The sequence below is a fragment of the Puccinia triticina genome, chromosome 9A, assembly GCF_026914185.1.
Source record: "Puccinia triticina chromosome 9A, complete sequence".
NCBI classification, from domain to species: domain Eukaryota; kingdom Fungi; phylum Basidiomycota; class Pucciniomycetes; order Pucciniales; family Pucciniaceae; genus Puccinia; species Puccinia triticina.
Window position 1 is genome coordinate 4,358,482 of NC_070566.1, and position 65,216 is coordinate 4,423,697.

Sequence of the window (65,216 nt, forward strand, 5' to 3'; positions counted from 1 at the left end):
CATAGAGGATGCTAGACTGATGAAATGTAAACCTGATAGAGGAAAAGCTCATCTTACTGGAAAAGCAAATCTTCCTACTGTCCTCATTGAATCCAGAGAACAATCATGTCTTCTTGATAGTGGAGCTTCTTGCTCAATCATCAGCAACAAATTGCTGGATTCTATAATACCAGAATGGGAAAACAAGCTCATGCCAATCAATCATGCTAAATTTCACAGCTGTAGTGACCAATTACAGCCAATGGGCATAATAGAAATGGCTTTGATTTTTCCTCACACTAAAGGTTCCATTAGAATTCTAGCAGAATTTGTAGTTATGAAAAATGTAAGTTTTAACTACCTTATCCTTGGAAATGATTACATGTCTCTTTATGGCTTTGACATCACAAACAGCAAAGAGAGATTCTTTACCATTGGAAATGAGAACAAAAGGAAGAAATTCAGCTTTAAGTCTCATCATCTGGAGAAAATGAGCCCTTCCAATGAAATTTCTGCTGTAAAGAAGTCCCATCCTCAACTGCAGAAATTTATTACAGAAGAACTCTGTGAAGCCAAGTTCAGTGATAAGTTGACTATTGAGCAAAAGGAGAAGCTGTTTGAAGTCCTCTACAATAACAACCTTGCCTTCTCCAACACCAACCAGCCCCTTGGTGCCATTAAGGGTCATGAAGTTCATATCAAGTTGACAACTGAGAGACCCTATCCTCCTCTCCTCAGAAGACCTCCTTATCCTGCCAGCCCCAAAAGCAGAGAAGCTCTTGAGCAACACATTGAAGAGCTAGTAAACCTGAATGTTCTAAGGAAAGTTGGTCATAATGAAGTAGTTGAGATCACTACTCCTGTAATCATTGCCTGGCACAATGGAAAGTCCAGAATGGTAGGAGACTTCAGGGCTTTGAATTCCTACACTGCTTCAGACAGGTATCCCATTCCCAAGATCAGTGAGACTCTGAACAACCTGGCCAAAGCTAAGTATCTGACTAGTATGGATGTACTCAAAGGTTTTCACCAGAATGTCATTGCAGAAGATTCTAGACATCTACTCAGGATTATTATGCACAAAGGAATCTATGAATACCTGAGAATGCCCTTTGGGATCAAGAATGCCCCCTCTCATTTCCAGAGAATGATGGACATTGAGTTCAGGAAGGAAATTGATGAGAAGTGGGTCATTATCTACATTGATGATATCATCATTATGTCCAACACTTGGGAGGAACACATCAATAGGATAGACAGGATCCTGAAAGTTGTCATTAACATGAACATGAAAATATCCTTGAAGAAGTGTAGCTTTGGATTTGATCAGATCAAAGCTCTGGGCCATCTTGTCTCTGGCATTGCCATAGGGATAGATCAGAATAAAGTAGCTGCTGTCCTCCAAAAGCCTGTGCCTAGTAGTAGGAAAGAAATGCAATCATTTCTTGGTTTTGCTGGTTACTACAGACAACACATTGAGAAGTTTGCAGAGATAGCAAAACCTCTAACTGAACTGACAAGGATTGATGTCATATACACGGCGGGGGTACTTCCTGCCCCGCCCGTTTGTGGAACCGACGCGAGGAGGGTAATCCGTGGAGCCGACAAGGATCGGCTCGGTAACCCCTTGGTAAGCTCGTCGGTTCCACGAAACAGGATTTTTCCACGTGGAACCGATGGGCTTCACACTTTTCCCCGTCGGTTCCACGATGTGCCTTCCTGGCACGCGTGGAGACCACATCAGCTGGTTGCTCACGTTGGTTCCACAGCATTTTTTTTTTTTTATACTTCCAGCCAAGACCACCCCAGGCTGGTCCTGAGGTTTTGAAAGTCCGACAAAACTCGATTTTGAAGAGAGGAAAAAAAAAATCAAAAACAAAACTTAAGAAAAAAACTTATTGCAAACCCAATCGCAAACCATCGTTTGGGGGGTTCATATTGTGTAAAGAAGCGTGATGCAGGAGTGTGAAATGGCTGTGCTGTGTAGCACTCCCCCTCACTCAGGCTCCCTGCGCTTGGTGTGGGTTTGAGTCCCACTGGCGACAATTTTTAACGGGCTCCTCCTGCTAAATTTTTCAGCCCCGCCTATGTGGCCACGTGGATTCCACGGGTACACATCTGTAAGTATCCGTGGAATCCTCGGGGCCATCACAAGGTGCCCTTGTGATGTGCTTGGTGATGCCCACAAGGGCGTGTGGACCAGATGCCGCTGGTCCAACCTCGCGCACCCCTTCACCGTGGGATCCACGTGGATTCGCGGTGGACCCCATGTGGAGGGACTCCCCGGGTGTATGAAATGACTCATCATAGAATAGTAGCCTACAACTTGTTAAAAGAGAAACTGACCACAGCCCCATTGCTACTGTTTCCTGACTGGGCCCATCCTTTCACACTATATGTAGATGCTAGCATGACTGGTCTAGGTGCTGCTTTACATCAAGTCCAAGTCATTGATGGAGTGAGAAAAGAAGGACCCATTGTTTTCATATCCAGACAATTAAAGGACAGTGAAACAAGATATGGTGCTAGTCAACTTGAATGCTTATGTCTGGTTCGGGCCCTGGAAAAACTCCATTACTACTTAGATGGCAGTGTCTTTCATGTTATAACAGATTGCACAGCTTTGAGATCACTGCTTAACATGAAGACTCCCAACAGACATATGCTCAGGTGGCAGATTGCTATTCAGGAATACAGAGGCAATATGACCATAATCCACAGAGATGGGAATATTCACAAGAATGCTGATGGACTGAGCAGATGGGCTTTGCCAAATGATCCTAATAACCCTGCTTATGACCCAGAAGACAAAGATGATGACAGATTCCCCATCATGGGTATGCATGTCTCTACTTTCAAGAATGAGTTCTTTGACTCAGTGAGAGAAGGCTACAAGAAAGACAAGAACACTACCATATTGTCTGAACTTTTGTTGAAAGATGCTAAAGATGCCCAGCTGAAATATTCTTTACAAGATCCTTGGAGAAAGCTATATGATGAAGGAAGATTCTCTATATTTGATGGCCTCATCTACTTCAGAGAGAAACACAACTCTGTCCTAGTCCTAGCTGACAAAGAAAGTATCAACACTATCTTGCATGAATGCCATGACAGTGTCTATTCTGGTCATCTTTCTAAAGATAGGACTTTAGAGAAAGTAGCTGATACTGCTTGGTGGGCTGACTGGAGACAAGACACTGGTGAATACTGTTTTTCCTGTGATAGATGCCAGAAAGCAAATAAAGCTACAGGCAAGAGATTTGGACTGCTCATGAAAATTGAAGAACCCTCAAAGCCATGGGATGTTATTAAAATGGATTGGGTAACTTCCTTGTCCCCTGGAGGAGCTGCTAGTTTCAATGCTTGTCTAGTAATAGTGGACAGATACTCTAAGACCCCAATATTTGTACCTTGCTTCAAGGATGACTCTGCCATGGACACTGCCATACTGTTTTGGAACAGAGTAATGCCTAGAACTGGCATCCCCAGAATCATCATCTCTGATAGAGACCCTAAGTTCACATCTGAATTCTGGACTGAATTACACAGTATGCTAGGAACAAAACTCTCCTTCTCCACTGCTTACCACCCTCAGACTGATGGATTAGCTGAAAGAATGATTCAAACACTTGAAGATATGATCAGGAGGTTTTGTGCATATGGTCTAGAATTCAAAGACAATGATGGTTACACTCATGACTGGGTTTCACTTCTACCAATCCTTGAGCTAGCTTATTGCACCAGCATACATTCAACCACTGGAAAACCTCCTGCCATCCTGGAAAAAGGCTGGATCCCAAACCTTCCCAGAAATTTCTTGAAGCAAGACTCTGTAGACATTCATCCTACTGCTCTTGCCTATGGAAAAATCTTCGAGAAAGCCAGAAAACATGCTGAGCAATGCATAACAGAAGCTACATCTTATAACAAAGAGAGATGGGACAAGAGTCACAAAAAACCATCTTTTAAAGTTGGTGATAAAGTCCTAATATCCACAGCAAACTTCAACAACCTGTCTGGCCCTAAGAAGATGAGAGACTCCTTCACTGGACCATTCCTTGTGAAAGCTTTACATGGGAAGAATGCTGTAGAAGTGATTCTGACTGAAGAGTTTAGCAGGAAACATCCCACATTTCCTGTCAGCTTGGTGAAACCATACAAAGACCCCAATCCAGACAAGTTCCCCTTGAGACAGAAAGTCAAAGTTGACATTCCCCCCATGGATAAAACCCCTCAGGGAAAAGTCATACAAAAGATTCTCAGAGACAAGAGATTGAGAGTGGAGAACAGAGATGTTATGATGTACTTAGCTAGATACAAAGGTATGAGTGCTGATCATGATGAATGGCTCCTTGAGAAAGACATTCCAGACTCTGCTATCCTTCTCAGGAAATTCAAAAGTGAGAAGAGGTCTAACCCTGTGGTTTGATTTCTTACAGAAATCCAACCCTCTTGGTGGTAGGGAATGTCAGCCTTAGAGTCATCACATCTGACCTAAAAGCTGCCTGTTCTACCTTTGTTACATATAAATTACTTGATATCTTTTTCATCTTAAAGGATAACCTTGTTTTGACTTCATATTCTGTTTCCTCACGTAATTTTAACCCTAGTTACAACTTACCAACTCTTTGTAACTACACTCCTTCCCTGAGGTATTGAGTTGTGGCGCGCATGCGCAGTTGTGACGTGTCAGCGCTACCAGGCGCGCCAAACCACGAGTACATATGGTGTTGCAAGCGCGTCTGGGCACTTACCCAACTCCCGCTTGGCCGAGTGCCTCCGGGGGTTGGGTATGTGCCCAGCGGGCTTGATCGGATAGGTTGCGCGGGGGGCAGAGCTTGGCACACAGCCAAGTCCCACTTGGCCGAGATCAAGCTCTGGGCACATATGATCACCGACCAGCAGACTACTCAACTATGTAGCACCCACCACCTCTTGATCGACTCAACGCCCAGGTTCATTTAAACAGGATATTGGTTCAATGTGAGGTTTCTGTTTTATTTTTCTTTGTTAAATTCTTTTCCATTTTTCTATCTTCTGTTGACCATTTCTCTTTCTTCTTTTTAGATGTCTCAGCCGGCTGTGATGGACTCAGCGGAACTGGAACTCCAGGCGAATCAAGAGAGAGCCCGCGCCCTCGCCGGGGAGCTTCGAGAGCTACAACGGAAGAACTTTGAAGCCGAAACAATCAAAAACTCAAAAGAAAAGTTAAATCAAAAGCGTACTTATAAGAACGATTGACTTACACACAAGGATCGCAAACCCAATTCGATGATCAAGCCCGAGGTTCGAGATTTAATCCGCCAAAATGTCATTGGAAAAGGTATGAAGACAGTCGATGCCATCAAGACATTCAATGTTTCTCGACGCCAGGTCCAGCGGATCAAGGCCGAAGATCCAAATCATGTCAAGACTCAGAAGAAGCGTCCCAGCAAATTCACCAAAGACATGAAGACTGATCTCCTTCTTCAGCTTGAGCAGAGGTCGTCAACTACTCTGAAGGAAATGGCTTGATTCATCCAGGATAAATTCGATGTCAAGGTTTCAACACAGGCAATTAGTAACCTGATCCATGATATGGATATCAACCAGCGGGCAAATTTTGTGAATAGGCGTGGTTTGGACCTCGGAAGGACGGTCGTTTTTGTTGACGAATCCGGATTCGATCTTCATTCTGGTCGGGCCTTTGGCTACTCTCCTTCTGGTATGTTTCTTTTCTGCTCTTCGCTTGTGTCTGTTGTTATTCTGATTGTTTTGTTGCTTGATTCAAGGCCAGCCCTCTGTCTTGAGCCTCATGCCCAAGGCCAAGCAGTTGACCTTGATAGGGGCCCTGTCCGAGGAGGGCTTTGTTTATCACGAGCTGCGCAACGCCAATAACACCAAGGCCAAGGGGGTAGGAGCAGATGACTTCTGCCTTTTCCTCGGTAGTCTTGGTGATAGGTTGCCAAATGAATCGATCATCATCATGGACAACGCTCCGATTCACCAAGGCAATCGTTTCAAGGAAATCAAACGGTCGCTTGACAGCTCAAAATCAATCAAACTCGAGTTCCTGCCGCCGTACTTGCCATTCCTCAACCCAATCGAATACAGCTTCCATTCAATCAAGTCGTACGTTCAATCCAAGGAGCCACCCAACCGGGAAGCGCTTGTTTCCAAGATCAAACTAGGGATTGCTGAAGCAATCACCCCCCAAAAATCAAAAAACTTCTTTTCTCATTGCCGTCGTCTCTACCTTCCCTGCATTGAAATGCAGGAAATCACGGGGCCAGTATTGGCAGCCCCACCCGAATAGTTACTCAGAACATCAACTTCCTTCCTCTTCTCATGTCGATTTTTTAACACTCAAAAAAAGTAAAAGAATTAAAAAAACTGTAGTGCAATTACCCTAAAAATGTATGTAGAAGAGACTGTAGATAGTACACGAAATAAATCAACAGCAAGTGTTAGCCTTAACTCGTAGATTTGTGAAGAAGTACGAGCTAGTCCGAGTGCGATACATCCCATGCCTCAAGGGGTGCATTGGTTTTTGGGTGGCGTGGCACCCTCGCTTGATCTCGGCCCAGCTGGGCTTTGTCCCGAACCCGGCCAACTTTGCAATGTGCCAAGCCGGGGTTGGGAGTGTTCCAGGCGGGCTTGACGATTGGCCAAGCAGGCTTTAGGGTTGGCCACGCGCGCTTGGCCTTTTTTCGGCCTAACTTTGGTGAGTGCCCAGACGCACTTGCAACACCATATGTAAATTACATAAGCAAACTGTGAAAATTTTTGTAGTCAGGATCCCCCTTGCCTGAGGCGGATCTACAGACTCCAGCACACCAGAACCACCACCCAGATAACCCCAGGATCACCACCAAAGAGCCTACTATACTCCCAGTATACCTACCGTCACAGGCGCCTAGGATATTGACAGTAAGTAACCTCTTTCACTGAACCTTGTTTATCTCAGAGGTAAAACTCTGGGTCTTGCTTGATCTGCTCTTTCTTCTGGTTTTGCCTCCTTCTTGATCACAGGGCTGTCCCTCCAATTCTACAGGCATTTGCCTCTATCTTGATCACAGGGCTGTCCCTTATTATCACTTGGCCTTTGCCTCAAATCTAGGTTTCAGGGCTGTCCCTCAGGTTTCCCTTTAAGAACCTTGACTATTCAGAAGGAAGCTAAAAAATTGTGGCTGGATTAAACTTATCTAATCCAGATACCCTCCTGAGAGGAAGCTGTAGCTCTTTCTAGCATAGATTAGCAGCACTCTTCTGAAGAGTAGCATTGCCAGTGGACGTGCATTCCCACTAGAATAACCTAGTACTTCTCTTCATCTTGATCCTGCTCAGTTTCTCTCTCTCTTTCTCTCTTTCTCTCATAGTTGTATTTTCTTTATCCCAAGAAATCCAACTATTGCCCTCCCATTTCTTGTGTCCTGCTGTCACTATAGAGACTCAGGCTCACATGTACCAGCTACAGTCTGATCAGTTTCCAAATATATGGTTACCAAAATGTTTACAAACGTCCAAAATTTCATTACATACCTTTTTTCACCACAAAACCCCTAAATGTAGCAGCTACAGTCTGATCGGTTTCCAAATATCACTACTTTGGTAATTTCTGGGTGTTTCTGCCACTATATCTCATCCCACCGTGGGTATTCTTCTGCCATATGGTTACGAAAATGTTTACAAGCCGCCAAAAGTTCATTATGTACCTTTCCTGACCACAAAACCCCCAAATGTAGCAGCTACAGTCTGATCAGTTTCCAAATATCACTTCTTTGGCAGTTTCTGGGTGTTTCTGCCACTATATCTCATCCCAGCGTGAGAATTATTCTGCCATATGGTTACCAAAATGTTTACAAGCCCTCAAAGATTCATTAAGTACCTTTACTAACACTCTGGCAGAACAATTCCCACGCTGGGATGAGATATAGTGGCTGAAACACCCAGAAACTACCAAAGAAGTGATATTTGGAAACTGATCAGACTGTAGCTGCTACATTTGGGGGTTTTGTGGTGATCAAAGGTACAAAAAGTAACTTTGGGGGCTTGTCAACATTTTGGTAACCATATGGCAGAAGAACACCCACAGTGGGATGAGATATAGTGGCAGAAACACCCAGAAACTGCCAAAGTAGTGATATTTGGAAACTGATCAGACTGTAGCTGCTACATTTGGGGGTTTTGTGGTCAGCAAAGGTACATAATGAAACTTTGGGGGCTTTTAAACATTTTGGTAACCATATGGCAGAGGAATACCCACACTGGGATGAGATATAGTGGCAGAAACACCCAGAAACTGCCAAAGTAGTCATATTTGGAAACTGATCAGACTGTAGCTGCTACATTTGGGGGTTTTGTGGTGAACAAAGGAACATGATGAAATTTTGGCCGCTTGTAAACATTTTGGTAACCATATGGCAGCAAAATTCCCATGCTGTGATGAGATATAGTGGCAGAAACACCCAGAAACTACCAAAGTAGTGATATTTGGAAACTGATCAGACTGTAGCTGCTGCATTTGGGGGTTTTGTGGTCAGCAAAGGTATATAAAGATACTTGGGGGCTTTTCAACATTTTGGTGACCATATGGCAGAAGAATACCCACGCTGGGATGAGATATAGTGGCAGAAACACCCAGAAACTGCCAGAGTAGTGATATTTGGAAACTGATCAGACTGTAGCTGCTACATTTGGGGGTTTTGTGGTGGACAAAGGTACGTAATGAAATTTTGGAACCTTTTAAACATTTTGGTAACCATATGGCAGAAGAATACCAACACTGGGATGAGATATAGTGGCAGAAATACCCAGAAACTGCCAAAGTAGTGACAGTTGGAAACTGATCAAACTGTAGCTGCTACATTTGGGGGTTTTGTGGTGAAAAAAGGTACGTAATGAAATTTGGACCCTTGTCAACATTTTGGTAACCATATGGCAGAAGAATACCCACACTGGGATGAGATATAGTGGCAGAAACATCCAAAAACTGCCAAAGTAGTCATATTTGGAAACTGATCAGACTGTAGTTGCTACATTTGGGGGTTTTGTGGTGAACGAAGGTACGTAATGGAATTTTGGACGCTTGTAAACATTTTGGTAACCATATGGCAGAAGGATACCCACGCTGGGATGAGATACAGTGGCATCAACACCCAGAAACTACCAAAGTTGTGATTAGAGATCGCCCGTGGGTACCCGTGGGGGGTACCCGGTATCCGTGGGCGGGTACCCGCCAGACCTCGGCGGGTACCCGCCCGCGGGTGCCGTGTGCGGGTCCGGGTATGTAAATTTTGGATGGCGGGTACCCGTCCAGGTACCTGTTGCAAAAGGTCTGGAGACGAGCAGTCGCGGACGACCTTTTGCAGCGCAATCATGGCCCACGCTAGCCTAACCCTCTCTGTGTCCAGCACATGCTGGACGCCGAGAGGGCATACACTCTCAATGTCCGGCACAGAGCGGACAGCGGGATATGCCCTCTTGATGTCCGGTATGTGCTGGACACCGAGGGGGCATACACTCTCAATGTCCGGCACACCGCGGACATCGGGAGGGTGTATGTATGCCCTCTCGATGTCCGGTATGTGCTGGACACCGAGAGGGCATCCACTCTTGATGTCCGGCCCAGACCGGAAATCAAGAATTCACACGCAGTCATACCCTCTCGATATCCGGCCCAGACCGGGCACCGAGAGGGTATATGTATACACCCTCGATGACGGTCTATGCCGGCTTCGAGGGTGGTGTAAGCTCTCGATGACCGGCTAAAGACCAGACATTGGGAGGGTATGCACACACCCTCTCGATGTCCGGTCTGTGCTGGTCATCGAGACTGTATGCCCTCTCGGTGTCCAGCACAGACCGGACATCGAGAGGGTATATAAATCCTTGATGACCGGTCTGTGTTGGTCATCAAGAGGTTACACCACCCTTGAAGCCGGCATAGACTGGCTAGAGGGTTGAATCGTAGGCAGTATCCGTGATACCCGCCACGGGTACCGCCGGTACCCGCCCTACGGGTGCCGGGTCCGAGTCCGGGTATCTAAATATGCCCAAAATGACCGCAGGTACCCGCACCCGCCACGGGTACCCGGGTCCACTCGGCGATCTCTAGTAGAGATATTTGGAAACTGATCAGACTGTAGCTGCTACATTTGGGGGTTTTGTGGTCAGAAAAGGTACATAATGAAACTTTGGGGGCTTCACAACATTTTGGTAACCATATGGCAGAAGAATTCCCACACTGGGATGAGATACAGTGGCAGAAACACCCAGCAACTACCAAAGTAGGGATATTTGGAAACTGATCAGACTGCAGCGGGTACATTTGGGGGTTTTGTGGTGAACAAAGGAACGTAATGAAATTTTGGCCGCTTGTAAACATTTTGGTAACCATATGGCAGCAAAATTCCCACTCTGTGATGAGATATAGTGGCAGAAACACCCAGAAACTACCAAAGTATTGATATTTGGAAACTGATCAGACCGTAGCTGCTACATTTAGGGGTATTGTGGTGAAAAAAGGTACGTAATGAAATTTTGGACGCTTTTTAACATTTTGGTAACCACTAGAGGCCAAGGCGGCTTCGCCGCTGCAAATGAGTTCCCCATTTCCCCTATCCCCTGAGTAAAATGATTGATCTTTTTGTTCCATCATATAGCTGGCTTTAGAAGATTATAAAGCAATTAATTCATCTATGGATGTCTCCTCTCAGTTCTACACTCTCTTTGTGATACTCTTGATATCCATCTGTGCAAACAATTTCAATCATATTGGTTCAAACAGCCATGCCACACTGGAAAGACAAAATCAAAGGATCTTTCACAAGCTCAGCATGTCAATTGTATTGCACCATGCAACCTGAGGGCATCCTATTGGTGTTGTTGGATATTCTGTGTAGGATTCTCAGGCACAGAGCCTAAAAGTCAAGTGTTACTCTTGACCCTAAAAATCAAGTGTTGGCAGCTCATGTGCAACAGACATGCATGAGGAAAGTTACATCATTAATATACCAAACAGGTTATGAAGCTCCTTTTACTTGCATCAGACCAATACAAGGAATTGGTTATCCCAAAAAATTAACCACCAACCTGCTTTTTTGGTTATATATTTTGGAATGGGAGGCTTGAAGGTTGCACCAGAACGCCCATTCAGATTGTTGGGAAGCAGAACAGATTGAGGCGCTGGTGGATGTGATGTGTTGGTTTTGCTCATTTGAAAGGAAGCAAAAGCGGAGATGATGAGTGTTTGTTGAATGAGAGGTATATGATTAGAGGGAAGTACAATTAAAGGTTGGAAAGCCTGAAAAGAAGAGATGGCCATAGAGTGGGGCGGAGTCTGGATGGTGCTCTAGGGTAATGGCATGCCATTCCGAACAGGGCATTCTATAGCACCGTCCTGTTGATGTCCCACACTACCCAATCTATAATCCCCCATTCTTCTTGTCAGGGAGGCCAAAAGAAAAACACAATAGAAACCTTAGTGGTTACCGAGCAGAAAACCTCCCTGGTAAGTTGGTACATCCGGTGTACGACCGACGTGCCGGGGAGCCTACCACAGCCCGTCGGCCCTGCTCAGCGAGCAAAATCCATGCCTGCGAGTCATCGGCCGTGATGATGCCCGAACTCAGCAGCTTTAATCTCACCGGCTGCCGGCCAATAGACCTCCCATGTGCAATGTACATTTAAAAGCCTCCGGGGATTAATCGTCCATGAGGCTCTTGGCGAGAGGCTTTGATCAATGACTATGAGGAGCTACCGCTCTTGACAAGCAGCCGGCCGGGGCACCACATTCTCCTATTAGAGGTCAACATTCAAGGAGTCTCGACCAAGGACACCATCAAACCATCCACGGCCACCTGATTGCAGTCGGTACCAAGCAGCTGCATAAAACATCTTTCCACATCATGCACCCGGGATGTACTAATTGAATAGCCTTGTGGGTCAAGAAACCCAACAACCAGCTCCCAGGAGTTCTGCATCCCCTCGTGACCGGACTAATACCGGCGTGCCGCACTTGATCAAACTCATTTGTCTCCCTAGTCCAGGGCTCAGTGTTGACACAAGCCAATACAATCTTGCCATTATTTTGTTAAGGTAAACCAACTCCTTTGGGCCCAAAGAAGAATTCCAGTGCCAGTGCACATCATTTTTCTGTATCCAGTAGCTCAACTTTATTACTACATTTTTTTCTTCTGCACCTCCTTCTAGGAAAGCTGCGGAAGTAATCATTTATTGGGCAGACAACAGATATCTGTTTTTGTTGTTGGCAAGAGATAAATCAAATCAGGGGAACGAATCACATAAATCATATAGAGAAGGGGCGAGAGATGATTGTTATGAGCGGGACACAGACTCTCTCAAAGCACACAAAGAAGAGGGATCCGCACTGCCATAGAATATTGGCTAGGCTACCTCTTTGTGGAAGATGTAGTCCACGCATGTGATCCCCACATTTTGGTGTAGAATCTGCCAGATAACTTTGAGCAGATCATCTTTACAGCAAAAGAAATCTCTAGCAAAAGACAAAGAGCATCAGTAAGAAAAAAAACGACTGGGAAGATCAGGAGGGGCACTTCATGAAGATGAAGGGTACAAAGAGGTTGCCCTTGGAGTCACAGAGCTCTTGAAAGGGCGACGAGATGGTGTCCCTAAATTCAGGGTAATACTTGACACGATGGCGCAAGGTGCCGCAGGTACGGAGGGGCCTGGATCATTGCCGTCAAAACAACATGCACCTTGAGCTGCTTCTTTCTCTTGGTAACTGCCGTCCGACTCAACCAATCGGCCACAGCCCAGTTTAAACCAGCTTTTTTGGATAGATGGTACAATTCGGCCGCAACAAAGCAGTTGTTTTAGTCTAGCCATCCGAACATTGTGATATTGAATGGGCCTCGGATCAGATCAAAGACAAATGCTGTCCCAGGAACTCGCTTGCCGTTCGGTACCAGCGTGCCCTTAACTACGGGCCAAGAAGTTTTGGGAATGTTGGTAAGCGGAGAGCCTCGAGCCCACACCCGGCGTATTGATCAATCATAGGCTCGCAGTATCGTAGGACAGAGCTGGATCACGTGGTAATTAGCAATGTTGATCAAGATTTGATCTGGTTGTGCCCTGGTATTATCTTCTGCACCGTGTGAAGCTCCATTCATGCTGACGGCAGCACTAGAAAAAGAGCAAGATCAACGAGCAAGCCCCGAGTGGTTTTCAAGCTGGAGAGTGACAGCATGGGCCGGTCAGAGACGGCTGGTGAGGGAGGGTTTGAGTAAGTGTTGTCAGGCATGGCTAGGGATTCTCGACAGTAGGTCGTGCGCTGTCCCAAGGGTAAAAGTAAAAAATTGCCAGGGGATAACCTTGTGGGGGGACTGAAGGCGGGGGTGTCCGTCATTGTGGGTCCAGACAAATCCCAAGCTAGGCAAAGGTTGTGGGCGGGACTGGGCGGTAACGTGCATACGGAGGGTTGTGGTGCTTCCAATATTGGTAACCTTGTCAGTGGTGTTGGATGAGAAGGGCCAGGGATTGTCTTGTGCAATCACCAGTTTCAGCAAGGCGTACTGTTTTGTGGATGGTATGTAGAGTGGCAGAAGTCGGATAGATTCAGTGTCAGTTTGAGGCGCAAGTGATTAGGGCCTTGGTTGTCAGGTTTACAACGGCTGGAACTGGAAACTTACTTGGAGGTGTCATCGCGATTGGTGGCTTGGCTACGGTGGAGAGGGGATGGTGAAAACATACATAGGGTGATTATAGCGGAGTTGGAAGATGTTGGTTCGATGGTGGCAAGAATTCGAACATAAAATGAGGACTCTTCTCGAAGATATGTATGTTCCTCAGCCGAACCTCTGAGCTGCACTTCCAGCTACAAGTTTGGCTCACACCCCTCCGCTGTTGCAGTTGCGCAGTTTGGGGGGTTTATTCGGTGCCCCCCCCCCCTTTGCATAATGCCCTTGCGGCGCGCTGGGGGTCATCTGCCCACTACTTTTTAAACCCGCTAGACAAGGATGGGTAGTGGGGCGTCTCTGTTGGGGCTGTTTTTTTTTTGGTTGGATAGGCCCATATATTTCTTGTTTGTGACAGGATAGGGGGAACCCTTGACTTTTTTTTAAAAAAATTGTGTTATACGGGAAACCCTTGATCTTTGGTTTTGTGTTTCCCTGTCTTGAATAAAATTGGATATGGCAGAAGATTTCTCACGCTGGGATGAGATACAGTGGCAGAGACACCCAGAAACTGCCAAAGTAGTGATATTTGGAAACTGATCAGACTGTAGCTGCTACATTTGGGGGTTTTGTGGTGAACAAAGGAACATAATGAAATTTTGGCCGCTGGTAAACATTTTGGTAACCATATGGCAGCAAAATTCCCATGCTGTGATGAGATATAGTGGCAGAAAAACCCAGAAACTACCAAAGTAATGATATTTGGAAACTGATCAGACTGTAGCTGCTACATTTGGGGGTTTTGTGGTCAGCAAAGGTATATAATGATACTTGGGGGCTTTTCAACATTTTGGTGACCATATGGCAGAAGAATACCCACGCTGGGATGAGATATAGTGGCAGAAACACCCAGAAACTGCCAAAGTAGTGATATTTGGAAACTGATCAGACTGTAGCTGCTTCATTTGGGGGTTTTGTGGTCAGCAAAGGTACATAATGAAACTTTGGGGGCTTGTTAACATTTTGGTAACCATATGGCAGAAGAATTCCCAAGCTGGGATGAGATATAGTGGCAGAAACACCCAGAAACTGCCAAAGTAGTGACAGTTGGAAACTGATCAAACTGTAGCTGCTACATTTGGGGGTTTTGTGGTGAACAAAGGTACGTAATGAAATTTGGACCCTTGTCAACATTTTGGTAACCATATGGCAGAAGAATACCCACACTGGGATGAGATATAGTGGCAGAAACACCCAGAAACTGCCAAAGTAGTCATATTTGGAAACTGATCAGACTGTAGTTGCTACATTTTGGGGTTTTGTGGTGAAAAAAGGTACATAATGAAATTTTGGCCGCTTGTAAACATTTTGGTAACCATTTGGCAGAAGAATTCCCACGCTGGGATGAGATATAGTGGCAGAAACACCCAGAAACTACCAAAGTAGTGATATTTGGAAACTGATCAGACTGTAGCTGCTACATTTGGGTGTTTTATGGTGAACAGAGGAACATAATGAAATTTTGGACGCTTGTCAACATTTTGGTAACCATATGGCAGAAGAATACCCACGCTGGGATGAGATATAGTGGAAAAAACAACGGTGGGCCAGCTACGCTAACCGTAGCGTTAGCGTGGCGTAGCGTAGCTGAATTCCGCTAAATTTTAGCGTAGCGTTAGCGGAATTGCACCTTCTCTGCGCTAACGCTACGCGCAAAGGGTGCGCAGCTAATTTAGCTGTTAGCGTAGCGTTAGCGCAGATGCGCGCAATTGCGCTAACGCTACACACGCACGGCGCAAAAGAGCGCGCGCTACGGTGCGCCACAGTGCTTTTAGCTGAAAAAAAGGCCTTTTTTCCGCTAAAAGCGCTGTAGCGCAGCGTAGCGTAGTGACTGTAGCGGCGCGCTAACACCAACAAACAATTGGTGCACTGTTAGCGCCGCTGAAACGTAGCGCAGCGTAGCGGCGCTAACAGCGCGCTAACGCTACTCAAAATGGGTGGGCGCTTTTTGCTGCTACGCTAACGCTAAGTGGCCCTGTAGCGTAGTGTAGCGTAGTGTAGCGTAGCGGCCCACCGTTGGAAGAAACACCCAGAAACTGCCAAAGTAGTGATATTTGGAAACTGATCAGACTGTAGCTGCTACATTTGGGGGTTTTGTGGTCAGCAAAGGTACATAATGAAACTTTGGGGGCTTTTCAACATTTTGGTAACCATATGGCAGAAGAATAACCAGGCTGAGGAACTCTGGCCGGTGCTAAGCCGGCAGCAGTTTGGGGAGGGGAGAAAGGAAAAAGAAAAGAAACTTGTTGTATGCCCTCCGGGGTGATTGGCCGTGTGTGAGCGCAGAGAGGAACTTGAAGCGTTGGGGGGGATTGATTTTACGACGGCTGGAATTGCGCGTCGGTGGTGTTTGAGTTAGAGATGGAGCCGGGAATACTGCTGGCGGGGTTGTGATCAAAACCAGAAGTTGGGAGAGATCGGCGTTGCGGAGTAAACAAACTGAGAAGACGTGAGATTCTGGGAAGTACGGGCGGAAGGCGCCAAGACAATAAACTTTTCAACTTTGATGGATGACTGAAAATTACGGTTCAGAGTAGGTCCATGCCGCTCCAAAGCCGGAGTTCGAACTGAACTCAAACTCTGGAGCTTGTGACATCTAACAGACAGCTCATCACAACCTAGCGCGCACGCGCGCGCTACAACAAGACAAGAAAAGACAGAAACAAAACAAAACAAACAAAAGACCAACCCTCCTTATCCAAAACCTATCCAACGCGCGCAGACTGAAAGAATAAAATAACCAAACATGATGAAAAAGAGAAGAAAAGAAAACAGGAACACAAAACCTTCAACAAACAAGAGAAAAGAAGAGAAAAGGAAACCTGAAACGCCTTGGGGATGCGCGCCACGCCGCGCCGTTGAATCTTGAGGAAGCCTTGATTTCTTGACTCCTGACGTCCTCCGGCGCGCGCCATGCGCGGAAAAAAAAACTTGATCCTACGCGTGTACCAGATTATCCACCACATCCACCCACGACTTGCAGTCTGTCCCTAGACTGCTCGTCCCGTACCGTGCCTAAAGGAAATCCAAGCCCTAAGAGAGAAAGAGAAACAAACCAGGCGCTCCCGCGGTGCTCACGAACGTGGCAAGAAGTAGAGTTTTCGAAAATCGCGGTAGTAACTACCCGGGAGGTGCACACTTGGAGAGGAACTTACTTGTAGTCAGAAATGTCCTCCCGGGAAAAGAACCTCTTCACTTGATCCGCGGCGAAGCGGCGCTTGAGCTCCGTGCCGACCAGTTCCGCCAGGACATAAGAGCCCCCTTGAACCTGCTCAACGACGCGATACGGGCCGTTCCATCGATGCGCAAACAACTGGCCCCACTGCACTTCCAGTGACCGGTTGTAGGCGAGGACCAGATCACCGGGCTTGAGCGGTTCGCAAATCTTCGAGCCTTGCTTCTCCTCCCAGTACCGGACCGAATCACCCCTAGCATCCATCATTTTCCTATAGGCAGCGCCGCGGGTCTCTTCGCTTCGCTCCAATTGCAGGGAGCGCGCGGCCAACAGATCCGCGGTAGTCTTGACCGAGTCCCAGTCCACGCCCAAATAAGATTTGATCTCCAGGTCCAAAGGGAGCACGGCCCGCTGGCCGAAAACAAGTTCATAGGGCGAATAGCCCGTGGTCCGTTTTTTTGAAATGCGGTCGGAAAACAAAACCAAAGGCAAGAACTTGCAGCAATTTTTGCCACTTTTGCCCGCCAACTTCACTAGCGCTGCCTTGAGGGGTCCATGGCCACGTTCCACCATTCCTTGTCCTTCAGGGTAGTAGGGGGTGGACACACGATGCTGGCCGGGTAGAGCCCGCAACATAGCCGCCAGTGCCCCGCCAAACTTGGAGCCTCCATCCGTTGAATACGCTTGAGCTAGCCCGTACCGCATTGTCCAATGCTCTTGCAAGAATGCCGCAACCGCCTCCGACGTCAAGTTATTGAGTATCTTTGCTTCAACCCAACCTGAGAAGTCGTTCCGCGCGACTATTAAATACTTGGCGCCGCCGGCCTTCAGATGCACGGCGTCCATGGAAACCCAACCGAAAATTGTTGACTCGCCCGTGGGATAGCGCAATTCTTGCGGGCGTCGAAGATCTTTCTTTTGACATGCTTCACAACTTTGGCACCACTTAGCCACTGCATCCTTCAACGACGGCCACCAAAATCGCTCAGAAACCCGGCGATATGTCTCAGATGAGCCTCGATGGCCCAAATTTTTGTGAAGCTTAGTGAGAATCTCCTGCTGCTTTGCCGTGATTGCGACAACTATTCGGGGTAGGGGACTCCCCCTCTTCATGAGTCAACCGGCTTGTAGGAAAAATTCTAACGATCGGCGCTTCATTGCGCGGAACTCCTTTGCGTCCATCTTGTCAGGCTTGCGAAGCGTAGCTAAGAACCGCTCCATTTTCCGCCAATAACCTTCTTGATAGCCCGAGTAGATGCCATCCGCACTAGCGGCGTAAGAGTGCCACGCCTTGACGTGCGGAGCTTCTTCATCAAAATCCAAGGATGGATCCGAGTCGCCGTCATTACAAGGTCGCCGAGAAAGCCCGTCCGGCATGGTGAAAGATTTTCCGGGCCGGTGGACGATGTCGAATGAAAAAAGCTGTATGAAGGAAACCCATCGCGTCATGGGCGGGTTAGGTAGGCTCGGGGCGTTGATCATCTCTATTAAAGAGTGCGCGTCGACCTGAAGCTCAAAATGTTGTCCCCACAGGACTGTTTGCAGTTTCTTCAAAACACGTGCAACGCCGCAAAGCTCCAGCTTGGGCTGGGAGTATCTTGATTCTACGTCCGAAAAAAGCAAAGACTCGTACAGAGCGGGCCAATCTAAGCCATTTGAATCCGTCTGCGTAAGGACCGCCCCTGCCGCATGAAAGCTAGAATCCACAGCTAGTTTGAGTTGACCCGCCTCTGGACCGTAAGTGATCTTAGCCAGCACAATATCTTGCCCAACAAGTGTCTTCAAACGCTGAAACACTGCTTCGCAATCATCCGTCCAGTCCCATTCCGAATCCTTACGAGTGAGTCGCCGCAACGGCAGGCAGATCTCCAAGAGCTGATGAATAAAGATCCGCACGTACACCACTACGCTTAGGAATCCGCGGACCTTAGATGGGTTCGACGGGGTCGGCCAGGTCATGATCTTGTTAACCTTAGTCCTTGCCATCCTACGACCTTCTTTACACACGACATGCCCTACAATCTCAAGCGCAGGGACACACGCCGCTAGCTTTGATGCGGAGACGGTTAAGCCCGATTCCTCAATGCAAAAAAGGACCCGCTTGAGAGTCGTCGCATACTCCCAGATGAAACGTCGAATTCCGGGATGCCAAGTCAGCCGCTCATTATTGTAATCAAAAACGGGGCCCTTGATGCCACCGTCATCAATTAAAATTCCCGCGTGATCCGGAATCTCATCTTGCAGTATCCAAACCATCTGTGCCTGATACACAGCCACAGAGTTCGTCGCTCCCTGTGGCAGGCGAGTGAGCTGGAACCGTCCAAGGGGTGTATCGAACGTCGTCAGTGGCCAAGAGATAGGGTCAAGGGCCCGCTCGTTGTAGCCGCCCATAATATCGCCCAACCCGTAGCAAGCTCGACCCGCGAATGACTCAACAAATTCTTCCGTAGCCGGCGGAATCCCGGCGTCTTTAATGGTCACTTTGTTGAGGGGTTGCAGATCGTGTACTACCCTCAACTTCCCGTTGCCCTTCAGCACACAGAAGACGGGGCTGGTGTAGCTCGAGGTGGACTGCTCGTAAAGTCCATTCTTGACGCGCTCCCGGATAATCTGGATGTACTCGTCGATTTTCGCAGCCGGTATAGGGATGCGCTTCTTTTGCCAGGGCTCATGGTCGACCACCGGAATAATGTACGGCATGCCGTACGAATCCTTGAGCAAGCCGCGCTCCTCTGGGGTGAAAGCAATTGACCGATTCCTCTCCGATAGCACGTTCTTGACCAAATTAAGCTCATCTGGTTTCAACCAGCCATCAGGGCCGAAATTAACAACTCGCAGACGCTCCTCCGTCACTCGACCACGCGGAATGAAGGGGCCGGCCAGTGATTTAGAAAGACCTCGGTAGGGATCACGAGAGAGCGGCGGCCTTCGAAGTGGGGGGTTCAACTGCTGAGGCATCGGCAAGTTGACTGGCTTCACCTTGCGCGCCACCGGCTTATACTTTGCTGCAAAGGTTAAGAAACCTTCCTCCTTCCATGCTTTGACCAAAGCCAACTGCCCGCCGAGCGTCAAACCCTTTTCCATCAATAGCCAAGTCCGATGCTCCTGTTGGTCCTCGAAGGCAGCCTTGTCTGAATAGGAGAAACCAAAAAAGCGTCCATTGCTCACGTATGTGGCACGAGGTAGGGCTTCGACTAGGTTGGGAGCATCACGCCTCGGAGGTGCACATTGGGAGGAACTTACTTTCCACTCCAAATGGCCTCCACGGTGGTGCAAAACTAACCTCGCCTCCTTCAATCGCCAAAGTCCAACGAAATAGTTTAACCTCATTACGGAGGGTCATTAGTTTTCCCTTGTTGCGGAGGCTCGGGAGTTTAGGCTCATCGCAGAGCTGAACTAGATTAATCTTGTTGCGGAGAACGCCATAGGACGTATCTAGTTTATCCTCGTTCCAGAGACTAGATTGGTGACTTAGTTTATTCTCTTTGCGGAGACGAGTAGGAGTCGAAACCGGTGCTAGTTTTTCCTCATTGCGGAGGCGTGCTTGATAGGGCGCAAGGCCAACTGGAATAGGGGAGCAAAACGGTTCGGTAGAAGGGCTCACATGTGTGGCATGTAATGTTTTCGACGACTTAAAAGCATCTTTCCCGGAGGTGCACAATTGGGAGGAACTTACTTTTGTTTCTCCCAACCTCCGCAGACCAACACCCTTTCCTCCTGAACCTCCCGCAAAACCATCGCCGCCCTCGGGCCTGCCTGGAGCCTGAACTGCATCTGAATTTTGAGAGGAGTCGGAAGAAACTTGAGAAGCCCTTAAAGAGCTGAAGGAAGAGACTGAGTTAACCAAAGGAAACGTTTTTTCTGAGTTTTTTGAGTTTTCTAATTGTTTTTTGGGTTTCTTGAGTTGATTTTCTTGATGCACATGTGAAGAGAGAGAGCAATAGCGCCCATGAGTCCCTAGAAGCACAGTTGATCCAGCGGCAAGATGTTGGGACTCTAGATTAGATCTGCCGCCTCCCAAATCAACCGGATCTACAAAAAATGTCGACCCTCCAAAGGGTCCTTGCGAGCCTTTCCTTTATGAGAAAGGACCGCCCTACGTCCATGCCCCGGAAACTCGCGCTCCCAGCGCCCGGAATCCACTGAACATAACAAGACCTCGATTTTGCGCCCAGTCGAATCAGGTAAAAGGATCCTCTCACCGACTTGATTGTCAAAGTTGAGAGTTGCGTTAAAATCCATCAGAAAGGGCCGGCCAAAGATGAGAGGCCCATCCATGCGCGTAATCCAAAAATGGCAGGAGCCTACGATGGTCTTGCCCACGCGAATAGGAACATCCTCGGCGACTCCTACTAGCTCGCACGCCTGGTTACCGATTCCGTAAACAGCCGAGCTAAAGTTCACGCGCGGGCTAATATTGAACTTATCAGCCATTGAATCTGAGATAAGATTCAACTGCAAGCCGGAATCTATCAGAGGAAGTGCGTTACTCTCCTTGTCGCCCACCAAACAGGGCATGTGACCCAGAGGACAAGAATAGAGCCTCATTCCGTCGATTTGTCCCTCCCCTTCTGAGTCTTCGGCCAGTGTCCCAGAAGCCACCTTCAGCTCCTCCGGCCCGACCTCCACGCGTCTTCGCGACACCCATTTCTTCATTCCTTCGGCCACCGACAGGGCCACCGCTAGCAACTCGGCCACAGTGACGTTAGGCACCGGAAGGTCAAACATCTTCCTGAGCATGCCATCCACCGCGTTAGGATGATCCTTTGAAACACCGTGTTCGAATCGCACCTTAGGGGACGTCCTAGGCGTAGCTGGCGCAGCTGGGTCGTCCTTCGATGTATCCTCAGTCAGAGGAGCCGAGGGAATCCGCTCGAATAACTCCGGTTCGGCGTCCATCTCTTCCGTCTCCGATCCAACTCTTGGAGCCGAAGCCTTACGCAACGGCCGCCGCGCCGTAGAGGGAGGAACTACAGGGGCCTTGAAAGGCTTAGGGACCTCGTGCTTCTTCCACCAAGGGGGAAAGTGTGGCACTCCCTGGAGAGTGCCAGACCGTATGTTCCTTTGGGAAGACTGTCTGATGTCAAATGTGTGAGCATGTGGGATTTAGGCTTCAAATATGTTGACCTTATGTTCAACTCAGGCTGATCTTTGATCCACTCCATGGTGAACATGTTGGTAATTGAGTTGAGGGTACCCCCACTTGATGCCTGGTACACCCTGGTATTCTACACTTAGTGGCGTGTTTCAGGAATCAATTTGAGACCACCTCCACTCAATGAATGGGTTGTAAAGTCATTGAGTGGAGATTCCCTCCACTTGATGACTGTTGGACAACCATTGATTGGAGGTTGTGTCCACTCAATGACCATATCTAAATTACCAGCCACCAAGTGGAGACATCCTCCACTTGATGACTGGTTTTTAATGTCATTGAGTGGAGGGATTCTCCACTCAAGGACTGGTGTGTATACTGGCTGTTGAGTGGGGGGGTTCCTTACTCGGTGACTGGTTCTACTGGCCATTGAGTGGAGACACCCTCCACTTGATCACAGTTCACTAGGCTGGGAAAATCCCAGAGCAGTGACCAGTACTGCATGTTGGTCATTGAGCCGGGCCTCTCCCAGCTTTAAGGACTGTATGTACTGTACTCAGCGCGGGGAAAGTCCCGGCTTGATGGAAAGTATGTGCTGTCCATCCTGCTGCAATTTTCCAAGCTGAGTGGCCAGTGTAGGCTGCCTACCGCGCTCGGAAAGGCTGACTAGATGACCCACATTTGCTGTTCATTGGGCCAGGGCTTCTCGCTGGATGACCAGTATCTACTGGTCATCGGATTTGAGCTTGGAGAGGCTGCAGATCAATGACCAGGGCATGATGCCTGTCAAGCGCGGCCTCTCTGAACTCGATGACCAGTGTGTGTTGGCCATCCAGTCGGAGAAGCCCTGGTCCGATGACCAGCACCTATTGGTCATTGTTCTGGGCTTGTCTGAGCTTGGTGAGCAGTCTGTACTGTCCACCAACCTCGGAAAAGCCAAGCTGAATGAACAGTATTTAGTGTACTGTTCATTGAGTTGGGGCTTTCCCAGCTCAATGACCAGCAAACAAAGGTCATCGAGCCCGTGTAAACAAGCAACTCGCCAATGTCCACCCTGATGTTCGGCCAAACATGACGGTGGACATAGCGACAAAAAAAAACACGCTCCCCGGGGACACCCGGGGATACAGAGCTGATCCCTGTTGCCCCGCTGCCACCGTAGTTCACTTGTGCCCAGATTGAAACTCCTGGAACACAAGCTTTTTTGGTGATTTGCAACACATATGAACACCATTTTTGCCACTACAAAATGATGATGATTTTGATTGTTCTGGATACAGCAGGTCAAAAGAGCATCATTCTTATCTTACACCTGGTGCTAATAATTACCATGTGATAAGAGCAATCAACCCCATTTTGTTGCACAATGGCCACGGACATAATGGTAGGTGTGATGAAGGTATGCTACCTGGAGGAAAAAATTGCCCAAAACAGTCAGGCAAAAGGTGCAAAGATGATCAATCTACAAGAAAAACAGTATGACCCTGCATGCTGAGATGTATTTCAGAGTTGACTTTTAACCTCAGATTTCAGACCAGCTATTGAAATCTTTCTCCTGCTGGTTCCAGGATCATCAAAATATTGATGCATCTATTGATATCCACCAATCTGCCCCCTACCCTCTGTGAAGCTTAATAATTTTAACCTCTAGCTGCTGCATTTTATCAGGCAGATGGAGGTCAAGTGAAGGAAAATTGTGCAATGTGTATTCACATACAAAAGGTGCATGGACCCAAATGAACAGCTGACCGCATGGCAAACTTTAGCCTGCATAAGTGGACCATCACTTGGTAAACATGGTTGGTGAAAAGGCCTCTTTGATTGTTCACATTTCATATTACAGGGAGGGAAGACAGGTTACAGAGGTTTTCCCAGCTTTGACACTGTGTGATACTCAAAAAAGAGAAATTTAATTTTACATAACTTTCCTCCCAATTGATGAAGGGAACAGGCATGGCAGAAATATCCCACAAGGATTAATCTACCAGTTAGCTGAGTCTTTGCGGTTGCTATAATTTACAGCTATCTTTCATTATGTGATTTTATGTGGGTTTTGATTGAAAAAAATCAGCCCTGAAAAATCTTCCTTCTCACTTGGTCAAGGACATCTTTGAGCATCAGGATAGTTACATTCTTGGCAAAACATGTTGTGAATTGAAGCTCACATCCTGGATTTTGTTTGATATGAACCAAACAGAAAATTTCAACTAAGATATTTCCATGTGTTGGAATTAGTTACAGATCATCCCGCAACCACTTCACCTACAGTTACACATCTGTTGGGAAGAAAATTGAACAAAGAGTTGCGACTCACATCTAACTCACATCAGACCATCTGACTGACAGAATTACGGCCTGGCACTCTCCAGAGAGTGCCACACTTTCCCCCCTGGTGTTCTTTGCTGGGTCTGACTGATACACTCCTTAGAATGATTGTGATGAAATAGCCGGAGGCTGCCATGGATCCAGAGATCCGCACGTTCTCCTGAATTCCGCCTCTGAAGCACTAGCAGTCGCGGCCTTCGGACTGTAGGATGCTACCACGTGTTGAATAGGACGAGAGTTGTCCACTGGGATAAGCGCTTTGTTCGGAAGAAAGAAACTGCCGCCGCGCTGTTCCACCAACTTAGCCTCCTTGTCTTTTTGCAGCTCGGCGCATCGACCAAGTCCGTGACCCTCACGATGGCAATAGTAGCAAACCATGGGTCCTCGCGGCGTTGACGGCCTCGCCTGAGCCGTAAACTTCTGCTCTAGTCGCTGTTTGAACAACTGCAGCATGCGTTCGATCTCATCCACGGTTGCGGGAGCCCTAGCTTGACTAGGGGTTTCCTTGGGGCAACGTTCAGTCTCCATTTTGAGCATTACATTGTTAGATTGCTTGAACGCATCGACGGGAACCAGAACCTTGGCGCGTGAGCTTTCAAAGGTAAGCGCCGTCTGACTTTTCATCACCTCTTCAACGGCTTTCTTCAAGATTTCAAAAGTTGGTAGCTTAAACCTGTTGTCCTGAGTAGTGATCATAGTCTTGTCCTTAATTAGTTGGTCACAAATGCGCTCTTGTAGGCTGAGCAAGAAAGACTGATAATACAACCGCTTGATTTCTTTGACGGAATCAATATGATCCTTGCGCAAAAGATAAGACTGAATCAGCTGCCAGGATTTCCGGAAGTCCTGGAAGTCCACCACCGATTTGACGCCTCCCCGGTCCTTCCACCCTTGAACCAAATCTTCCAAGTCCCGAGTTGTAAAGCAAGCAATATCTATCTTTCCCCAATGAGAAAGCATCGCCTCTCTGAGGAGCATCCAGTTGGGGGGGTCGGATCCATCTAGGGTCTCGACTACGTCCTTTACCTCCACGGTGCGAATGAAGAACTGCACCTGCTGAGCCATGTCCATCTCCGACGCGCCATCAAGTCGTGCTGCCAACTGATAGTCCGCCAAAAAACGCTCCACATTCGAGCCGTCAAAACCTAAGGACTTGTCCTGCGGTTTAATCTTCACCATCCGTCTGTCAGATGATTTTGACGCTGTTTTGGCCATTCCGAGAGAACCGCTAGTTGTCCTGAGAGATAGAAAGAAAAACGGACGATGTTCGAGGGCTCACATGTGTGGCGACGTAATGTTGCAAAAAAAAACTTTGCAGTAGAGAACCCGCGGAGGTGCACAATTGGGAGGACTTACTTCTATCTCCCAGTGCCTCCGCCGCTGAACCCTAAAAAAAAACTGAAACTAAAAAGAAAAGCAAAGACCGCCAAGCGTCTCTGACTGTCCAAATTGGCGAGACTGTAAATCTTGAGGTCGCTGGTTTGATCCCGGCTCGGGAGACCAAATGAGGAACTCTGGCCGGTGCTAAGCCGGCAGCAGTTTGGGGAGGGGAGAAAGGGAAAAGAAAAGAAACTTGTTGTATGCCCTCCGGGGTGATTGGCCGTGTGTGAGCGCAGAGAGAAACTTGAAGCGTTGGGGGGGATTGATTTTACGACGGCTGGAATTGCGCGTCGGTGGTGTTTGAGTTAGAGATGGAGCCGGGAATACTGCCGGCGGGGTTGTGATCAAAACCAGAAGTTGGGAGAGATCGGCGTTGCGGAGTAAACAAACTTAGAAGACGTGAGATTCTGGGAAGTACGGGCGGAAGGCGCCAAGACAATAAACTTTTTAACTTTGATGGATGACTGAAAATTACGGTTCAGACTAGGTCCATGCCGCTCCAAAGCCGGAGTTCGAACTGAACTCAAACTCTGGAGCTTGTGACATCTAACAGACAGCTCATCACAACCTAGCGCGCACGCGCGCGCTACAACAAGACAAGAAAAGACAGAAACAAAACAAACTAAAGACCAACCCTCCTTATCCAAAACCTATCCAACGCGCGCAGACTGAAATAAGAAAATAACCAAACATGATGAAAAAGAGAAGAAGAGAAAACAGGAACACAAAACCTTCAACAAACAAGAGAAAAGAAGAGAAAAGTAAACCTGAAACGCCTTGGGGATGCGCGCCACGCCGCGCCGTTGAATCTTGAGGAAGCCTTGATGTCTTGACTCCTGACGTCCTCCGGCGCGCACCATGCGCGGAAAAAAAAACTTGATCCTACGCGTGTACCAGATTATCCACCACAACACTGGGATGAGATATAGTGGCAGAAACACCCAGAAACTGCCGAAGTAGTGATATTTGGAAACTGATCAGACTGTAGCTGCTACATTTGGGGGTTTTGTGGTCAGCAAAGGTACATAATGAAACTTTGGGGGCTTTTCAACATTTTGGTAACCATATGGCAGAAGAATACCCACGCTGGGATGAGATATAGTGGCAGAAACACCCAGAAACTGCCAAAGTAGTGATATTTGGAAACTGATCAGACTGTAGCTGCTACATTTGGGGGTTTTGTGGTGAACGGAGGAACATAATGAAATTTTGGACGCTTGTCAACATTTTGGTAACCATATGGCAGAAGGATACCCACGCTGGGATGAGATATCGTGGAAGAAACACCCATAAACTGCCATGCAAAGTAGTGATATTTGGAAACTTATCAGACTGTAGCTGCTACATTTGGGGGTTTTGTGGTCAGCAAAGGTACGTAATGAAACTTTGGGGGCTTTTCAACATTTTGGTAACCACATGGCAGAAGAATACCCACGCTGGGATGAGATATAGTGGCAGAAACACCCAGAAACTGCCAAAGTAGTGATATTTGGAAACTGATCAGAGTGTATTTGCTACATTTGGGGGTTTTGTGGTGAGCAAAGGTACATAATGAAACCTTGGGGGCTTGTAAACATTTTGGTAACCATATGGCAGAAGAATACCCGCGCTGGGATGAGATATAGTGGCAGAAACACCCAGAAACTACCAAAGTAGTGATATTTCAAAACTGATCAGACTGTAGCTGCTACATTTGGGGGTTTTGTGGTCAGCAAAGGTACATAATGAAACCTTGGGGGCTTGTCAACATTTTGGTAACCATATGGCAGAAGAATACCCACGGTTGGATGAGATATAGTGGCAGAAACACCCAGAAACTGCCAAAGTAGTGATATTTGGAAACTGATCAGACTGTAGGTGCTACATTTGGGGGTTTTGTTGTCAGCAAAGGTACATTATGAACCTTTTTGTGCTTGTAAACATTTTGGTACCAATATTTTGGAAGAATTACCAGGCTGGGATGAGATATAGTTGCAGAAACACCAAGAAAGACCAAAGTAGTGCTATTTGGCAATTGATCAGATTATAGCTGCTGCATGAGGGATGTGACCCCAAATATAATATTTCTGGGTTTCATATGCAGAAACATTTCCCAGTGAAATTTTCTGAGGAAATATTCCTCATCAATCTGTGGTTGATAACAAAAGTAGATAAAAAAAGAACCTGACAAAAACATGCTAAACCATGGTAAACTAAATTCAAAAAGGCCTTCTATGCATGTAGCACTCCCAGTATCATATGCAATATCTTCAGGAAGTTCAACCAACCAAGTTTAGAATGAATGCAGGATGGTATCATGAGAGAGGTCAGGGGTCAATGTTTTTCCTTTTTTGAAAAAAAGTAGACTTGGAGACTTCTGATAACATCAATTGTGGATGTAAAAAAAATAAAAAAAAATTGGAGACCCCTCAGCTACCCTGGATTAATCCTAAAACTTGCATTTTCAGGAAGAATTGAATGGTGTATATAGAAATTCATGAATTTTATCAGGCAAAAACAAAAAAAGATTCCTGTGGCTTGAAGCTAACACAGGGGGAAGGAGAGAGATTATAGAAGAGTATTAAGGAGACATGGAACACAGACAAAGGTATCAACAGGAATAAAAATAAAAAAATGATCAATATAAATTGATCAATATACGCTATATTGATCAATATACGCTATATTGATCAATATACAACATCGCAAATTCATCCATCTTGGTAGTGACTGCCATCAACATTCCATCACCGAACGCCTCAACCGAACACCGTTTGTTCCACAACCACAACACCACCTCGATGAACCAATTCAATCAACAAGGCTCCTCCGGCAACCCTCCGGCGCTGGAGGAGATGTCCCACAACAACCTGATCCAAGTGATCCTCATCCTACAGCAAAACACTGCGAAACAACTCCTCGCGGCGCAGGAAGCGGCACAAGCCGCACAGGCGCAAGCTCGAGCCAAATTGAAGGCGGTTCAGAGCAAGCCCAAGCGGATGTGAAGGCCGCGCTGGACACCTGGAGCAAGAGTGTTATCCCAAAAACTGAGTCTACTCCGGCCCCACAACTTGCTCTGGGCCGCATCGATCTCCAACAATTCAAGATTTTGGACGGGCCGTGCTTCAAAGGTCCGTTTCAGGAGGTTGAAGCTTTCCTTCGCTGGATCCAAGCCCTACAGATTTTCTTTGCGACAAAATTGGTCATGCACGCGGAAGATAAACGTCTCATTGTGGGCGGACTCATCTCAGAAACGAACCTGCTCTTGTTCTACTCGAACAAATTCTCCAAATACAAAGGGAAGTCTTGTGAAGACTTCAAGGAACAAATGTTCCAATTCGCCCTCCCCTTCAAATGGAAGACGGCCCTCAAGCGCAACATTGCCCAACTGAAGATGGCTGAAACCGAAACCTTCCTGGAGTTCAGCACCCGCGCTCGGACACTGCAGAGCTTAGTCAATTTTGATAAACACTCGCTCGATGACTACGAACTAGCCGAGGCCGTGACCTTTGGCCTCCCAGAGGTCCTTCAAGCGAAAATCGACGACCATCAAACCCTACGATTGGCGAACTTCAAATATGGCGAGTTCAAAAACCGCACGAGTGGGTTCTACGCCAACCTGCTTAAGTCATCTGCCTTACAACTACGATGCAATGCATCCACCACCGCTGCCTCTGGCAGGATGGCGGACACGGTTTGGCGACTCCACACTTACTTGGACAGCGTGGGGCTGTGCCACTTCTGCAAGAAACACTGCGGGAGAGCCCATAGAGCTTGCCCCAACCCCATGGACAAGAGCCGAGTGGAGATACCGGCCTTGTTTGTCCCGCCCCCACCGGCCGCCCAATTGGCCGTCCCGCAGGCGTTGCAGGACTCAAAAACGAAGCGCCCGATTTGGACAAACTGTCCGCTTCTTGTCTGGCGCAAGTTGAAGGACACTTAGATGACTTGGCTCATGGATTTGCGAACTGGCACTTGACTGCCGTTGAAGACGACATTCAAGCAGCAGCTGTAGCGGGTGACCCGGATGCAATCAAAACGCTTGGTGTCTTGGAGGCCACACGAGACAACAAATTCATTCCTGAAGTCCCTCAATTCAACGAGGCCTGCGGTGCCATTGCCGAGGGCGGGAGCGCCAATTTGGAGAATACAATCCCTTCCACTGACTCAAAGGATACGGTCGCCTCCACCAATTCTGGACTGGCGGATTCCCCGGCCGACCTTGAAGCGGCCATCATTGATGCCGTCAATAAGCACACCTCAGACACATCTGCCCGCAAAAGGCCCTAATGGCGTGAGGCCGCCACCCTGCCGCCTTTATCCATCATTCCCCAAAACCTTTCCCACCGCCCTCGCCATACAAGACCATCAGCATTGTCAGCCCACCAGACCTCCACGCCTCAAACGCCCTGCGACTAAGAAGAACCGACCGCCCACGCAATCTGCTGCCCCCCCTTCCTCCCGATTGCCATCTTCAAGCTGGAGGGACCCTCCCCCCCATTTTTTTATAGGGGGGGAGACTGTGAAGCCCCCGCGTCCCGCGAGGTTTCACAAGGACAATCACAGGCACATTCCCCGCTCGACTATATCCTCCAGTCCTTGCACTTCTCCTAGCTGGCAGAGATCCCTGACTCATATCTCTCCCGGCTAGGTAAGCCGTTCCCCAGTTCCTTTTCTCCTTCCCTTGTCTCCTTCCCTTTCTCTATCCCTGGTTGTATGTACTCATGAGAGATCCCTGACTCATATCTCTCCCGGCTAGTGTTTTCCCCTTCTCCCTGAGCAATACATAGCCCCGTGAACCAGACTTCCCTCAAGGTTCACCCTCTGCGCCCCTACTCGGACAGACAGTGAAGGACCCCAAATTGGAGTCCTTACACGTGGCCTCTTACACTTTTTTTTTCTTGAACCTACTCCGCTCCGTTTTGTTTTGCCTGGACGACACGAACATCCCACGCCTGCGCTATGCCCGGAATGCCTACCTCAGACGATGGGAAAGCAACCCCTTCGCCATCGAACCCAAGAGGACCTCCCCCACGGGTTATCCTCATGTTAAAACTCGCAAACACCCCCTTACACGTCCTGATCGACTCCAGATCTGATATCAACCTCATCTCACCCAAAGCAGCGACGGCGACCAGCCTCCCCATCCGACCTCTACCCACCCCAACCCAAGTGAACCTGGCCTTGAAAACGAGCTCAGGATCCCCCTTCCTCCTACACACCTACACCATTGGCACTCTCACGGCCGATAACTCTCCCCTGGAGTTTGAAGCAGTCTTGCTACTGGTTGGACCGGTTGCAGGGAATTATGATGTCATACTCGGCACCCCTTTCCTGTACCGGTTTGACATTCTAATCTCAATCCGAGGACGCACGATCATACACGAACCGTCCGGGTTGCGGATTCTAGCCAAGCCTGTTCCCGATCTAGACGTCGCAGTGATTACGATGGACCCCCCAAAGTACGATTGTAAGGCGGCGGAGGAAGCCATTCTGCGAGAATTCCAAGACCTATTTCCAGCGGACATACCAGCGGTCTCCAACAAAGCCGAGGAAGCGGGCAGATTCACAGATGGCTCTTTCCCAAAGACAATGCAATTGGCCAGCTCAAAAGTCAGACATAGGATTATCCTGACCGATCCCAATGCCATCATCAACAAGAAGCAATACGCTTACCCCCGCAAACACCTCGCCGCCTGGCGAACTCTACTTTATCAACACCTTGACGCCGGCCGCATCCGCAGATCAACTAGCCAATACGCATCCCCCAGCCTGATCATACCAAAAAAAGACCCCACCGCCCTACCTCGTTGGGTCTGCGACTACCGCAAACTGAACAGCATTACCGTCCGCGACCGGTCCCCATTACCCAATGTCAACGAACTGGTCCGGATGGTAGCCACAGGACGAGTTTTTTCAATCCTCGACCAAACCAATGCTTTTTTTCAAACACAGATGCGGGAGGAAGATATCCCCCTAACAGCCGTGAAGACGCCCTGGGGTCTCATGGAATGGGTTTTAATGCCCATGGGCTTGACCAACGCTCCAGCCACACACCAAGCGAGGCTCGAAGAAGCGCTAGGCGATCTACTCAATGTTATTTGTGTCGTTTACTTAGACGAAATCGTGGTGTTCTCAGACTCGCCCAACAAACACAAAAAACATCTACGACTGGTTCTCAACCGCCTCCGCCAAGCACATCTGTACTGCAGTCCCAAGAAGACTCAACTGTTCAGGCAAGAAATCAAATTCCTTGGTCACTGGGTCTTGGCCGACGGGATCAAACCGGACAACAGCAAGGTGCAAGCAGTGCAAAACTGGCCCTCCTCTAAGTCGGCAAAGGGAGTGAAACAATTCTTGGGTACTGTCCAGTGGATGAAGAAATTCATTTGGGGCCTCCAGAAGTATGTTGGAACCTTAACGCCGCTCGCCAGCTCTAAAACTGACCAGAAAAATTTCAAGTGGGGCAAAAAAGAGGAAACAGCTTTCAATAACATTAAATGAATCATGACCAGTCTCCCGGCTCTACAAAACGTGGACTTCAACTCCGACGACCCCCTCTGGGTTTTCACCGACGCAAGCGGCGCTGGCCTGGGCGCTGCTCTTTTTCAGGGGGTTGAATGGAAAAGCGCATCCCCCATAGTGTACAAATCTCGCCAAATGTCACCCGCAGAGCAAAACTACCCAGTTCACAAACAAGAACTACTTGCTGTAGTACACGCACTACAGAAATGGAAAATGCTGCTTCTGGGCATGAAAGTGAATGTAATGACGGACCACCACTCCCTCACCCATCTCTTACGGCAGCAAAACCTTAGCCGACGACAAGCGCGCTGGACCAAACTCTTAGCCGACTTTGATCTTCATTTTGAGTATATCCGCGGCAAAGACAACACGGTAGCCGATGCACTTTCCCGGAAAGACTCCAACGGTGAAGCCCAGCCAGTCAATGCCAAAGATGTTGCCTGTGTAGCCGTGTTAACCAAAATGAAATCAACTCTGTCCAAAGAGCTGCGTCACCAAATTTTAACGGACTACGCACTGGACCAGTTCTGCCTCTTGGTACGACAAATCATGCCTCTACGAGACAACTGCGTCGAAGTGGACGGACTCCTCTTTATTGACGGACGCCTGCTTATCCCGTCAATTGGCAGCACCCGCAAAGAATTAATCACTGAAGCACATGCACAGCTCGGACACCTGGGATATCAGAAGACACTAGACGAACTACGTCTAGACTTCTTCTGGCCCCGGATGCCCGCAGACGTGGCAGAATTCACCGCATCCTGCTTGACTTGCCAGAAAACGAAGGCCCTGACCGCCGCTCCAACTGGAAAGATGCTAATACCCCCTGTTCCCCGTGTTCCCCTCTCCGACATCGCCATTGATTTTATAGGCCCCCTCAAACAATCCGGCCACTATGACATGATTCTGACGTGCACATGCAGGCTCTCCGGATTCACCCGCGTCATTCCCGTCCTCCAATCCGACTCCACCAAAAAAACCGCCACCCGGTTCTTAACTGGCTGGATCGCAACATTTGGCGCTCCCCAATCAATCCTCAGCGACCGGGACAAAACCTGGACATCAAAATTTTGGAAAACTCTCATGGAGAAACTTTGCATAAAGTTTCACATGACGTCAGCTTTCCACCCTCAAGCCGACGGCCGCAGCGAAAGAACCAACAAGACGGTCGGCCAAATACTCCGGACTACAACCTCAAAACGCCAGGGTAAGTGGCTGGAAGCCATACCTGCGGTGGAATTTGCCATCAACTCGGCAGTCAACGTGTCCACCGGGAAAAGCCCTTTTGAACTCGTGTTCGGACGACTGGCTCGCCTGTTCCCCTCCCCTGACTCGACGCCAAGCTCACTGCCTTCGCTAAACTCGTGGATCCGGTTGAGAGAAGGTAGTTGGGCGGACGCGCGGGACACCTTATGGGTAAGCCGCATTAAACAGGCAATCCACCACAACCGGAAACAAAAGAATCGCCAGGCACCATGGCACTTCTGGATTTGGCTGACTGGTGTGGACGTCACCAAACCGGCACTGACAAACTGAAGGAACAATACAAGGGCCCGTACCAAATCATCAACGTCTCCAATCACGGTCAGAATGTCAAACTTGAACTACCAACCAATGATAGGTGCCACCCGGTTTTTCACGTCTCAAAAGTCAAACCACTCATTCCGTCTTGACCTTCTTCCCCGGACTCCACTTCAAGACCGCCCACCGATCCCATCCCCAATCCTCCAACTACTCTTGGTGATCCCCCTGAAGCCAGTTTTATAGGGGGGGAGAATGTGAGCCCGCCTCCCGTGAGCTCACAAGGACAATCACAGGAATTTCACAGACCCAGTTCCGGCAGGACTCTTAGACCTTGACCGCCCGCACCCTCCTAGCTCAGCAGGGAAGGACTAACCACTTCCCCTGAGCTAGGTAAGCCTCGACCATTTCCTTCCATACCATCCTTGTTTCCTCATTTTTCCCTCTTCAGTTGTACATAGGAGGGAAGGACTAACCACTTCCCCTGAGCTGTCTCCCCTTTGCAATTCAGAGATACAGTGGTTCTAGAATCCCTCCAAGGCATAGCTGCCTTGTCCCTGCCCTGCACCAAACCAGCCCCGTGCCCCAGACCCAGAAAGATCAGCCCCAGACCCAGACCAGTGAAGAGGACCAACGTGGCCTCTTACATTGCTGTATCTAGATTAGCTTCTGTTGTATTTCCGCTTCTCTTCTTTTTCCCTCACTCATCTTGTCAATCATCTCCTTGCACCTCAATAGGTGCTTAGTCGTTTCTCTCCTCTTCCTTTGTGTCCCGTCGGCCTCCTTAGCTCACAGCTGTCATCTGGTGTTTCTCAGGTGCTTAGTTGTTTCTCTCCTCTTCCTTTGTGTCCTGTCAGCCTCCCATTAAGGCCTCCTTAGGGTCCAGATGGCCTGGCAGTAACCATCACCCACAGAAGCTCGGTGTCTCCCCTGCGACGACATAGTATAATCACTTCGAAGAGAGTGACAAGTCCGGTGTTCAAATCCCGGTGGACCCAACCCCTGGCCGCTACCACTTCCGCGCTTGGACAACTACACACCACCCATTCAACCTTCAACCCACTTATTAGTTGTCTTCTTTACATGTATAAAAACTTTTCAATTTCAACACCTGTTACCCAATTTAATCAGCCTGAAAAATGGTTGCACCCCATCCACCCCACAAACCCACATCACAACTCATTGTCCCTAGTTGTTAAGATTACCACATCCTCTACAGAACTTGGCCCCATAGAAACAAGTACTGAAAAAACAAACTACAAACATAAATAAAAAAAAAATGCTTGTAGGTAGATAACATCATATTCATAGTGTGCAATGCCAAAGGCAAAATTACACTTAAAAAAGGCCTCCTTAGCTCACAGCTGTCATCTGGTGTTTCTCAGGTGCTTAGTTGTTTCTCTCCTCTTCCTTTTTGTCCCGTCAGCTTCCCATTAAGGCCTCCTTAGCTCACTGCACAGCTGTCATCTGGTGTTTCTCACACACCTCCTAACTTAACTAATTAACAGTTTAACATTAAGCGGACCGCCGCGCCCACCAACAAAAAAAATGGCAGCATTTCTCCCTTCCCCCACCCCAAAAAAAAATACAGGTCCCAATGCACCTGGATCGCTTGGCTCTTTAAGCAATTGGCGCCGAGCAAGAGCCAAGCAATGACCAGCAATCATCGACTTGCTGCCTCCTTTTATACTTTTCCCCTATACTTCAATTCAAGCCGGACTCTGTTATTTAATTTCCTTTTCCCCTCCCACCTTGGCCCACATCCCCCTCCCCTTTTTCTTCCATTTTCATCTTTCCACATGCAATCAATCACTTGAAAACAGTTACCTAAGGTTCTTTTCAGAACTCTTAAAATCACCCCGAGTCATTTCCCTAGCCCTTCTCCAGGCTGACACCTTTTCCGGCGTGCCTCCGAGTCTTCCCGGACGCAATTGATCCCACAAAAATGGGAAATTGAGTTTCTTTTCAGAAGTTTCATCAACGCCCTCCGCGCACCTATCCAACCCGCTCTATAAAATCCAACTCCGGCGATCCGCGTATTCTGATTGGAGGAGGATGCCACCTTGGCATACCATAAAGGCAGCGTTTTAGGAAGTGTCTTAAATTAATGGTGAATGAATTTACACCAGCGATCACAGGGCGGCGCAGCCGCCCTTAAACGCTAGTCCCTCTAGTGGAGGGCGGGACGCCGTCCCGCAGGAACCCTCCGAAAGAGGAACTTGCAATACAGGCTGTGTCAACCCCCCGCGGGAGCACAATCCTATTGAGGCTCTGGTCTGACATCGCAGACAATATTTTTGTCTTACCCTGTCTGTTTTTTGTTTTTGTTTTTTTTGTGCCATCCTTTTCCCCAGGTTTCTGCATCTTCAAGGCTGAGTTCACATCTCAACTCGACCAGATAGAATCGAAAAGCTCCGTTTTCGTCATTGGGAGGGCAAAGCTCTGACTCTGCTGAACAAGATATACAATCGGCCATTTATAATTCCGCGACACAGAGAAAGACAAGTCGTTAAACTCAATAAAATGTTTTGGCTGCGAGCAGGAGAGATTTAATGTTACAACTTGATGCCAGACATCATAGAAAAGTGAGTATAAGCTGCGCAAGAGGTACATCAAAATCTAGTACATTTCAGAGAGGCATAGGATTAGCACCTATGCTCTCCAATGTTGAATAGCCTATCGGAAGTAAAGACGTGGCAGGACACAGATCCTCTCTAGAAATTGGATTTCAAAATCGGAGGGCTGTGAAGATAAGAAGAAGCCCGAGGTTAGAACACTTTTCACTAGTAAACCATGGCGAGAGCTAAGCGGCAATGCAAACCATCGTGGATTCCGGCTTCGTATGCCTCCTCTTGCCTTTCTTCTTCGTGTCGCTCATGTTGGTGCCATTCGTGGTTCGCGAAAGCTCCCAATGCTATTTTGCCGTACAAATTAACACCACATCAGTTGAATTCTTATCACATACCGCTGTTATGACGCACCTAAGCCACCTAACACCCCAAGACCAGCTCCGAGCATGCCTTTCTTTTTCGCATCAGGTGCTGGTGGTGCATTGGCCATAGGATTCGCCGAAGGCCCTCGTTGAGGCGCAGGGGCGTATCCACCAGCAGGGGCATTCACATCTCCTGGGTGACCATAGCTTCCGGGAGGTGGAGCATTAGCCGGTGGTGGGGCGCCATAACCATTTTGCGGAGGATAGTTATTGGGGGGAGGGCCATAGTTGTTAGCTGGAGGCGCCCCGTAGTTGTTCTGAGGAGGGCCATAGTTATTTGCTTGAGCGGGGCCCGATGGCGGCCCGTAGTTGTTGGGAGGAGGTCCCCAATTAGATAAAGGGGCTGGCTGGCCGGTTGGCGCGGAATAGACATTCTGGCCTACCAAGAAGCAAAACTTTGAGCTTCAATGATTTGGAGGATTTCACGGTAGCCAGTAACTTACCGTTCTTCTCTGCGGGATTCTGCCCACCAAACGGAACACTGCCACCCGGTTGAGGGGTTCCTTGAGGTTGACCATAATTGTTCGGGGGGGCACCCCAGTTTCCATTCGAAGTAGGGACTGGAGCTGCCCCGTAGCTCCCCATTGGGGGTCCAGGTGGGCCATTCGGGCCTAAGGACGCAACAGAGCTTTTAGATTCAGTGGTATGCAACAGCAACTGAACGCAACCGTACCATCTTTGTCTGCGACTTTCTGATCAGTGGGAGGAAGGGCTGCCGCAGAAGGAGGTGGGCCAGCAGGGGGAGCGTATTGAGAACCTGGTGGGGGTGGGACCGGGTTCGGAGGGGTCCATTGGGACTGGGGTGGTTGGACTAATGTGTTGACATAATACCAGGCATTGTACTGGGCATTCCATTCTTTTCTCCTATAAGTTCCAAAAGCCAAAATTCATGTGATTTAGTTGCTTGCTCGTCAGTCTCGAGTAGTCACAAGTGAGTTGACTAGTCATCATAGCGGAACTCACCAGCCATTAGGGAGTGGTGGTTCACCATTTGGAGGTGGCGGTGCGCTCCAACCACCCCCTCCGTTCGGAGGTCCGCTTTGGTAGTTTGGTTGGCCTGCAGGTCCAGATTGATTATTTTGGGATCCTTGAGTCGGAGGCGCCCCACCAGGATTTCCAAGTGATGGTCCGTAATTGTGCTGATAGCCTGGAGGAGGTGCGGATTGATAGTTTTGATTGTAAGCCATGTCTATTGCTAAATTTTAAAGGGAAATGATTTTATAGTTGCTCCAATCAAGATGACCAATTCGTAAGCTTGGGAGAGAAGGGGGTGGAACAAAACCGCAAAAGATGGAAAGCAGCCCCGGGTTCATAAGGAATAAGGCACCACCGACTCCCGTAGTGCAGCTTCATTGCTACACATTTACATAAATATGTAGTCCACGCCAGTAGATCTGATCACCGCATCCCCAGCAGATCCCATAAGTAGAAAGAAACCTATGGGAAATGTGGCCTGGGAAGTTCGACCTAACGACCAACAATTGATACCAGCAGTCGCAGCGATTCCCATTCAGCACTGTAGGAAACAAATGAGTCCCGAGATAGGCAGCAGCTCATAGCCAACGCTAAAGTAGTAAAGCCTACGAAGCTTTGATACGTTGATCAATTGCTTCCTTGAGCCCTATCCCCAGGACGTAAAGAGCAAATATGTACATACATATAACAATCAATGGTCTGAAGGCATTTGTTGGAATAAGGCAGCTCCTTTGAAATGTTATGTAACCTGGAAAACCACTACACAGCCTTACACAGCTGAACAAAGCCCCCCCAGGCCTTCCCGTGGGTGCTCGCCGGCAGGCGACGTTTCGCTTGCACGGGATTGACCTTGGGCCACTTTCACCGGTTGCCAAAACAACATGAAATTTTAACGCAAGTTTTCTTGGTCTTTTTCGTTGGTAGAAATTAGGCACATGTTTGAATACAAATTTATAAAACAATCAAAAACATGAAATCAAATGGAAATCTTGCAAAAGAAATTGAGAGATTTACGGCCAAGACTGTGAAATGTCTCAGAGTGAGATACAAAAATTATTATCAGAGGTATTAACACCATGGTCCAGTCCATATTCAAGATGGACGGTCTGCAAGTTCGCAATGTCCACCGTTGACTGGGTGAATGTTGGTTCAAGTCGCTGGTGTTTGCGGGAGCGTGGACGCTCTGGGCCTTGACTGTTCTTGGGGGAGCCTGTGAGGAATCAGTGGTGGGCTATGTAGCAGTGTATCGGAGCTGTTTTTGGCGGTAGAGCTTCAGGCTTTTTTTCGCAACAGCAATTTGCGCATGTCTGAAGTGAATGACTGCGGCCGACGGGGAGGTCCAGCCCACAGTTTAATCATTAATGCCTTTGGCAAGCCGGTGTCGGCGGTCAAGCCAACAAAACACACGCGGCGGGCCCACACGGCGGTCAAGCCGACTCGCGACCGGCCGCATCACAGGCGAAGCTAACCGCGGCACCCGAGCCTTCCCGCAACAACGCGGGCCTTTTTCTTAGGTATATCATGTGGGCCCGGGAACCTACACCTCGACGGCCACGAGTCGAGGGTCGTATGGTGTGCACTCTCACGGAAAAGCAGCAGAGGATGTGCCGGTCACTAAAATGTTTACAATCCAATAAGTACAACCGGTGAATCCAACTCAAGCTCATACACGCGAGCCGGGAGCTAGGGACATCATAGCCGATGCCAGAGGATGCCAGCCGCCTGCCGCTGCACCTCGGCACGATTTATGAACTGCCTTTGTGCATAAATATCTAGATGGGGCTAGATGGTTACTTTTAACTTTATTATGTATTGAGGTATGTAGCAATTTGTTCTGGTAAATACACCGCCGTATACACCGCTGTTGTACAACAGCTAAGGGAAACCATGAATTGTTCACTTGGCATCACCTTCAGTTGTACATATTGCGCCAGTCTCTGAACTGATCAGCGGAGGACAGGATGCCGAATGTCGAATCAGGTGGTATCCGGTGATAATGCGACTGGTTCAATTGAAACCAGGTCTTGTGATGTCGACTACTAGTCCAACAGTGGTTCATCACGCGTCCTTCAGCCTTTCTATAAGCACAACGCGCCTGCTTGGTTGATAAAGCCGCCGCCAGAAGCACTTCGGCGCTGCCCGCACGTCCTTTACCTGCCCACCGAGCTGCTAGCCTTCTGCCAGACCATCTCATCCTGATACAAATTTCCATCGCGTCTCGTCCGGCCACACCCTCCAGAAGGCTGGGATTTCAATCCACAACCCCAGCCCACTCCGCATCACTTCACATCTACCTCTTCTCATAGGGATTGACTGAGTTGCTGTGAGTCACGCATTTCTCTTTATAGCCCTGCTTTGACCCCAACTGATCCTGCCTTCAACTATTTCCTAATTCTGTGACCGGACAAGCCTAGTTCTTTCGTCCAAAAACCAACCACCCCTCGAACATTTCCATAACTTGTCACATTACCTCATCCCGAAGCCGGCTATCGGCTCACTTTCCACGCAATCTTTCTAATCCAATTTTTCAAAACTGCCGATGGCCTACAACAATCACAAACCAAGGCTTTCATATTCTGTATCCAAGCTATCAAGCTCGGTGACCCATCAGTCGGCAAATCAGGAATCCAGCCATAAAACCCACATCCCCCGAGCTGAGGGTAGCTGGGTTGCCCTCCCCCCATTACCAGAAGGCGCATTCCACCCGTTTTCTTCGGCTGTCCAATTTGTCTCCACGACCTTGAAGCCTCTCACTGAGCCCTCGATTGCTTATCCAGCTGGCCCGTTACCCAACCATCTTTCAAGAGCAAACAGTCTTCTGTCCTCATCAACATCCCGGCTCAATGGTCTTTCAGCTTCTAATGCCCGTGCATCATCAGCCAACTCAAATGGAGGACTAAAACGTAGCCGCACCACAACATCGTCCACCCATCCGACATCCATGAGCCGGAAAAGAAGTAAATCTGACTTTGGTTCTTCGAGCCACCGGCCAGGATCAAGCGATCAGCCGTCGCACGAAAAATTCCGTTCCGTCATCCCGGGTGGCAAAACCCAAGGATTTGGTTCATCATCATCGCTAGCCCATCTTAATGCGGCCCGATCAACGCGCCAACGCGCCCGTACTCCTGACCTTCATACCCCCGCGTTATTAATCCGTCAGAAACAGCGGCTTGCTGAAGCTTCGACTGACTTTTTGGTGCGACGAAATGGCTCTAATTCTTCTCCGTACCCGCAATACAACAACGCCGCAGTCAGATCTTCAACATCGCTCAAATCGTCCGCGTCGGTCGCTTCGATCGGTACGCTATATCCTTCAAGATCAAGAGCACATAGTCAGCTCAACACGATTCCCTCCGAACAGCAAGAAGAGGATCATCAACTCGGGCCAGTACGAAGGACCTATCTAGGCGGGGTGGGCGTCTATCTCAATAATTCCCAAGATGAAGACGATCATAGCCAGGATGAGGACGAGAGCCCGCAAACGAGTTCAGTCGGCCATTCCAGACTGAAACCCAATCTGACCATTAACGTCGGCCTGTGCAAGAACGGACCGGAACTATCGAAGAACACGAGCAACTGGTACAATCGTCTTTTGCTGTCGCCTCTGTCTTCCGCGGGCTCCTCGGTATACAGCTTTATTATGAATAGCGCGAGCCCATTGGTCACGTCAAATTCAGATGACCCTGAGGAAGTACACGAAAGGGATGACGGCGCTTCAGAGAAGGACTCAATCACTAAGGCTGCACCTTCTCGGAAACAATCTTTCCGACGTCATAAGTAGCAGGATCACTTCCCGACATCGGCAAAAGTAGCAGGTTCACTTCCTGCCATCAGCAATTTATGAGTCGATCTGCCATACCGGATCTCGCCCGCATTACGATATTTATTTTCCCCCTCCTCTCTGACACGCTGGCACAGAAGCCCGGAGCTCTATTTGTTTGGAACCTCACTTTATCCCAACACTTAATTCACTTTTTTCTTCTTCTTATCCACTTCGATCCGCTTTCCTTCAATTTTGCTTGCATCAATCGTTTCTCATCCTCGATCCGCTCTATTCTAATCTTGCTTGCATCATTCGTCTATCCCCACTTCCGTTCTGGATTGTCTCAGCATTCAATACAGACGAATTCTAATATTATTGCCTCTCATTTGGCTTCCTCAATTTTTCTGTTTTGATCAATACTACTGTTTTTTTCTTGACTCTGAAGAGTCCCCATAATTTCATTTTTTTGATTGATGCCTATGTAAAATTTGTATTGAATTTTTTGTACGTAATAGGGGACAAAAGCATAGGATTTATCAGCTGGAATGATTTCCAGGTGAATGTAATGGATGGCTCCTCCTATGGATTGTCGTAATATCGGAGCCCTTTTCCATGAATTGCGAGATCTGGAGACTCTTGACAAAATAAAGCTTCAGCTTTTTAATTCAAAAACGCAATTGAATGGAAATAAAAAACACAAGGGAATTGTTGCGATTAGAAGAAACAATTTATGGCGCCAGGTCAGGCTCGTTGACCCAGTCTGTTGATAACAACTCTGGTAAGTTGATGGGACCCGAAGATCATTTCCCACAGGATTCATAGGCGGCGTGAAAGAAGATCTGACAGCAAATCAAATCTGTTTTTCTCTTTTTCCAACCCGGCGGTTGAGTTCAGGTGCTGGCGGACTAAAGCAAAACCCTCCTAATTTCTTCTAAGGAAAGCAAAATTTTACTGGGGAGATCCGTGTACAGATCAACCTAAATCCAACACAGATGGATGCGCATGCATTTCTGTTACAAACAGACACAAAAAATCCGGGTGGAAATTGATGAGAAATAGAGGGAGACAAAACCCCCTTTTTTCCTGCTTTAAGCGTAATGTCTACCCTCCTTTTTCTCCTTTGCTTTTTTTATGAAACAAGGAATCTGTATTACTTTTGAGGTTCAAAGTTGTACCTATAATATATTGGAAAATACGGAATGGAAATGAAACTAAACCAGGACAATCAAGTGACGATGAAATTGTTCATTATGTTGAAAAGGCAGACAACGTTCTGCGGACTCTTAACTAATTCGCAATTTTTATTTCCGGCAATTTATCGAACCATCCTTCCTGTTGAATACCATCGAAGATTTCACCTGATCGAACCGACAAGACACTGTAATTGATGGAGAAGTAAAGAGGATTGATGCTTGTAAGTTGGCCGTAACGAAACATAACAAAACACAGCGCGATTTTTCAATGAAGAGATGAATACGGAAAGGAGAAAGATTCTAACCTGAGTAAGCTATCACTGATTCCGTGAGTTTTCTCGTTGCAACCTTGAAGCCAAACAGTAGGTCGGAACTTCCTAACTCTGATCTTTTGGTTCGCAGAAGAGGCCGATGTTGAGGAGTCTGAGGGGTCTGGTTCAACGAAGGTTTCAGGAAGCAACAAACGATAGTTTCTAGCAATATTCAAGTCGATGGGGGTTCTGTGAGAAGCTTCAGATGGACAAGAGTCATGGTCGTGTTCGTCGGATAGTCCGCTGGATACAATGTCTGAATTGGTGGGACTTCCATCTGTTGAGTGTTCTGATGAAAGGTGGAAGCCGTGCAGCGAATCGATGGATAAGTTTGGCCACAGAGTTCGGAGGTTGATACCCGATCCGGTAAACTTGGTTGGTCTCCCAAACAAAATATCCTTCCAGCTTTGTCTCGAGTAACCGGTTCCTAGGATAACGGCATGGTAATGAGCCTTACTTGTCGTTCCTGTCAGGACATTCTCGAGAATCACGTCGACAGATCCGTCCCCGCTAGAGTTTGCTTCTGCTGCTGAGACATCAGTGTAGTTGATGATGTTGATTTTGACCACGTTGGCTCGGCCGGAGTCTCCAAATTGACCCCTGTCCATTCCCTGATCTACTTTTTGAGAGTACATAGTCTCGTATAACTGTGTTTCCGAAGGGAAATGATCATGAACCAAGTGAAATTCGTGAGTTCACCCATATAACAAGCCGAAAGAAGACTATGAAGAAGAGGGAAAAAAGACTGTGCTCACAGTGCCAAGAGTTTCGGGATTCACGACCGCATAGTTAGTTGCCGCAGCCTCCTTCAGGAGGATGTCGTTTAATTTCTTGTGACCATTTATCTGCGACTGAGCACTCAACCGCGGTCGAAGTTCTTGAGCGCTGAGGTCATAGAAGAAATTGGTCGACTGAGGATTAAAAACTTCATTGGAAAATGGAGAGTCGTCCGACGGCCGCAAATGGCCTTGCTTGATGAGTAAATCGAGCTCCGCACAGGTTTCTGCTCCGTCGAAAGATGCCATCAGAGGCTTGAGTCGATTGTAAGTCTCAATTAGTGTTTCAGCCGCGCTTTGCCCGGCGCCGATCACTGCGATCTTAATTTTTCTCAGCAAACCTGGTGGTGACTGGTCGCTAAACGCTGGCTCGGCGGGTGAGGAACAAGATGCCAGATCATCTGAGGGTGTCACTGAGTTGACGCTGCTTGCAGAGTTTGGTCTGTTCAGTTTGGGATTGCAAATTGGTTGCTGACGCGCCGGACGCTCATCCGGATAAGAGGAGGCGGACCAGATGAGCCTTCGTAGGATCTGATCGATATCTTGCAGGAAGGTAGACGTGTGTATGACGAAAGCCGGTTGTTTGGGGGGCGCATTGTACCCAATCTCTTGGAAAGATCTGGGCACTCTAGGAGTCCCGCCAACAGAGATGACCAAGTTCCGGCACAAGTGCTGCTGAAGGCCGCCATTTGAAGGCTTGGTAGAAGAGACTCGAAGGAATTCGACATCACCCGTTGGGCCTCTGACGCCCTCGACGCCGATGACGCGTTCACCATAGCATAAATCGATCGAGTTTAGCTTGCTTGGACTAGTAATCTTGTTCTTGCTGGAAGTCGCTGATGACGATGAGGAAACCACTACCACTTGACGGGCCACCCAAGCCAAATAATCAGCGAATTCGAGGCGAGTCGGGGTAAATGTCGCGCGATTGATAAAATCGATAAGCCTTCCTTGACAGTGTAGATAGTTCAGGAAGCTGAACGGCGAACAAGGGTTACGCAGCGTTACTAGATCCTTGAGGAATCTGTGGACCAGGACCAAGCAACGAACAAAAAACAAAAGTCAATCTCCGTGTCTACAAATCAATTAGAGGATGTCTGGCTGCGTGGGGGTTATCATCTCAAGGAGATGATGGAGATCTCAGGGGATATCATGTCGAACTGTAAATCGCGACGCGAGTTTGGGCCATGCCACGCGACAACACGTGGATAAGTTATTGTACAAAGTTTTATCATCTCGATTTACTGAATTTATGGCTTCCGCTGTACGTAGATTTCCTACGTGCAAACATGGTGCACTTTTTTGTGGAGTTATGCAGTGGCCATCCACTGATTTGTCCGAACACTCCCAAATCAAGGCAAAGGTGCTTCGGGCAGTGGAACTCAAACTGACGAGTGAAATGAATTGTACTTACGAGATTTGCATTCGACTTCCGTCAATCTGCAGGAGGAAACGGAAATAAGCAAGTCAATATATCAGAACCAGAGCTACGAAGACGCGCTTAATCATAGAGGTCCCAAAAACATTGGAAAGAGTGCAGCCGGAGAAATAGCCAGCTATACACTTAGATCGACCATATGTCTCAAGCAATCCCACATCTCTGACCGTCTCGCGGAACATGAGTCCACTTTTAGCCGAGTGACATCACTTGAAGCGGGATGATTGTGGTGCAATCTGTATCACGGATTCGATCTGCAATTTTCTTCGGCTATGTATGTATTACATAATCTCTGTAAATCGATCGCCGTCAGATTCCCGAAATCTCGACCCAGAAGCCGGGAATCTGGATACCGGGAGCGGGAAGGACGATTTCGGGATATGCATTTATATAGCGCTCTGTTGTGAGGTTCTAGATCGAACTGTAGTTGGTGTATGGATTTATAGATGGGGCAATGGGGAAGAATTGATTCCCGCCGATTCCCGTCTACATAGATATTCTGAGTTTTCACGTTCAAGACTGGTCTGCTTTAGAAAAGAACCGTTGGCATATGGTGCCAGATGATCGCGAGTCCATTTATGAGTAGACACGCAACACACCGCCTCTGTTAAGAACACAGCGCGAGCTCCAGAGACTCATTCGAGCTTGGCCTACACGGTGAAACCCATGAGTATTTGGGAAGTAGGGAGGTTGCCCAGAAGGCAGCGCGGGGCGGGACGAGACGGATGGAAAGGCTGGCCGAGTGATTGAAATGGATAAAGGTATATATAGCTTATACCAATTGCCGGGGACATTATAAGACTGATGCAGTTCGAAAAAGAGGAATGGGATAGATCGAGTGAGAAGTGGAAGCGACTGAGGCACTGACCATCATTCCAGGATGCCAACGAAAGCACTGATTTGATTCAATAAAGCAAGTCTTGAGAGCAGTTTTCGCTTGGTGATGATTATGGTCCTCATCATCATCACCACGAGCCCGGGGTTGATGGATGCTGGCTACTGCTAGATTTTCTTCGGCTAATCTAACGCCAAGCGATAAGTTGGCAGGACCAAAACCAATGCCGATAAGATCAAATACCTCCGGATGATGGTTATTCTGGGCATCCTCGGTTGAGCTTTGAACTGGCGCAGTGGTCGTGTTGGTATCTAATGCCATGTTGATGATCGGGTGATTACTATAAAAGACCGTTTTCCTACTTCTATATTAGCCTTCTGGGAGGGAAGAAATAGGCGGTATGGATAAGGGATAACTTCCGACTCTGCTTTGTAGGATGGAGGATACGGTGGGTGAAGACGAATTGTTTTGGGGCAACCAGGGAAAGAGGAAGTTAAGAGATGAAGAGTTTCGATCTTTTTTTCACTGTACGGAACTACTTCGGTAGTACCACACAGCCTATACAGTCACCAGTGTGGACGGAGACGGAAAGATCGAAGGGATTTTGCCGATTGAAAGCCAGTCTAGATCAGAAAAGCGTAGATCAGAAAAGCGATGTCGAAAGCAAATTGAAAATTAGATGGGTTTGGTGGGGCCAAGCCGAGGCACAAGTCGAAGAAAATGAGAAGAAAGGTGAACCCACTCATCTCGAGCTATGCCCAGTACACTTGGGAAAAAATAGCACTTGAGACCACACATCTTCCTGGTTTGAAAGCTCAGTTTATACACTGCTTAGTGCTGGTGGTACCAATTTTTTTAATCTACTTTGGTTCAAAGTTGATCAGATGATATATTTCCTTTTGATGACCACATCACGGATGGAAAGCCGTACAATATCTTGAAGGTCAATGCTACAGAGTCCAGGAAATAAGCTCCAAAAACACCCTTTTCCTAGTCGCATGTTAGTCACCTAGTTTGGATCTTGAGAGACTTCAAAGGCAAAAAAAATTCAGACCCAGGGGAGTTTGAGACTTCCTCTGCGAGAATGAATCTTTAGGTGCAGCAGACGAGGATCTCCCCGGAGAGAAGCTTGCAACTCGTGATTGTCACTCAGAAAGGGACCAGGGTCCATGAAGAAGGCCATTATGTAAAACTGGGGAAGACAGCAAGGAAGCTTTCAATATTAGTTTAGCGCATGGAATGCCTCCTGAGTCTAAACAAGTCATTCAAGCTGCGCTGAACTATTTTATCTAAAAATAGATCCGTCCAAGCTGAACAGTGCTCCATGATGTGGTTGCCCACCCACCAAACTTGGCGCTCTACAACCGTTTGTGGCGGGGATGGGTGTTGCAATCAAAAGCGCCAAGAGTTTTTTCTTCAACAAAAACGCAAACAGGGTACGCCTGAAAGAAGCAGTCAATTAGCTCGGAATGCTCGAGCCGGCCACCAATTATTGATATCCCAAATTGATGGTTGTGAGTGTGACTCATGGAAATTCGGATAACCGGCGTGTTGGTGGATCCAGACTTGTCCGTGTAGATACATAAATATTTATTTATTTCTCCAGATCAGGGGTGATCGTCACTTCTAAGCTTGTATTTAAATAAATAGCTGTTTTAAAACTTCAGCATGCCAGATCGTAAGCTACCTCAGAGGAGCTCGTTGGAGGTGACTCTGTGGTTTGCTAATTGGAGCTTATGAACCTCAACACGCCTATCTGCTGCCTCGTGCTGAACGTGCACATCCTTTTGTTGTAACACGCTCTGGCGACACAGTGCCCAAGACCGGTGCGGGAATGTAAATCGCGACTTTTTTTTACCACAACGACTATAACACTGTAACTATAAATTCACTGTGCGTATATACTATTGAATATATATCTTGAGCTGTTTATCTAGCTTTATCTGTGATTCGTGGTTTACATATTTAGTTACAAAACTTGCGAATGGATAGTGGGAGATAGTGGGATCGAAATTATTGGAAAGAGGAAAGGTAAACTGAATGTGGGGAGGTGCAGATTCCAGCAGGCTATGTCGGCTAGGCCGCAATGTTGTGCACCCGGCCATCACCCGATAAGTACTTGCCGCCGGCAACATGACGTAGTGCGTTTTGGTTCTGCCGAATGTGTAGATTAATGAGAATCGACCTTCATTTCGGCATGGATCAGTTCACTTCAAGCCTGCACGAGGCAAGAGCGATGCAATTCATCTCAACATGGTCAAGCACAGACTGGTCTGAAGAAACATCAGGGTGCTTTCTGCCTGTTTCTGTCGACAATTCAGCTGCTCGAGTGCATAGCTGTCACTTCCAAGTCCATGCGACAACAGGGACCGCCTGGCGCCTGATGAGGACGTGGGCGCCGGAAGATCGTGGTCGCCTGATTTTTGATGTGGCATCTGGCATATTTATTTGTTCAAGCGGAGCAAAGAAGGCACGAACCTACATGAATGTTCAGACACCCTAAAGCTAAGGGGAGGTGCGCGGAATGGTACCCGCATCCGATTCCGAATGGATCCTCTTCGTGCCTGAAGGGCTCTGAAGGGATTTGGCTGAGTTCGCAGAAAACTATGCCCGAGGATGCGAGGAGATTGGTGCAGAAATATCTAGATATGGGGGGAATCCAATCTTTCTGCAGTGGGGTGCGTAACTACAAGCCCAAGCCGCCCAGAAGAAAACTATAGAAAAGCTGGAGGATCGCGGGCTCCTTAGCATAGCACTTGACAGAGAGGTCTGCTTCAGAAGTTGGCAGCTTAACCTTCCACAGGAGTTATGTGAGGGTGGTGGGTGACACTGGGAGCGAAGATAAATAGTCTGTTTATTTCTTGGAGGGCAAAAAAGATGGATAACATCCATATGAACATTTCTCCCCCGGGCAAAGGAAAGACTCTCGAGGCTGAGCGCTCAAATTCAGCCAGCAGTAATTTATAGGCAAGCTTTGGAATCGCTTGAGGTTCAACTCCTTCGAATGTAGTACGTCTGGTCCAGCAGTCCAAGCATAGTACCGGTTGTGGATGTTTTCCATCTTAATCCATTAGACTTTTCAAAGGCTTTAATCGAGATCAAGATTCATTCGGATTCATCTTAAGGCAATCACTCAACTCGTTCTTGATCAAGGACCAAGGATTTCGAATCGCTGGTTGCAGGGGCTTGATTCTGTGGATGTCCCCGAGAAAATTATACTAATTGGATGGTCAAAAGATGATATCCACATAAATATGTATCTTTAATTGCGCAATACTCCACCGTCGGGGTCCTGACCAGCCTAACAAAATGTGTGGTCTGCTTGAAAAAGCCGCGAATGGATATTGGCGTTTTGGAGGTTATGTCCCGGCCCGACCCGCCCGCTAGTATTGCGGACAGCCGCAGGCTGGCCCAGGCCCGCCCGCGTATCATGCTTTGTGTTGATGCGCTGAAGATGCCCGGAGCAAATGGGACTGCGATGAAAAGTTGAACAGAGGAAATCGACCAGTTTGCGCGCTACTTGAGCTACATAGTCCCTTATTTTGCGTAGGGGGGACGCCGTCCCGCAGAGAGCTTCCGCTCAGGAGTCAGCGGGAACCTAGTCATTTGTATGTCCAGCATCTCCTTGTTTCGTCTCCCGATTAAGCCAAACAGCTTGTACCTCATGAACGTCCTCGTCTATTCAGGTTCTACCGCGGTGACGCCGAGAGCCTCTCAAGAGCTTCATTCGGTTCTCAGGAGGGTTTTATCACGGGCGTATGATGTCAAACTAGCCAATGCCCATCTGTTCAACCACCAACCATGGCAAGAGCATACATCGTTAATAGTCTTTCCGAGCCTTGATTCGAACGAACATGTCGGCCTGGTCACGGATACTCGACAAACAATTCGCCGGTGGGTCGGTCGAGGTGGAAGGTACCTGGGGCTAGGCACTGGAGCTGTATTTGCCGGAACCGATCAACTGGGGCTTCTTGGTCTTACCTGGAATCTTGTTCCCTCGCCAGCACTTTCGACCTCAGCATCACGTCCCTCCCACAGGGAACTAGTTTTCCCATCACATACCGACCCCTTGGCTACGCTTTTGATCGAAGTTGAGAAATCTGCGTTTGAAGCAAGCATTCCGGCTGAAGATGGCGAGCCGACCGTATGGGCGCAATATCAAGATACTGATGATGATCAAGAGCACATCGCAGCAGTTTGGAGCACCTATCAAATGGGATACCTGGCGCTGGTCGGATTTGATCTCAGCGGTCACGTGGAACGGTTGATGGAAATCCTCAATTTGATCGGTCTCGAAGGCTTGTCTGTCTCAGAAACCACTGATGAAAAGCCATCCCCACTGTACTTCGTCTCTTCTTCCTCGACCGCATCAGCTCAAGAAACTCATCGGCGTATCTTGGAGCGGTGTACAGGAGAACACGTACTCGAAGACGCCGATGTCACGTTTGCTGTGTTCTCCCAATCTGATGCTGCTTCTCCAACTGTGCCAACCAAGGACACACTGCAACTTTTCTTGTGTCCGCAGACGAACTCATTCCAGCCTGCACCGCCTATTTTCGATCGTAATCGTTATTTTTCACTGATTGAGTCGATGTCTCCGATCGGGAACACTATTCTGTACGCCGAAACGATGGCAAGTACTCAAACACTACTTGAGAAGTGCGTCGTAGTCAATCAACCGAACTCTTTCAAGCTTCAGCTTCGTCCCTCCTTTTTAATGCTTCCCCTCAGGGCTTTCAGTAATAGTACTGCTCATGACCTTCTGGCTATTCTTTCAATGATCTTGTCGTCAGGAATACCAAGCTGGCAGACTTACTTCCGAATGGGACGGTTTCGATCGCGCAGAAACAAACCAATGGCCGAGGCCGGGGCTCGAATAATTGGATCTCGGCCGAGGGATCGATCCAATTCTCCGTCTTGGTCAAAGCTACAAACATGGGGTCTAGCGCAGTATTTGTGCAATATCTCTTCGGACTGGCAGTTATCGAATGGATCGAGAAATTTTTCAATGGGAAGGTATTGGCTCGGTTGAAATGGCCAAACGATATCTATGGATCACCTACCGGTGGAAAAGCCCGAGAAGACTTTAAGAAGATGGGCGGGATCCTTGTGAATTGCTCGTTTGGTGGACTCAGTGGTACTGAATGTAAACTAGTGATTGGCAAGTCCCTGCCCCACTTTCAGCCAAAAAATCACACACATATGTCTTGCAGGCGCGCTCCATCCAGAAATTCACAAACAGACAGCTGATTAATACGACTTTAGGCTGTGGATTAAATAACCATTCGGCACCCCAATCTAGCACAACAAGTCTGGCAGATCTAATTCGAGCTACTGGTCGAAAAATGAACGAGGGGGATGGCCTCGATTGTGAGCAGCTCAAGCACCCAAGTGCTGAAGAGATTATCGCAGGGATTTTGAGTACTTTCGGTCAGATGTGGACCCGGTTTGAAGCTCAGGGTTTCCAACCTTTCTCTTCTCTCTACTTAGCCCGTTGGCTCCACTCGTACGTCATCCATTTCATCTTGCCTCTTTTCTCATTACTCTATATTCTGACAAGCATCCTTCCTGTTCGCCTTTCTGGAAAAAAGAGAGCAAGTTATCAAGTATGAGAAAACAGGAGAAGAGCTGAAGATCGTCGGGATTGACCCTTCATACGGGCTCTTAAGAACAAAGCTGGTTAGAAAATCCGACGGAACTGCAATCTCGCAAGAAGAAATCATCGATTTGCAACCTGACTCGAACAGCTTTGATATGTTCTCCGGTCTCATTAAAACCAAAATTTAAACTTGTTGCTCACATTCATCACTTTGTGACTTGTACTCTTATTGAATAATCGATTGATCATTTTCTTGCCAACAACAGTTCATTCGATTTCCCCCTGCATCACAAGTTGGAGCTTGTTGTAGAAATGAAGGTATGACTATTGGACATCTTGATTCATCTTGCAGCATCGAGGAACCTATCGTGCGCTTGGTATGAGCGATAAGATTTGAATGATTATATATCTTGTAAAGCTCTACAAAAACTATACAGAACTCGGCAAAAGATCTTTTATCATCTTTCAGGTTACAAGTATTATTGAGTAAATAACCCTGCAAGCATTTATTTGATTCTTTATAACAAATAAATCACCAATCTTTTAGTTGTAAAGGCGCACTTTCCCATTGCTTCTGCCAGTCATTCGGGCTTTCTTGATCCTGAGGAGCCATGGTTGATTCAGATGGGGAGAATTCTGTGTATTTTTGAGATAGGCGTGATGTGAACCTTCACCCGCCTAACTTGTTGGATGTTTCTTTTTTCGCCATTCTGCCTCTGTCCACACTATGTATTCAGGCTGTTCAAAACCACGAGCCCGTTTGCCTTCATACAGCTGTCTAGGGCCCGTGAACATGTGAATGTTTTGTTCAGGATGAAGAGAAAAATGTCAATCACGGGACACAGGATATCCGACATCACAACGTACACAGTCTGAAGCTCGGGCAATCCCATCTTTTGAAAAAGGTTGAGGCCGGGCTGTTGACATCATGGACCATGATGACGTTTGTGTGGTTCCTGGGTTAATTATATACTCAAGCTGGTTCGAGGCCCAGGGGAAGGGTGTGGGAATGTGAGAAGGGCATAGCGGCGCGCGGCATGCGTATTTAAGACGCTGAACATGAGTTGGGCCTGCTGGAGTCTCCTTCGCCACTGCCTTTAACCGACCCACCACCTTGAACATTACAACATACATACAGCATCGTGCTTTTCGCATCTCCTTGAAGTTGAAGCCTCGCCTCACAGTTCCGAAATGACGGACAAAATCGCTGCCAAAGTCGCCAGATCGCTATTCAAGGGCCAGGCCACTGCATTTGAGCCACGTGATCCGCTCTACGAGACTTCAGTCAACCCTCAGACCGGCAAACGAAAACGTACCCAACGCGAGCTCCCGCCTGGCTTGAGTAAGCATGAAGAGAAAATTCTGGTACGTCTTTAGCGCTTCAACCTGCCAACTCTGTCGTTGAAGAAGTACACCCGTCTGAGTTATTCGAAGTGCCCGATTGATTTATTAGAAAAAGATCAGAAAGCGCGCCCACTATCTCGACAAAGGATTTTCGATTTGCGGATTCAGATTTGGATGGACATTTCTAATCGGTTAATAAAACTTTCTAGTCATCGCCTCCTCATTTGGCGTCCCACTAGTATTGATTTCGTTTGAACTTCTTGGCAACGAAAAAAACAGGTTTCATTCCAGTGGTTGGAGACGCAGCCGACGCGGCTTTATCTTACTACCTCGTCATTCGACCAGCTAGGAAGTGCAACTTACCTCCGTTATTGGTTCAGCGAATGTTCTTGAGTCAGTTAAAAACGTTCAGACTCTCAGCAAGACTTTCTTACGCTTTTGATGTGTATTCCTGACATAAATATTGGCTTTCATAACTGGTGGCGATGGAATTCGTCCAGATCAGATAATCGCGACATCTATCGGACTGGTACCTATCGTTGGAGACATCATAATGGCGTAAGCAGCTTGACGAGAATGTTTGACACCGAACCTTTGGCTCCAGCCAGATCCTAATTATTTGGATGGACTCTTTCCTACTAACCCCAGGATATGGAAAGTAAACTCACGAAACGCGGCCTTGTTTGAGGATTTCATTACGCTACGTGCCAAAAACGCCCTCGATGCCTCGCAGCCAAATGGGGTTACACCATCGGAAACGGCAGCGCTTGTAGAGAACAGTACCAGAACCGCTTATATCGATGGAATCACAGGCGATCGGGAACCTCTCGGTAATAAACCCAAGCCAGCCCAATCAACCAGTGCAGGCCCCTCTCAAGCGGCTCCCACTTCCGAGAACACTGAAGCTAACAAGAACCGCAAGCCTTCCCAAGGATGGTTCAAAATCAAAAAATAGTGTTGCATCCTATTCCCTAATGTAGTGTAGTTTATCAAAGATTGCTTTCCCAATCCCAAGTCGATTATTGGAAGCGCGTTGTCAATGGACATCTGATATTGTTGATTTATTTATTGATGTATCTATTTATGAGTATTGAATCGGGCAGAAGGAAAACGGGTCCACGGCCATGTCGTTAATATGTTGGTATCTCGTTGATGATTGCTCAGCCAATTCTTTTTGGTGATAAGAATGCAGAATGAACAAGCTTTGTTGAGCATGTGCCAGCCTGCCCAGCCAGTCGTGCATATGGGTACCGCTCAGAAAAAGGGAAGTTTAAGCGGTTCGCTTGTGATTGTGGGGCCACTGCTTTCGGTGCTTTCTCTTATACACCTATGCTCAACGTAAGACAGACCCGCGAGACGGGAAGTGTCCATTCGGAAGTTCAAGAGCTCTATCCAGCCAACCATCGCCGGCATCTGTTGGTACGTCGTTGAAGTGGCGTCAACACGACGATCAGCCTCACCACAAAAAATGTTCCAATTGTACCTTACAACATAACTTGACGATAGGCACTCTTCAATCTTCCGCAATCCCTCTCAGCTCTTGCAGCACCGTACACATAACATCCTAATCTGGATTTCCAACACGGGTAATCATCACGTTTCCTGGCGACCCCCCTAGATGGCGGCTGCTCTGCATAACGTTTCATGCCACTGGATACGCTTCATTGCTATTTGCTATTCTTTTCACCTCTGGTGATGGCATGATCACAAAGTTTTAAAGGTGGGCCATCTCGCCAGCCTCCCCAATTTTGGTCTCAAAACACCAACGTGGCTGTCGGGCTCATAGCTTTGTTCATATTACCGACCTACGTTAATCCTTAGACTGTACATAAGCTGAATCTGACCGTATCAGACAATCTTAACTCTCGCCAGCTGACTATTATCATTCATTAATCTCTCCCTTCATGTTCCTCGCAAACGGAATTAGACAAATATGCCTAGCCTCATTGGTCATCGCTCTGATCTATTCGCCCGCAATTCTACTGTCAGAAGCCCGGCTAAACAAGATCCGGAGGCAGGTTGTTCAGCCACCGAATCTAACCGGCGGCACAACAACTGGTACTGGAGCTACTTCGACTGAAAATCTGGGAAACACAAGCCCACTTAACACTGGCGCTGGCGGTACGACCTTGCTCGGCGGTGGATTTTCGAATTCAACTCAGACCAATGCTGATGGGCAGCCAGTTACGTCTAGCAGTACGACTACTGGGCCGGTCAATGTAATTCCGAGCACCAGCAATACGGCCTCATATATCCCCAGCAACGTCGGCGGTGGCAATCTTATTACAACCAAAACTGATGCTGCCGGGAATCAAGTCGGCAGTACTACTACTGGATCGGGCAATCAGCTCGGCAGCACAGGCGCTACGACTGCATCTACTTCCGGCAACGTCGTCGGTGAGAATGTTGATCCAACCACGCTTGATGCTTCCGGGAATCAAGTCGGCAGTACCACTACTGGGTCGGGCAATCAGCTCGGGAGCACAGGCGCTACGACTGCATCTACTTCCAGCAACGTCGTCGGTGGCACTGCTGATTCAACCACGCTTGATGATGATGGGAATCAAATCGGAGGCACTACTGGATCGGGCAATCAGCTCGGCAGCACAGGCGCTACGACTGCATCTACTTCCAGCAACGTCGTCGGTGGGAATACTAATCCAACCACACTTGATGCTGCCGGGAATCAAGCCGGCGGGACTACTGGATCGGGCAATCTAATCGGCAGCACTGGCGCTACGACTGCGTCTACTTCCGGCAACGTCGTCGGTGGGAATGTTAATCCAACCACCCTTGATGATGCCGGGAATCAAGTCGGCAGTACCACTACTGGATTGGGTAATCAGCTCGGCAGCACAGGCGCTACGACTGCATCTACTTCCAGCAACGTTGTCGGTGGGAATGCTAATCCAACCACGCTTGATGCTGCCGGGAACCAAGCCGGCGGGACTACTGGATCGGGCAATCTAATTGGCAGCACTGGCGCTACGACTGCATCTACTTCCAGCAAAGTCGCCGGTGGCACTGCTGATTCAACCACCCTTAATGATGCCGGGAATCAAGTCGGCAGTACTTCTACTGGATCGGGAAATCTAATCGGCAGCACCGGCGCTACGACTGCATCTACTTCGAGCCACCTCGACAGCAGCACTGCTAACCCAACCACGCTTGATGATGATGGGAATCAAGTCGGAGGTACTACTGGATCGGGCAATCTGCTTGGCACCACTGGCGCTACGACTTCATCTACTTCCAGCAACGTCAATGGTGGGAATGTTAATCCAACTGCAACCAATAGTGGCAGAAACGGGATCCAAAGCAATCCGGCATTACCAAACGGCGAATTCTTGCAGCAGGCCGTTTCGCCATCAACAACCACCTCAAATCCTCTAACAAATAATGCAACACCAACCATTCCAACAAATCCGTCGCCGTCGCCCTCGCCATCTCCAACCCCACTGCTCAACACTGAAGCAACAACAAATAATGGTCAACCAGTACTCAACCCCCAGGATAATCATGATCAAACAGTATCGAATCCAACGGACATTGGTTCAAAACCTCCTGGTCAGCTCGCAGACAGGCCCATTGCCTGTGGCGACACTTATGGAACAGCAACACTCGAAGCCAAGGTGCCAAATGACTACGTTTGTAAGTCCCCAGAGAAGCACACTGCCAATTTCCGAACGGCTACTAACTTCTTACTCGATGGGCCTTTTTGTTTGTCTAGCTTGCAAAGGATACGGAGCTGTAAATTACATCTGTCCGCGAGCAAAGTGCCATGGCGGAAATGACGCGGAAACCCCAGATGGGTCTCCGAGTGAGTCATCGCCTTGATCATCAAATAAATGTTTCATGAATGGAATAAAAAACTGATCTTCTCTGTCTTTTTCACTCCTTCTACTGTCTCCATCAGTGGAAAAATTTATCTTCAAAGGATGTAAGCGGTACGCTGATACAGCTACACCCGCCCAAGAGGGGATACCTGAAGTACATCCAGTTCAGTTTTGGGCCCAAAACCTTAAGGGAACTTTAAGTATGTAGCTGCGAACTCTTTAACATCTGTTTTCTTCTTCTTCTTTGCTTTTGGACTGATTGAACATCATTTGATTATTTTCTTCCCAGCTGTTATCGGCTATGAAGATCCGAAGATAATGAAAAATCATATATATCAATGTGCTTGGAATAAAGAAGATGGGTTTAATAATGCTAGGCCTGGTGAGTCCATCCTTTCCTGATGGAATACCAGAAGGGTCGCTTGACTGACCAAGTTTTCACGAAAAATGCACCAGTTTGCAATGGATGCATCCATTCCGAGTTCACTGATCTCCCCGTTCCAGGTGGGACGTCGCCGGAGCCAAAGGCACCACCGCCAACACGAAAGCGTTTCCGCAGATCTTAATCAGTAAAACACCACATCTTGTATTTTTTTTGTAGTTAGTTCTGATTCTTGTTTTTATTTAGTTTTTGTCTGCCCATCATGCAAAGTGATTAGTCTTTGTGACTTCACAAGGTGTACTATCTTTAAAATCGTGGTTGTATGCAATCTGGACATGAAATGTACATAGAAAATATTGGAAAGGTCTCAGTGCTGAGGGACGTGGACTTGGATCAGTTTACCTGAAGGATCAAACCAAGCTTGACTAAGTCTCTGCAAGGAGGCGCAAAGTTCCTCCCAACAAGAGGGAGGGTGCTTGACAGTGTGGTAAGACCAATCAATATGGTACACCCTTTAAAATTCTTAAATTACATATTACATATAACTTTAGCAAGATACATACTCAAAAAGCGTGGATGTTACAATGTAAGAATCTCCTAAGATGTTACATACTTTTTTCTGTGAAATTTCTTCAAAAAGCACCCCCATTAGCTGGTTTTTCATATATTCATAAGTACTAGGTTTTGTCTTCACACGTCACAGATATGATCATCTCTACATATTAAATTCCCATTCCAGTTATAATTTAAAGCTTAAAACTAGTCTAAGTAATTAGGGTGAAAGTCAGGAGTATTTTATTTCACAACACCTTCCTAATGTGGTATATTTTTCACTATACACGGTACAGCTTTCCCAAAGTAGCTATTTCTTTTCACACTATATTAAATTCTTCTTTCACGCCTTAGTATTACTATTTCACACTGCTTATTATTTCACACATCTAAAAATCACTCTCAGACAAGTTTTCCTCTATAAAAGCAACAAAGGGTAGTTACGCTACGCGTAACGCGTAGATAACGGTAACGTAACAAAATTTTTGTCGTTATCTACGCGTTACGCGTAATGGCAGTGCGATTACATTATCACAACACGTTGAGCCGTTTTTTTTATGCTTGTTGCGTTATCTGGGCGCGCGGAGCCCTTGAGAACGGGCAAAAAATAAGGCTCAAAAGCCTTAAATGGTCCGTTATTGCATTATCCGGGGGATAAAACGATAACGGGCCTCAAAAATGAGGCACATTACATTGCGCGCGGGGCCTGAAATGACCCCGTTACTAGTAAAGTAACGGGTGGCCCCAGATAACGGGGGTAGTTACGTTACCAAAATTGCGCGGATAACGCAACGTAGCATAACTACCCTTTGTTGATAAAAGGAGGCCTTCCTTGCCCCTTCTTGTTTTTCTTTTTCCCCATGTCTGCATCAGTTTATATAAATTACACATAAAGCATTCATCACTTCAAAATATAAGCTTCATAAATTGTCCCTTCAAAAATTGAACTCTTCTAAAAATTGGAAACTTCTAAAATTGCCTCATTCAACTGATTCAGCCATCTTTGGCACCATAATACCATTATATCACTTTTGACCAATATGAAGCGATATAATGGTATTATGGTGCTGAAGATTTCTGAATCAGTTGAAGAGAACAGCACTGTAGGTTGCCTACAGAAAAAATTGGAGGCTTTATGTTGAATTTTGTATGGACAGAGCCCTCTTGATGACCGGACAGACTGGTCATCAAGAGGGCTCTGTCCCCTTGATGACCGGACAGACCGGTCATCAAGAGGGCTGCAGTCCCCATGATGACCGGACAGACCGGTCACCAAGAGGGCTGCAGTCCCCTTGATGACCGGACAGACTGGTCACCGAGAGGGCTGCAGTCCCCTTGATGACCGGAAATCAAGAGGGTTGCAGTCTTGATGACCGGACAGACCGGTAATTGAGAGGGCTGTGTCCCCTCAATGACCAGACCAACCGGTAATCGAGCTGCATTCCCTTTGAGGACTGGAAAGCCCTCTTGACCGACAGACCAGTGATTGGGATACAGTAGCTGCAGTCCCCTCTGTCCGGTCATTGAGGGGACATTTGGGGCGGGTACCTGTGTGGGTACCCGGGTAACCGCCTTAAAAACCCAGGATTCAGGATACCCGCACCCGCACCTGGCACCTGTCACTGAAGGCGGGTACCCGCCCATGGGTGCCGGGTACCCAGGTACCCAGTGACATCTCTAATTAGGAAATGATTGATAAATTCTTCAGAAGTCAATGGGAAGTGTCTCAGAAGTGATGAGGAATTATCACAGGACCTTGTGCAATGTTGTATTGAGCCATTTAATTTTCTAAGGATAAATTAATTACAAACTGTCATGAAATCATAGTTAATCAATGCCCAATTATTACTCATTTATGGTGAATTTTTGTTGATCAATTTCTCTATGTCAAAGGGGTTCCAAACAGCGTAAATGTGACGTGCGGGGGCTTTCATGGCTTTCTGACCAGTTATAACTTTTAATGGAGCTGTGAAAGGCACCTCCAGTGATATGTCACCCTAATGTACGCGCGTACACAAAGGTGACATTGGCAAAGTGGAAAAAAACTCACATACATGTGCATGGAGACATTGGAAACCAAACAAACACAAAAACAACTCACAAGCTTATATATTTTAAGAAGCCAGGATGTCTATCTGAAATCTGGGAACACACACCTCCAAGCTTGACTTGACTCATATTTTCACCCTACTTTCATCCTTTTTTGGCTCAATTCTAGATGATACCGGCCTTCTTTAGGGAAATATGCCAATTCAGATGGGCCTTTCACATCATTCTAACAGGGATGTACATGTTGTTGATCAGCGGGAGGCCCAACCTGTGATTTGTAAAAAACTTACACATGTGCACATGACAGTTACATTCAGAGATGGCACTTGGCACCCGCCGGCGTGTACCCGTCACACTTCAGCTCATAATTCTATGCGCCTGCAGGCGCCCATGGCGGGTGCCAGGGGTTCTATTTTAGTAAAAATACAGGCAGAGAGCTGCACACGCGCAATGGGTACCTGCAAGCGCATAGAATTATGTGCTGAAGTGTGGTGGGTACCCGCTGGCGGGTGCCAAGTGCCATCCGTAGTTACATTAGCAAAGTTAAAACAATTACCACCTTCATGCGCATATAAATAATATGAATTGAAACCCAATAATTGATCTTAATTACCAAACACTTCAAATTGAATTAGAGATGGCAAACAGGTACCCGCGCGGTGGTACCCGGCACCCGCCGGCGGGTACTCATCAGGTTTGCGGGTACCGCCGCCGCGGGTGCCAAGTAAGGGTACGGGTGTTGCTTTTTGGTGATTTTTAGGCGGGTACCCGGGTACCACCGCTTGATACCCGCCAATACTGCTACCTCTTTTCCGTTGTGTATGTCCCCGACCCCCTTCTGGACTTGTATCCTGCAAGTCCTGTGTGATATCGGCGGCTGCGGCGCCACCAGCTGGCCAAGAGAGATTCCTCTTGGAGAGCTGGTGTATGTACACATGCCAGCTTGCCAAGAGGGAGTCCTCTTGGAGAGCTGGTGTATGTACACATGCCAGCTTGCCAAGAGGGAGTCCTCTTGGCAACAGTGGGCCGCTACGCTACATTTAGTCCGTAGTTCAGCGCAGCGTAGCGGATCTAAACTACAAATGACGGGGTTTTTTGTTAGCGGGAAGTGATTGCCCTAGAGAATGTAAAAAGGTACCCGGCACAGCCTGGCAGGTACCGCCCGCACCCGCCCCGCACGCGCCAGGCGGTGCCGGGTGCCTGTTTTTTTGGGAAAAGCGGTGCAGTACCCGGGTACCGCCCCCAAGTACCTCCCATCCCCCCGGGGGGGGGGGGGGGGCAGGGCAGGTATCTGAGGCCACCAGTCCCGCTTCAGAGATGGATATGTAGACCTTGTATCATCCTGGAACGTTGACCCATCAACCCACCAATATGCATCGCACCCGCCATTGAACCAGCTCAATGCAGGACAATCCACCTGATGAAGAAAACCTCCCAGACAGTTCTCAGCCCGCATCCGGAGGCCTTCCGGCTCATTGACTGACCGACAAGGAGGAGCTGAGTAAATCTTTTTCTCAATGATCCTGAAAACCACAAAAATGTTCTAATTCTTGATTCCTTGCATGTAGAAAGAGCTCAGAAAATCACCGCCAATGCCGTCAGTTCAAGCTATCAAACCTATCACCTACCCAAACTTTTCAGCCAAAGGGACAAGCTCGGCAGGCGGATGATTGCGTATACTTGCAAAATGTAAGCCATGTTTATCATTGATGCAGTACATATCCAAGCTGATGGCCCAAAACCCGATTCAGCTGTGGCTCCAAAATCAATTGTCCAATCTCTGATTCCTCGTGTAGCAACCTGAATAAACATGCATCAATCTGTCAACAAAAACATCAAGAAAGCAAAAAAAATCAATGGTTGGTTGATCTTGGATTTTTGGCAAGCAGTCACATCAATCCAAAGGAGGTAAGGCCTTTTTTTTATTTAAACTCATCAATATGATTGTTTCAATCTAATACAATAGGTTTTGAATGTTCTAGGTGCCCCAGCTATGTGCCATATGGTGCGCCGAAGCGGCTAGGCCATTTTTGGCACTGACCAAAGCAAGCCATAAATCAATCCTTCATCCAACCGTCATCAAGAACCTGCCAAATGCACACGGTGTCTTGAGGGACATTCATATGCTCTACTCGGCTGTCCAAAACAACTACCGATTGGTTTTGAAGGTGATTAAATTGCATTTCTCCGACTAATCTGTTTCTCATAATGTGCTGACTGCAATGCCTTGGATTTTGGTAGGCACACAATGGTGCATTGTATTTAGGAGTTGACGCGTGGCAATCTACAAATGGTTTTGATATTTTGGGTACCTTTGTCTACAGATTAGTGGAAGATGGGGCTAAGCTAGAGGCAATGCCTTTAGACTTTGTCCGCTTGTCTCAAAGCCACACTGGCGAGTACCTGGCAAACACTGTCCAATTGGTTGTTGAGAAGTTTGGAATTCAAGAAAAGGTTGGACAGATTATGATAGAGTTTCTTACTTGAAATGATGCTAATCTTTTTCATTTAGATATGTGGTGTTGTGAGCAATAATGCTAAAAATAATGAGGTAATGGTTAAAAAACTCAAGAAGCTCAAGTCGTCTCGCTTCAGAGGGGATGCACAATGGATCCGGTGTTTTGCTCACGTTTTAAACTTAATTGTCCAAGCAATCCTCCGCCAGTTTGGAAATTAAAAGAAGAAGAAAGGCGCAACCGATGGTCCGGGTTCAATTTCCGATCCATCTGAATCTGATGATGATGAGGGAACTGAGGGTCAAATTTGCACGCAAGTAACACTTGATTTCCTTGCTTGGAATTGATTTTGATTGTTTTTTTTTTCTCTCTTCTATGCTAGGCTCCCGCGTGGGCAGAATATGTCCTTGCCAGAATACTACTTAAGCAATGCCGACTTGCATTCTATTTCAGATGACGATGAGGCTGAATCCCTCAGTGAGGCTGATATCAAACAGGCTAGCAATGAAGATGAAGACGATTGCTACACAACTGAACCCTGCAAACGGACCTTGGCGAAATTCCAAATGATCACAAAGAAGTTGTGATTCTCACCAAATTCCAAATCCGAGTTTATCAAGATCTGTCAGGAAAAAGGTTGCGCTACTCCTCACAACATTGAAAGGGATGTGCAAACTCAGTGGAATTCGACCAGTGCACAACTCAACAGTATCATTAGGTGCAAAGAGGCCTTCGTGAGTGGCAGCGTCATAAACACCATGGTGTCAACCGCGCGTATCACTTGGACGATGGTGACTTCAACTTGGCTTGGGATTTGGTCAAAGTCCTTAATGTTTTCTATGAGATAACCCTTCAACTTTTGGTTTCAGGATTGGCTTGCTTGTCAAACATATTCCTATACATAGATCAAATCACCGAACATTGTTCAACGGTTATCAGCAATAAGAAATATCCACCGGCACTGAGGAACGCCTGCCAATCTGGGTTGAAAATCACAAACAAATATTATAGCTTGACTGATACATCACCCCTTTACCATATTGCGATTTGTGTGTATGTTTCTCTTCTCAATGGTCAGTTTCTTACTTACTGACACCAAAGTTTTTCAGTGCTGCACCCGTCCTTTAGAGACGAGTACTTCAAGCTGGCCAACTGGGAGCCTGAGTGGATCACTGAAGCTATTTGTCTAGCTCGCGACATGTGGACATCTTTTTACAAGCCCAAACCAATTCCTCCTTCCTCTTCGGCAACATCACAAAGGTCGACGCCAAGCGCCAAGGTAAGATGTATTTTTCTGATCTTTGATGATTAGCTTTGCATAAAACTGATTTGGTCAAATTTTCACAGCCCAAAACCGGTCTTCTTGCCGGACTGGGAGATGCCGCTGCTGCCCAAAGGGGAGAATCCTCATCCGATCCACTTGACATTTGGTTATCTGGCGGTCTTATACTCAATGGCGCGGACCCGGTCAATCCTCTTCAGTGGTGGATACAGCAGAAAGCTTCCGGGAACACCCACGGTGGCCTAGTACATATGGCACTCAATTTCTTGAGCTGCCCAGGTGAGTTGACCGCCTTTCTTATCATAATTTTCACCTCATCTGAAATTTCTTCTGTATGCTTTAGCAACGTCGGTGGACGTTGAGAGAGCGTTTAGCTTCGGACGTGATTATGTCTCATCAAAGAGGAACAGACTTACGCCTCAATCATTGACGCGTGGGATGACCGTGGCTTTCTATTCAAAGAACAATCTGATCAAGGAAGGTATGTTACAAAGTTGGAAACAAGGAATCAAAGCCAACAACCAGACAAAGCAAAAGGGGAAAAGAAAGACTATAGTTTTGGATGATGATGAACCTTAGCCATTGTCTTGATCACATAGTCATTTAATTAGTTATATTTGTTATAAATGTTTTTTTTATTTAATTTGAAGTTTTTTTTATTTAATTTGAAATTCCTATGGGACTTGCAAGAGTGATTTGGAAGAAAAAAAAAAGGTTGGTACCCGTGGTACCCGCCAAAAAGACCCGCAGTACCCGCCCAGCGGTGGCAGGTGCGGTGCCGGGTGCCTATTTTTGGCAAAAATCAAGTGGGTACCGGCGGTGTAACTGGTACCCGGGTCCATTTCATCATTCTCTAGATTGCCTGCTACCGCTAACAGGCACCCCTTGAAACTACAGGGCCTCTATCGCCACTATCAGCGCTAGCAGTGCTATTCAACCGCTAAAAAAGCTGATAGCGCTGTTAGCGCCCGTTAGTGTAGCGTAGCGGCCCGTAGCGGGCGCTAAAACTAACGGCAATGTGTCAGGAACTACGCAACGCTAAACTAGCGGATAGCGCACGCTATGGATAGTTTAGCGTAGCGGCCCTGTGTTGCTCTTGGCAAGCACTGGTATATACCCACCTGCTCGCCGAGAGGGATTTATCTCGGCGAGCAGGTATACACCTACCAGCTCGCCAAGAGGTCGGAGAGCTGGTGTGTGTATACCAGTGCTCGCCACTCGCCAAGAGGAATCCCTCTCAGCGAGCTGGTGTGTGTATACCAGTGCTTGCCAAGAGGAATCTCTCTTGGCAAGCTGGTATATGTATACTTGCTCACCGAGAGAAATCCTCTCTCGTCGGCAGGTATACTGATACCAGCTCGCCGAGGCTCGAGAGGGAGATCCCTCTCTCGTAGAGCTGGTGTACACACACCACCTCGCCGAGAGGGATTCCTCTTGGTGAGCACTGGTATACACACACCAGCTCGCCGAGAGGGATTCCTCTCGGCGAGCAGGTATACACCCACCAGCTTGCCAAGAGGAATCCCTCTCGGCGAGCTGGTGTGTGTATACCAGTGCTCGATCTCTCTAAGCAAGCAGGTATATGTATACTTGACCACCGAGAGAAATCCTCTCTCGGCGGCAGGTATACTGATACCAGCTCGCCAAGGCCTGAGAGGGATCCCTCTTGCAAGCAGGCACATATCTACAAAAAACAACTTGGCGGGTACCGCCGGTACCCGCCAGAAAGACACGGGTACCGCCGCCGCGAGTGCAAA

General features: G+C 47.7%; 6 protein-coding genes across 6 annotated transcripts; 4 read left to right on the top strand and 2 right to left on the bottom strand.

Moving 5' to 3' along the window:
• Positions 1-36,404: 36,404 nt before the first annotated feature.
• PtA15_9A428 (uncharacterized protein) lies at positions 36,405-37,855 on the bottom strand (the record flags this gene model as incomplete). The annotated part of the gene is made up of 6 exons (XM_053172635.1): positions 36,405-36,418; positions 36,498-36,590; positions 36,658-37,047; positions 37,112-37,279; positions 37,342-37,532; positions 37,632-37,855. The coding sequence occupies 6 exons, from the start codon at positions 37,853-37,855 to the stop codon at positions 36,405-36,407; spliced, it is 1,080 nt and encodes a 359-aa protein (XP_053023856.1).
• A 2,327-nt stretch (positions 37,856-40,182) lies between these two features.
• On the top strand, positions 40,183-41,424 carry PtA15_9A429 (uncharacterized protein; the record flags this gene model as incomplete). The annotated part of the gene is made up of 1 exon (XM_053172636.1): positions 40,183-41,424. One exon carries the CDS (start codon positions 40,183-40,185, stop codon positions 41,422-41,424), a length of 1,242 nt encoding a protein of 413 aa, XP_053023857.1.
• A 1,269-nt stretch (positions 41,425-42,693) lies between these two features.
• Positions 42,694-46,280, bottom strand: PtA15_9A430 (uncharacterized protein; the record flags this gene model as incomplete). Its single annotated transcript, XM_053172638.1, has 5 exons — positions 42,694-42,784; positions 42,905-43,557; positions 43,666-44,710; positions 45,101-45,126; positions 45,993-46,280. The coding sequence occupies 5 exons, from the start codon at positions 46,278-46,280 to the stop codon at positions 42,694-42,696; spliced, it is 2,103 nt and encodes a 700-aa protein (XP_053023858.1).
• Positions 46,281-49,569: 3,289 nt separating this feature from the next.
• Positions 49,570-51,746, top strand: PtA15_9A431 (uncharacterized protein; the record flags this gene model as incomplete). The annotated part of the gene is made up of 4 exons (XM_053172639.1): positions 49,570-50,618; positions 50,753-51,120; positions 51,225-51,465; positions 51,551-51,746. 4 exons carry the CDS (start codon positions 49,570-49,572, stop codon positions 51,744-51,746), a joined length of 1,854 nt encoding a protein of 617 aa, XP_053023859.1.
• A 1,003-nt stretch (positions 51,747-52,749) lies between these two features.
• On the top strand, positions 52,750-53,857 carry PtA15_9A432 (uncharacterized protein; the record flags this gene model as incomplete). Its single annotated transcript, XM_053172640.1, has 5 exons — positions 52,750-52,923; positions 53,012-53,093; positions 53,182-53,295; positions 53,403-53,460; positions 53,551-53,857. The coding sequence occupies 5 exons, from the start codon at positions 52,750-52,752 to the stop codon at positions 53,855-53,857; spliced, it is 735 nt and encodes a 244-aa protein (XP_053023860.1).
• Positions 53,858-54,806: 949 nt separating this feature from the next.
• PtA15_9A433 (uncharacterized protein) lies at positions 54,807-57,304 on the top strand (the record flags this gene model as incomplete). Its single annotated transcript, XM_053172641.1, has 6 exons — positions 54,807-56,261; positions 56,415-56,553; positions 56,633-56,722; positions 56,819-56,938; positions 57,028-57,120; positions 57,195-57,304. 6 exons carry the CDS (start codon positions 54,807-54,809, stop codon positions 57,302-57,304), a joined length of 2,007 nt encoding a protein of 668 aa, XP_053023861.1.
• Positions 57,305-65,216: the final 7,912 nt, after the last annotated feature.